The sequence below is a fragment of the Enhydra lutris genome, unplaced genomic scaffold, assembly GCF_002288905.1.
Source record: "Enhydra lutris kenyoni isolate GAN:26980312 unplaced genomic scaffold, ASM228890v2 scaffoldscaffold161, whole genome shotgun sequence".
Classification (NCBI taxonomy): Eukaryota; Metazoa; Chordata; class Mammalia; order Carnivora; family Mustelidae; genus Enhydra; species Enhydra lutris.
The window spans coordinates 63,258-135,346 of record NW_019154245.1 but is presented as its reverse complement, the minus strand read 5'-3'; the positions used below and the strand labels follow the sequence as shown (position 1 = coordinate 135,346).

At 35.0% G+C, this 72,089-nt stretch overlaps 2 protein-coding genes across 5 annotated transcripts in view; one reads left to right on the top strand and one right to left on the bottom strand.

Annotated features, from left to right (window-relative positions):
- The window catches only part of LOC111140089 (POF1B, actin binding protein), a 95,130-nt gene extending 87,028 nt beyond the window's left edge, over positions 1-8,102 (top strand). The window contains exon 16 of the mRNA XM_022492477.1: positions 7,964-8,102. Coding sequence (XP_022348185.1) covers positions 7,964-8,102 — 139 coding nt within the window. The remainder of the gene's footprint in view (positions 1-7,963) is intronic.
- An 8,610-nt stretch (positions 8,103-16,712) lies between these two features.
- Positions 16,713-39,361, bottom strand: LOC111140087 (zinc finger protein 711). 4 transcript variants are annotated; one of them, XM_022492473.1, is made up of 8 exons: positions 38,544-39,361; positions 31,366-31,920; positions 25,711-25,866; positions 24,684-24,821; positions 22,461-22,598; positions 21,563-21,610; positions 19,894-20,037; positions 16,713-19,412 (listed from the first exon to the last, which is right to left on the bottom strand). In XM_022492473.1, the coding sequence occupies exons 1-8, from the start codon at positions 38,620-38,622 to the stop codon at positions 18,235-18,237; spliced, it is 2,436 nt and encodes an 811-aa protein (XP_022348181.1). In that variant the 5' UTR covers positions 38,623-39,361; the 3' UTR covers positions 16,713-18,234. The 4 variants fall into 4 exon arrangements, with proteins under 4 accessions (XP_022348181.1, XP_022348182.1, XP_022348183.1 ...); XM_022492474.1 differs by lacking the exon at positions 22,461-22,598 and adding an exon at positions 21,696-21,773; XM_022492475.1 differs by lacking the exon at positions 22,461-22,598 and adding an exon at positions 21,696-21,773 and having other exon boundaries at positions 31,366-31,866.
- Positions 39,362-72,089: the final 32,728 nt, after the last annotated feature.

Genomic DNA, 72,089 nt, shown 5'->3' with positions numbered 1-72,089 from the left:
ATTTAAAAAATATTAGGGCTCCCAATCCATAAGCATGGCATATGTTTCCATTTGTTTGTGTTGTCTTCAATTTCTTCCTTCAGTGTTTTATACTTTTCAGAGTGCAAGTCTTTCACCTCCTTAGTTAAGTTTATTTGTAAGAATCTTGTTCTTTTTGGCACAGTGAAAATGGGATTGTTTTCTTAATTTCACTTCCTGCTGCTTCTTTATTAGTTTATAGGAATGCAGCAGATTTCTGTATTTTGATTTTGTATCCTGTGACTTTACTGAATTCATTTATTACTTCCAATTATTTTTTTGAAGAGTCTATAGGGTTTTCTAAGTATAGTATGTCTTCTGCAAATAGTGAAGCATTTACTTCTTCCTTACCAATATGGACGCTTCTTATTTCTTTTTCTTGTCATCTGTGGCTAAGACTTTCAGTACTCTGTTGAATAAAAGTGGTGAAAGTGGACATCCCCATCTTGTTCCTGATCTTTAAGGACAAGCTCTTAGTTTTTCACCATTGAATATGATGTTGGCTGCAGGTTTTTCATATGTGGCCTTTATTATGTTAAGGTATGACTTCCCTGAACACATTTTCTGAGAGTTTTACTCACGGAGAGACGTTGAATTTTGTCAAATGCATTTCCTGCATCTACTGAGATGATTATGTAATTTTAATCCTTCCATTGTTGATGTGGTTTATCATGTTGATTGCTTTGGGAATATCGAACTGTCTTTGTATCCCCACAATAAATCCCATTTGATCATAGTGAATGATCCTTTTGATGCACTATTGAGTGTGGTTTGCTAACATTTTGTTGAAGATTTTTGTATTTATGTTCATCATAGATATTAGCCTCTAGTTTTCCTTTTCTGTGGTGTCTTTTGTTTTGGTGTCAGAGTGATTCTGGCCTCATAGAATGTATTTGGAAGCTTTTTTTCCTCTTTTGGGGGGGAATAATTTGAGGGGAGTGGGTATTAATACTTCTTTTTTAATTTAAATTCAATTTAGTTAACATATAGTGTTTTGCTAGTTTCAAGGGTAGAATTTAGTGATTCATCTGTTTCATATAACACCCAGCGCTCATTATGTTGTGACCTCCTTAATGCCCATCACCCAATTACACCATCCCCCAACCCACTTCCCCTCCAGCTACTCTCAGTTTGCTCCCTATAGTTAAGAGTCTCTTATTGATTGTCTCTGTCTCTGTTTTTATCTGATTTTATTTTTCCTCCCATCTCCCTAAGTTCATCTGTTTTATTTCTTAAATTTCACATGAATTAAATCATATGGTATATGTCTTACTTTGACTGACTTATTTCACCTACCATAATACACTCTAGTTCCATCCACATCGTTGCAAATGGCAAGATTTAATTCTTTTTGATGGCTGAGTAGTATTTTTTTAGTATTTCTTTATATATATCTATATAATGATATATATGTTCTTTATACATATATATCTATTATATGTAATAGATATAGATAGATATAGATAGATATCTCCACACCTTTTGATCCATTCATCTGTCAATGGACATCTGGGCTATTTCCATTTCCATAGTTTGGCTATTGTAGACATTGTCTGTATAAACATTGGGACGCATGTGCCCCTTTGAATCACTATGTTTGTATCCTTTGGGTAAATACATAGTAGTGCAATTGCTGGGTCTTAGGGTAGCTCCATTTTTAACTTTTGAGAACATTCCATACTGTTTTCCAAAGCGGCTACACCAGTGCATTCCCACCAACAGTGTGGGAATGTTTCCTTTTCTCTGCGTCCTTGCCAATATCTGTTTTCTGAGTTGTTAATTTTAGCCATTTTGACCAGTCTGTGGTGACATCTCATTGTGGGTTTTAATTTGTATGTCCCTGATGCTGAGTGATGTTGAGTATTTTTTTATGTATCAACCATTTGGACGTCTTCTTTGCAGAAATGTCTGTTCATATCTTCTGTCTACTTCTTGACTGGATTTTTTTGGTTTTTTGGTGTTGAGTTTGATATGTTCTTTGTAGATTTGGGAAACTAGTTCTTTACCTGATATATCATTTGTGAGTATCTTCTCTCATTCAGTAGGTTGACTTTTAGTTTTATTGATTGTTTCCTTTGTTCTGCAAAAGCTTTTTATCCTGACGAAGACCCAATAATTGATTTTTCCTTTGTTGTGCTTGCCTCTGGAGATCTGTCTAGCAAAATGTTGCTGTGGCTGAGGTCAAAGGAGTTGCTGTCTATGTTCTCCTCCAGGATTTTGGAAGACTCCTGTCTTACATTAAGGTTTCTCAACCATTTTGAGTTTATTTTTCTGTATGGTTTAAGAAAGTGGTCCGGTTTCATTCTTCTGAATGTGGTTGTCCATTTTCCCAATGCCATTTGTTGAAAAGACTGTCTTTTTTTCCCCACTGGATATTCTTTTCAGCTTTGTTGAAGGTTATTTGACCATAGACTTGAGGGTCCATTTTCTGGGTTTTCTATTCTGTTTCATTGATCCATGTGTCTTTTTTGGTGCCAATACCATGCTGTCTTTATGATCACAGTTTTGAAATACAGCTTGAAGTCTATGTCTATGTCTGTGTCTATGTCATGCCTCCAGCTCTGATTTTCTTTTTCAACATTTCTTTGGATATTCAGGTTTTTTTCTGGTTCCATACAAATTTTAGAATTGTTTATTCTAGCTTTGTGAAAAATGCTGGTGGTATTCTGAAAGGGATTGCATTGAATATGTAGATTGCTTTGGGTACCATAGACATTTTAACAGTATTGTTCTTCCAATCCATGAGCATGGAACATTTTTCCATTTCTTTTTGTCTTCTTCAATTTCTTTCATAAGTGCTCTTAGTTTTCAGAGTAAAGATCTTTACCTTGTTGGGTAGGTTTATTCCTACATATCGTATGGTTTATGGTGCAGTTGTAAGTGGGGATCTATTCCTTGATTGCTCTTTCTTCTGCTTAATTGTTTATGTATAGAAATGCAACAGACTTCTGTGCTTTAATTTTATATCCTGCAACTTTACTGAATTCCTATATCAGTTCTAACAATTTTGGCGTGAAATCTTTTTGCTTTTCTACATAGAGTATCATGTCATCAGCAAAGAGTGGAAGTTTGGCTTCTTCTTTGGTAATTTGGATGTTTTTATTTCTTTTTGTTGGCTGATTGTTGATGCTAGGACTTATGTTAAACAATAGCAGTGAGAGTGGACATCCCTGTCCTTTTCCTGACTTTAGGGGAAAACTCTCAGTTTTTCCCTGTTGAGGTTGATATTCACTATGGGTCTTTCATATATGGACTTTATGATATTGAGGTATGTTCCCTCTATCCCTACATTGTGGAGGGTTATTATCAAGAACAAATTGTTGTATTTTGTCAAATGCTTTTCCTACATATATTGAAGAATCATATGTTTCTTGTCCTTTCTGTTATTAATGTGATGTATCACACTGATTTGTGAATGTTGAACCACCCTTGAAGCCCAGGAATAAGTACCACTTGGTTGTGGTAAGCAATCCTTTTAATATACTATTTGATCCTATTAGCTAGTACCTTAGTGAGAATTTTTGCATCCATGGTCATCAGGTAAATTGGTCTGTAATTCTCCTTTTTGGTGGGGTCTTTGGTTTTGGGGGCAAGGTAATGTTGGCCCCATGGAATGGGTTTGGAAGTTTTCCTTTTAGTGCTATTTTTTGGAACAGTTTCAGAAGAATAAGCACTATTTCTGCTTTAAACGTTTAGTACAATTCCCCTGGGAAGCCATCTGGCCCTGGACTCTTGTTTGTTGGGAGACTTTTGATTACTGCTTCAATTTTTTTTTTTTCTGACTATGGGTCTGTTCAAGTTTTCTATTTCTTCCTGATCAGTATTGGTAGTTTATATGTTTTTAGGATTTATCTGTTTCTTCCAGACTGCCTAATTTTTTAATACATAATTTTTCATAATATTCTCTTATAATTGGTTGTGTTTCTTCAGAGTTGTTTGTGATCTTTACTTTTTCATTCATGATCTTATTTGGGTCTTTTCTTTTGATAAGTCTGGCTAGAGGTTTATCAAACTTGTTAATTCTTTCAAAGAACAAGCTCCTAGGTTTGTTAATTTGTTCTACTGGTTTTTTGATATCTATATCATTCATTTCTGCTCTAATCTTTATTATTTCTCTTCTCCTGCTGGATTTTGCTTTTATTTGCTGTTCTTTTTCCTATTCCTTTAGGTGCAAGTAAGTTGTTTTATTGCTTCTTGAGATAGGCCTGTAATGCTATATAGTTCCCTCTTAGGACTACCTTTGTTACATCCCAAAGGTTTTGAACTGTCCTATTTTCATTTTCATTTGCTTCCATGTATTTTTTAAAATTCTTCTTTAATTTCTTGGTTGACCCATTCATTCTTTAGTAGGATCTTCTTTAACCTCCATGTATTTGTGGTCCTTCCAAATTTTTTCTTGTGGTTGACTTCAAGTTTCATAGTAGAGTTGTCTGAAAATATCCATGGTATTATCTCAGTCTTTTCTTGCCAGTTGAGTCCTGATTTGTGATCCAGTAAGTGATCTATTCTGAATAATGTTCAATGTTCACTCAAGAAGAATGGGTATTCTGCTGCTTTAGGATGAAATGCTCTGAAGATACCTGTTAAGCCCATCTGTTCCAGGGTGTCATTCAAAGCCCTTATTTCCTTGTTGATCTGTTTACATGATCTGTCCATTGCTGTGAGTGGGATGTTAAAGTCCCCTACTGTTACTGTATTTTTATCAATGAATTTCTTTATTTTATTATTAATCGGTTTATCACTTGAGTGCTGCCAAGTTAGGGGCATAAATATTTACAATTGTTAGATCTTCTTGTTAGATAGACCATTTAATTATGATACAGTGTCTTTCTTCATCTCTCATTATAGTCTTTGGCTTAATATCTATGAGTACCTCAGCTTTCTTTTGATGTCCATTAGCATAATAAATGATTTTCCACTTCCTTACTTTCAATCTGGAGGTGTCTTGGGTCTAAAATGAGTGTCTTGTAAGTAGCATGTTGATGGGTCTTGTTTTTTTATCCATTCTGTAACCCTATGTCTTTTATTGGAGTACTTAGTCCATTTACATTCACAGTCATTGTTGAAAGATATGAATTTAGTGGCATTGTATTACCTATAAAGTTGCAGTTCCTATAAATTATCTCTATTCCTTTCTAGTCTGTTACTTTTGGTCTCTCTCTCTGCTAAAAGGCTTTCCTTTAATATTTCCTGTATGGGTCGTTTGGCGTTCATAAATTCCTTCAGTTTTTCTTTGTCCTGGAAACTCTTCATCTCTCTTTCTATTCTGAATGATAGCTTTGTTGGTTAAAGTATGCTTGGCTGCATATTTTTCTGATTTAGGATGTTGAGTATATCATGCCAGTCCTTTCTGGCCTGCCAGGTCTCTGTGGACAGGTCTACTGCTTAACCCTATAGGTTAAGGATCTCTTTTCCCCAACTGCTTTCTAATATTGTCTCTATCTTTGCAATTTGCAAGTTTCACTATAATATGTTGTGATGTTGACCTATTTTTCTTGATTTTTAGTAAAGTTCTGTGCCTCTTGGACTTGTATGCCTGTTTCCTTACCCACATTAAGGAAGTTCTCAGCTATAATTTGTTCAAATTAAACTTCTTGCCCCTTTTCCCACTCTCCTGAGACTCCTTTAATATTGACATTATTTCACTTTATGGAATTGCTGAGTTCACTAAGACTGTGTTCATGATCTAATAATTTTCTTTCCCTCTTCTTTTAAGCTTCATTATATTCCACAATTTTATCTTCCATATTATGGATTTGCTCTTCAGATTCATATATTCTTGTTTATATGGCCTCCTCTTGGGGCTGCATCTTGGTTATAGCTTCTTTAATTTTAACTTTATTAAATTTTAGTTCCTTTGTCTCTACCATAGGGAATTCTCTAGTGTCTTCTATGCTCTTTTCAAACCCAGCTAGTAACCATATAATTGTAATTTTAAATTCTAGCCCAAACATCTTACTTATATCTGTATTCATTAAATACCTGACTATGAGTAATACCTCTTGTTCTTTCTTTTGGGGTGAATTTCTTCATCTCATCATTTTGTCCAGAAAAGAAAAGAAGAAAGAAAAAGAAAAAATAACAATAACAACAACAAAACAAACAAAACTAGATCATGGGTGTATTTTGGTCTGCTTGTTAAAAGAAACTATATCCAAAAATAAGAAATATATATACATATATACACACACACATAAAATATGATGAGAGGAAACAAAAAATAAAAATAAATAAAATTGAAAAAATTGGACAACCTTGAGATCATGACCTGAGTGGAATCAAAAGTCAGAATCTTAACTGACTGAGCCACCCAAATGCTCCCTAGACTTTATTTTTTGCTATTTTTTTTTGGACAGTTCATCCAATTTTGTCACTAGTAATCAGTCTATTCAGATTTTCTGTTTCTTCTTCATTCAGTTTTTGGAAGATTGTATGTTTCTAGCTATTTTTCCTTCTGTGTTGTCCAATTTTTTGGCATATACCTTTTTTACAGTATTGTCTTATAATGCTTTCTATTTCTGTGGTGTCAGTTGTTACTTCTTTCTTTTCTCATTATTTACTTGGGTCCTTTCTCTTTGCCTGTTTTTCTTCATCATTCGTTATCTTGAGGTTCACTGAACTTCCTAGATCTGTGTGTTTAAAGTTTTCATAAAATCTAGAAACGATTTGGTCATTATTTTTCCAATTATTTTTTGTCTCCTGCCAATCATGTAGGACTTCAGTTACACATATATGAGGGCAGCTAATATTCCCCATGGGTAACTCATACTCTGCATATTTTTCCAGGTTTTTTTTCTTGTGTTTTATTTTGGATAATTTCTCTTCATGTCTTCAAATTCAGTAATATTTTCTTTTGCAGGCCATATTCTGCTATTAATCCCATACAATGTAATTTTCATTTTTAGAAGTCCAAGGTAGATCTTTATATCCTCCGTTGTTCTCCTCATTGCATTCATACTTTCTTCTAACTTCTTAAGTATACATTTAAAAATATATATATTTTAATAGATGCACCCATGACTACTTATTTCTTTTATCTCTTATTTCTTGTTCTGTTTCTACTAATTTGTTTTTCTCCTCATTACCAGTCATATCTTCTTGCTTCCATGACTACTAATTTTTTTTACTCAATGACATGTATTGTAATTTTACATACTTTAGTTCTAGATAATTTTATTTCACTGCAGTTCTGTGGTTTTATTCTGAGACAAAATTGCCTGGATACAGTGTAATACTTTCAAGGCTTACTTTTAAACTGTTAAAACCTGCAGTACAGGACTAATATCACCCTAATGCTAACACAGTATTCTTCTGTAGTTTCTTCCTGATGCCTCCCTGCATTAGGAGTTCTTTCCACTCTGGTTAGTGAAACACAAGCTATTCCCTTCATTATGTGAACTCCAGGAATTTCCAGGCTCCTCCTTTCCAGTGGTTCTTTCTGCAGCTTCAGTAGTTTTTCCATATGCCTACCCTAATCAGTAGCCATCCAAAGACTTGTGGAGAACCCTCTACAGGACTCTTGACCTTTATCTATATAGTTGTCTTCTGCCTAGTATTCTGCCCCACTCCAGGTGCTTTGGCATAGCTTTACTTGAAATTCTGTCATTTCAATTTTGTGAGACAGAAGGAATTTATTTGGCTCCACTTTCCGTATCCTGTGACCAAGAAAATCTCTAGGTAGTGAGGTAGGTACTGATAGGGCTCATGTCATTTGGTTCCCTTCTCTAAGATCATTGTCTTGTGCTACCAGTGGTCCATTATTGCAGAAGCAGTACTCTTACTCTTTTGAAAATAATGGTAGTAAAGCTTTGTAAGTATTTTCTTTTTAGCATTAAAAGTCATTCAGAGCCAACTTGACTTAATAAGGAAAATCAAACTAGGAGTGACTAAAAAAGAATGAGTCATTTTTCTTATGCAGGCTGTAAACTAACTTTTTTCTGTATAGGTACAGGACACAATATCCAATCCTAGGACTCCTTTATGATGACTATGAATATATACCACCAGGTAGTGACACACAGACTATTGTGATTGAGAAAACAGAAGACAAATGGACTTGTGTAAGTTCCCTTGTGTATTTCTAGTCCTATTATAGAATAGACATATATATATATTCTATTTCTAACAGCCTTCAGAAATTGTGGTAAAATATTAAAGTGAACTAAAATCTTGCAGTTCATTTTTTTTCTTTTCAAAATTTCCCCATGTTTTCCTTACTGATATGTAGTATGAATTAAGAAACTTTAGAATGATTCATACACAGGTAATATAATTGTTTTTGAACTCAAATTTTGTACTCAAATTTTCAAAAAAAAATCCCAATTTTTTCTTAAGCAGGTAGAAAATGTTATAGACAGCTATGAAGAAGAATGGTGTATGGAGAAGAGGCATGTTTTAATAGAATTTGTCTTTCAGTTTTGAATGTGGTACTTTTTATTATAGATAGAAAATTTTCAGTATTTTGGAAGTGAGGAGGTATGTCTGTCTTTCTCAACAGATTTTAAGATCCTCCAGCCTTAAATCTCACAGTTATAGTGAGGCTGATGAAGAATATTTTATAGGTCATGTATTCTAATATCTACCTTCTACAACATCCTCCAAGATGACCAAGTGACATGGACCTTAGCATCTTCTTAAGTAGGCCAATACATTGCTAAGTGGTGCTGATTACTAAAACCATCTTCTTATAAGGGACTTAATGCTACTTTACTAAAACTTTTACTTATTGTCCTGTTAACCTTTAAAGTAGTGAACATCAAATAGGGAATATATTCACCTCAGTTCAGTGGCTCTCTATCAGCCAATTTTGCCTCCTAGGGGACATTCAGCAATGTTTGGAGACATTTTTTGTTTACACAACTGGGGAATGGGTACTATTGGCATCTGATGGCTAAAAGCCAGGGATGCTTCTAAAGATCTTACAATTAGTAGGACAGTCTCCCACAGAAAAAATTGTCCAGCCCAAAATGTTAATACTGCTGAGGTTTGAGAAATTCTAACATGACAGAATCACCTTGGGGTCTTTTCTTCTTAACTGTATACTCCTATACTACTGCCAAGAGATTCTTACAGAAACCATTGATAATGATGGGAATGTATGATATCCCTCAAGTGTAATGGATGTTGAAGATGGCAGCTCTAAACCACACAGAATCTAACTTTAACAGTGAAAATGACAGCCTTTGTTATGTTAAAAACTGCTTAAGTACTAAAAGCAGGCAAAACTAATCTATGGTTAATAAAATCAGTAAGTGGTTATCCTTGAGGGCAGGTACTGATTAGAAGGGAGTATAAGGAGGGTTACTAGGATACTAATGTGTTGTTGCTTGATCTGAGTAATGGTTGCATATGTGTGTCCAGTTTGGGAAAATTCATATTGTTATATACTTACATGTGCACTTTTCCTATAGATTTACTATACTTTAATAAGTTTTAAAATGCCTACGAATGCCATGAGGAAAAATAGATGAATATACAAATGTCAATTATTCTGCAGAACCTTTTGAAGAAATTTTAAATTGCAGATTTATAGTTAAAAAAAGACTACAGATATTGTTAATAAATTACTGTAGACATGTAGTTAACAAAATTAAGTCTGTTAACTCACTCTAAAAATGATTTTTTAGTTGAGAGCTCAAATATTTGAGTAAACAAAAAATTCAAAATGTTTTTAGATCTGAAGCCCTTCTTTAATTACAATCAAGCCATCAATCTTGACTATATGGTTGTCTATCATCAACGAAAGCAACCAACATTTGGTAACCTCTCCCCAAAAATAATTTTGGCATTGACATGTGTTGTATTTCTTAGGACATTAGCTGATCATTATTTATTACTAATTAAATGATTAAGGTACTTGGTGGCCCAAGAACCAGATGAGCAGCAAGGGAAAGTCAGCACAGGATTTAAAATTTGTCACTCAGAGATTTGATACTGAAATTTAAGTGTAGGAAGCAACTGCAGCTACTAACCACATGTGCATCAACGTGAGGACTTGCCAAATGAAGGGTCTACAGAATAATAGTCATTATTTCTCTCTCCATTAAAAATGTGCAGCAATAAACATCAAACTTGATATCTGGAAGGGACTAGATACTGAGAGGAAGTTCAAAATATATTTTAGTAAGTTCACAGATGGTAGATTTATATTTATTAACAGATATGTTTAGCCTCTAAATAAGACACAAGGAAGAAACCTACTCAACCCTCCCTTCACTCATTGAAACATGTATCTTAACTAAAGTCAGATAAACCATTGTTTCACTGAATGTACATATAAAAAATTACCACAAAAGTGCAGTACATTTCCTTTGGTTTTATGAATACCAATTTAAATCATTTCCCATAACTGTGTATATACAACAGGAATATCTTAAATGAATTATGAACTAGTTGTAAACTAACTTTTTTTTTCCCTTTTCTAGCCATGAATGGATCCCCAACTCAAAGGAGCTTTTTGTGCATCTACATTAGTACTTTGTTATTTTCCATAACTAACGGTCAATCAAAACTTTGAACCATGCTACTACCCAGTAAATTTAATGGAATGAATTATTTCTGCAGATAACAGTTTCTCTAGCCACTAATGAGGCTTTTCTATCACATTTTTCAATAGCATTCAATAGTATTCAATAGTAACAACCTGCTTGTTTAAACATCAATTCCAGACACTGTAGAACATAATGCACTGTTTTTCAGTTAGGGTACTTCCTAGACACTGAACTAATTTGTTGGGGTAGAGATTTTACAAGTTATTCTATTACAAGTTTTAAAGTAAATACTGTTTTTTAACCAAAAAAAGAGGCAAAACTATTGAATTTTTTAAAAAAAGTTAACTGTATTTTATATACAGCATATGTTTGCTTTTCTCACATTAAACTCTGTGACTAAAAGAGATGCTCTATTACATGCTATTTATACCTTTTAGAGACATAACTAAATCGAAGGTGATGGTTAATTTCATTTACCAGGGAAGTAGGATAATATCTTTTAAAATAACTAAATCCACTAAATTACACATTATACTACTGTGATTCTAAGAACATATCAGTGGTTTGGCTTGGCAAATCTGTTCTTTCAAAGCATATCATCCTCAAATGAGTCCATCCACTTCCTTAGAAATATGTAATACTATTTTGTAGGAGTGGGTAGAAGGAAGGCAGGCTTTTTAATAGAAGTATACAACATGTAATACTGAATTGTTGCATTAAGGCTTTGGGAATAAAAAGAGCAAGAACAAATACTTGATACCTGTATCCTATTTGGGAGAAAAAGATTTTATAGTATTTAATGGACTTAGAAGTTGGTTGATTAATTGGGTTCTAATGACTTTGCCACATGAACAAAAATATTTTCCAAATACATTAGTAAATAAGAATGAAATTTCTTAATTTCAACCCCTTTGGTTAAAGTTAAAATTGGTGAAAATTAAAATGAGGTAAATGCTTTTAATATTCTTATATAAATATTCAAATAGACCTTGATATGAAGCTAAGAGCTTTATGTTATTATCTTAATACTTTTACTAAAATGTTAAGCTCTATAATCGGATTAATACAATTCCAATTTTATCAATATTTTGTGATAGAAAATGTTAATATTCTTCATGAGCTATACAGTCCTTACATTTTTTTCCCTTGGTGTAGGAACAACAGCACAGTTTCTCCCCTGCTAACTACACATGTAACAAAATTATGTCACATTATCTACCCATTACATTTGATATAAATGGAAGATTTTAGTAGCCTGATAGAAAATTGCCGCCATAACTGTTTGAAAATTAGAACCAGTGTGATTTTCTCAAAATGTTCTTAAATAAAAATAACAATGTCCAAATTTGGGGGCAGTTAAAAAATTAATACTTCAGTGACTCACTTGATCCATGCATAATGAATAGGTTTTGAACAGGGTGCTCATTATACTTAACAAACTTAGATGTATGTATTCCTTTTCCAATGTATGGTTAAGATCAATAGAAATAGTAATGATTTTTTTCCCTCTCACAAGTTTCAGACAGCTTATCTTTGAAAATTACAAAGATTTATCAGGTGAGAAATACCTGTTTATCTAATTTATGCTCCAGTATCTTTTGCTTTAGATATCAAATAAAATGGAAACTTGTAATTACATGCAAGATAATTTACATGTCTAAATAAAATATGTGAAGGGACGCATGGGTGGCTCAGTCATTTAAGCATCTATCTGCCTTTGGCTCAGGTCATGATCCCAAGGTCTTGGATTGAGCCCCTTGTCAGGCTCCCTGCTCAGCAGGGGAGTCTTTTCTTCTCCCACTCCCTCTCCCTCTGCCCCAGCTCCTGTGCTCTCTTTCTCTTACTTACTCTGATTAATAAAGAAATAAATATATATATGTGAAGTATTCGTGTGTTCTTTGTGGAAGTCCTAGTAGGAAACATATTTTTAGCCTAGCTGTATATTTTCATGAGGAAGTTATATGTTAACTACCAAGCACCATTCTAATATTTTTAAACATACCTGATGTAGACTACTAGAGACAACACTGTAACATAGACAGACATCTGGCTGATGCAGGTTTCTGCTTTACATGATACATGTAAATTACATGCAATTTACAAATTACAAACCTAGTCTTCTGAGTTCCATAACTCATTGTTTCAAATGTGATTCCATGAATCATTCTTCCCCCCCTTGTAGTGAATGGTGCTTTAACTGTAATACGTTTTCTTAACACAAACAGTACAAAAGGAACAAAATAAGCCTTAAAATCTTTATCTCACAACCCAATTTATATTGCCCTAACAAAAAGCCGTTCTTACTTCTTTCCATTATTGTAATCTACAGAGATGACATGTAGACATAATTCTTTTGAAAGTAAATAATATGCTGTGAAAAGACTTCTCAACAAGGTACCTCTCCCCCACCACACATCATTATTAAATTTATTGGATTTCTATAGTATTGTTTATTCAATAAAATATATATTTCATGCTCATCCTAGAATAAATAAAATAAATAAATAATAAATAAAATAAAATAGTAAATACTAATCTTTTTGAAAGTAACGATTCTAATAAATAATTATGTCTGTCTTAATAAAACCTTTAACATTTAGTGACAAATAACACATAGTTCTTTTGCGTCTACAAAGGAACACTGAAACTGTTATATAACATAATTACATGATAACCAGGAAGTCTTGGTAATCTTGAATCGGTCTCTTGTAGATGAGATATTGTTAGGCCTAGGGTCTTTATGTTTGGTTTCCCATCCCATTACATTAAAATAATTACATTATTAAAGTTTATGTTCCAGAGATCCTTTACATTAAGGGATAGCCTTTGCGATATGCTTTGATTCAGTACCTGGTATGCTAACACAATCAACATCTTACACTCCTAGCTCCTACGTGCCAAGATATAACAAAACAGACCAATTTCTTAAAATGGGAGAATATATGAGCTTTTTGAGATGGTTTCCTAAAGGGTTCTGATGAGCCAGTCATCAGGGTATGATGGGTAGGTGGTGCTGGGATCTAGGATGAAAAGATTTTGGGCTCAAATGGATGGTGACTAGGACATAACATTATAGGTTAAAGGGGATAGTTTCAATATGGCCAATTGGTCTAGATTTTAAAATGGAGCAGAGTTCCCTTTGGAATAGTTACTTGGACAATGCTTAAAACAAAGGCATAGCAACTGGAACAAGGCATATCAAAACATTTTTAGCTTCGGATATCTAGTACTAGAGCCTTGACCCTACAAATTATACAAGTTCTTCTGTGAGGCCTCCAGATTCTAATTACTAATATCCAGTCTTATTCTAGGATCCAAGATTCTAAGATTTTCTTTCTTTTTTTAAAGATTTTATTTATTTATTTGACAGAGAGAGACACAGTGAGAGAGAGAACACAAGCGGGGGAGTGAGAGGAGGAGGCTTCCCGTTGAGCAGGGAGCCTGATGCAGGGCTTGATCCCAGGACCCTGGGATCATGACTTGAGCCAAAGGCAGAGCCGAGGCAGAGGCTTAACAACTGAGCCACCCAGGCGCCCCCTAAGAGACCTTTCTTAAGCAGTATCAAATTTACAAAGCTAATTCTTTTGGAATGACAGAATGGGGTTGAACAAAGCTGGGAAGGTTCTCTAATCAAGTGATATTCTAAGGTTCTAATTTAGTTCTGCATTTTCTCTAAGTCTTTTCTTAGTCTTAAGAAACTTACTGAACAGAATTCCAAGTCTAGCCAGTTTTTTTCTTGATTCTCACTAGGGGAAATAGGAAGATCTGAATAAGTGGGTTATTTTGTTCCTCTACCTTCACAGGAAGTGATTAATTTTTTTCCTGGAAGTATGCATATTTAAGAATTGTGCTATATTTTCCTTCAAAACGTTTTAAAAAGAGGTCAGGGATTTACTTCACATTAAAGCCATTGGGACAAGGGGATCTTCAGATTAAGCCAATCAGGGGTAGGTGGGTGAAGGGAAGAATGAGGAAGAATATAAATGAGTCAAAATTGGCCAAAAAGTGATTGCTGAAGCTGGGTGATAGTTATATAGGGCTTCATTATATTTTTTGTATGACTAAAATTTTTCTGCAATAGATGTTATCTATCATCTATATATGATATATATATATCATATATACCATACATATCTTTAAGGGCAGTTCAAGGTCCAAACTGGTAGTTGTCCTGTATGAGACATGGGTTGAATTTGAGAGCCCTACCTGAGTAACAATTCAAATAATTTCCTCTCCATCGTGGTATAGGCCATTTAGAAGTGACAACCAGACAAATCCATCTCCACATAACGACTGTGAACTGTTCTGGAAAAACAATTTTTTAGTAATTACCAAATTATTTCTCCTTATTTCATCACTTTGACCTGCTGGTAAAAATCTGTATTTTTTAAGACAATCTTTTGTTTGTAACATGGGTTGAATTCTTTTTTTTTCCCAATTTAATCTTTTTTTAAATTTAATTTTATTTTTATAAACATATATTTTTATCCCCAGGGGTACAGGTCTGTGAATCGCCAGGTTTACACACTTCACAGCACTCACCATAGCACATACCCTCCCCAATGTCCATAACCCCACCCCCCCTCACCCAACCCCCCCCCCCCATCAACCCTCAGTTTGTTTTGTGAGATTAAGAGTCACTTATGGTTTGTCTCCCTCCCAATCCCATCTTGTTTTATTTACTCTTCTCCTACCCCCTTAACCTCCCATGTTGCATCTCCTCTCCCTCATATCAGGGAGATCATATGATAGTTGAATTCTTATCTGTAGTAACTTAGCTGAGGTTTTCTAGACCCAATTTGCTTTTTTTTTAAGATTTATTTCTTTGAGAGAGACAGAGAGCTTGCATATGAGTGTGCACATGAGTGGGGGGGTGGGGCAGAGAGAATCTTCAAGCGGACCTTGTGCTGAGCACAAAGCCTGACGGCAGAACCAATCTCACAAACCATGAGATCATGACCAGAGCCAAAACCTGAGAATTGGAGGCTCAACTGACTGAGCCACCTAGGTGCCCCTTAGACCCAATTTATAAGTAAAAGAAAAAAAATCCATCTATTTCTCTCCAGCTACACTGTAACTATGAACAACTGGAATAGCCTCTTCACATGGCTCTGTTTCCCTCAGCTTCTCTGCAATGCATTCCTCACAGAGCCTCCAGAGTGATCTTCAAAATGTAAATTGTATCATATTACTCCCTTTCCTAAAATCCTCTAAGGGTTTCCCATTTCAAATTCTCACAGGTCTCATCTCTTATCAGTCAGGCTCCCTCACCAAAGTCCTGCCAAAGCTTGTTCCATCTCAGGTTATGTGTATTTTCATGATTCTCTGCCTTGAATGCTCTTCCACAAGATCTTCATATGCCTTCTTCCTTCTTGCCACTCATGCTTCCCATGTCTTCAGTATGGATCACCTGTATCCACTTAGCCATGGCTATCTGTTTAAGCAAACTTGCTGAAGTGTACCAGAATTACACTGGGGGATTTTGTCTAACACATTTTTAATCCTATGGTGGTAACACATGGGAGCTTACTAGAAATGCAGAATTGAGGGCCCCATCCCACACCTACTGAAACAAACCAAAAAAATGTATTTTAATGAGATCACTAGGTGAACTCCATAGACCTTAAAGCTTATAAAGCACTGGTCTAACATATAGTGGCTAAAAGATTTCTTCTTTTTCTGTTAGTGATCATTTAGGAATAATTAGCCCAATTGACAGTTTTAAGCAATAGGGCTATATATATCTAGGTTCATGAATTCTATTGAATGTTGACTGATTTGAATATAGTCCGTTATTTTTATGCTTATTTGCAGAAATCTTTCCTAAACACTTGATTTAATGCTTTTCCTTTTGAATGTGTATTGGTCTATTTGGAACATAATTAGATTATTTTCTCAGGTTTGGGTTACTTAAGCAGGAAAGGAATTTCTAGTTTTCTCTATAATACTAAATCCCAAGTCTTAAAATGAGCACCTTTATAGTATTTCATCACAGTTCTAGCAGAAATATACATTTTTGAGGAATAATAATGCCATAATCATCATAATTGTTTAAGTTTCTAGCTCATGTTGTTAATGCACAAAATCTACAAGACATTAAATTATGGACCAAATTACCTAAGAGCAGTTTTAGGAAGAAAGTCTTTTAATAAAGAGTGAACACTACAACGAACTTTAAATAAATTCATAAAACCTTGAAGTGCAATAAATGCTTTTTATTGTATGCTCATTTCAATGAGTAACATTTAGAAATAATAATCCCACATAACAATGACAATCTTATTTTACAGCGTGTACATCATTTACAGCCACATAACACACTATTTTAAATTTTCCAAATTTAATATTCTGAAGTGAAGAAAGATAAAAAAATTTATTCTCAAGAAACAGATTCTCATCTGGTGCAGAAACAGAAAGGTGAACATTATTTCAAACACAAAGCCACAATATAGCATAAAGTAAAATTACATTTTAATTATGTTGAACAGCTGAGTGTAAACATGAAGCAACTATAACTTAAAAGTACACATCATATGCATTATATTTATGAACAAGATTTTCATTAAAATTTCCCTAAACCAGCTTTTTATATTAAGCGCCATTTTGATTTGCAGCATGCTAACACAAAGCGTTGTTAAAAGGATGCATATTTTAAATTTATACACTGTAAACTGAATATCCACCTCCAAACTCTATTGGCAACACAGTGTTTTGTTAAATACTGTATATATGCTGCCTCACGTTGAAAATGCATGTTAATAATACGGCATATAGATTTTAAAAATCAAAATTTTCAATAATGGCATAAAATTGCACCTTTAAACATTAGAGCAAGTAAGACTAAACCAACCCTACTTGCTGAGATTGACCTAAAAAGAAACTTCTAAACATTGTTTTTCAAGAAAACCGTGTTCTCTCAATTTAATCTTTAGATCATTAAGAAATATAGTGCTAACTTTATTTGCAACACTACTGCTGCATCTGTTTTAGAAAGCCACATTTGACTCAAATATACTTTTGTCATATATGCCATACTGAAAAATCAACTTGAACATCAGAAAAAAGGGAACTTTCATCTCAGACTTCACTTTAGACTTCAGCAAAGAATGCTATGTTTTAAACATCCTATCCTGTGATAAAATCTTAGCAGCTCTGAAATTCTTTTTAATAGCATTGAATTAATATAAGCTGTTTTTCAGTGACATTTCTTTTAATGAATACACAAAACTTTTGCCATTTCTGGAATTCAATTTTCAGATACCATAAAAAAGGATCAATGACTAAGTGACTGATGGATGACTGCATTTTATTGCCCCACCTCATTTCGAAAATCACATAAAAGTGAGACTTGCTTGCCACTGCAAAGCATTGCTAAACTCAATTGATTATGATTTCTTCAGAAACATTTATCTCTAGTGTGATCAGCCAAATAAAGTCATTGTCTTTGCTTTTCCCTTCTGTAGTTTAATTATACATATAATACTATTAAATAGACACTTAAGAGTTTTTCTGCAACCGTTCTATGGTGCTTCTTAAATTCTTTAACTAATTTTCAAAGGGCTACGAGATCCCCCGTCAATTCAAATATTTCAAGATCTCTAATACAAAGAATGTAAAGTTATGATTTACTATCAAGCTTTGGAACTACATGAAATAGTTCATGAAATTTTCCTCCCATGTAGCATATCATATTCTTGAAATAGCTTCCTTCTTTATATTGATCTTATTACATAAGAGCCTCTTTGTGGTGCCTCATAATATGCTGATTTTTTTCTGATGGTCTTCGGAATCCCTTCTTGCAGAATTCACACCTGTGTGGGTAGTCTTTTGTATGTATTGATATCACATGTCGTTTAAAGCCAGATGCATCTGTAGTGCTATATTCACAATACTCACATTGATAAATCTTCCTTCCAGTGTGGGTCTTCATATGTTTTTTGAGCTCATTTTGTTGTCTGAACCCTCTCTTGCACCTTTTACACTTCAATGACTGATCCTTTGTGTGAACTGAAAGGATATGACCACTAAGAATAAATGGATCTGATGTTTTAAAGTCACAGTGCCTACACTGATGAATCTTCCTACCCTTATGGATATCGCTATGCTTTTTGAGCTCAGAAGGACGATGGAAACCTTTTTCACAGACCTCACATTTGTGAGGAAAATCCTTAGTATGGACAGATATGATGTGCCGCTTAAGGTCACTTGAGTTGGTGCTCTTATGGTCACAATGAGGACACTGGTGTGTCTTATGCCCTTGAAACAAATCCAGATGGCGTTGAAGCTCCCTCTCATCACCAAATGCTTGAGGACAATGCTCACATTTATATGGTAAACTGCTACCATGCTTAGACTTAATGTGAGTTTTCAGATTTGACTGATCTGCACATCTGAAGACACAATACTGACACTGATATGGCTTCTCACCAGTATGGGTTCTCATATGTTTCTTGAGTTCAGAAGGATGTCGAAAGCCCTTCCCACACTCAACACAAACATGAGGAAAATTCTTGCTGTGAACAGCCAGTAAATGTCTGTTTAATAGTCCTTGTTCTGCAGTTTCATAGTCACAGTATTTGCACTTGTGCATCTTCGGCTCCTTGTCTCTTAATATAAGTTTATTTGAACTCAGTGGACTAGCCTCTCTGTATCTTCGTGTGTATTCTGTAAATTCATGGGTTTTGTCAACTTTGTTTATAAGCTTATGGCTTTCCAAGTGGTTATGGAAACTCACTTTCTTGTTAGTTGTAAAGTCACAATCTGTACACTGATATTTTTTTCTCATCAAGTGATCAGGATGATTCTTCATGTGTCTTTTCAAGAATCCCCTGGATTTAAACTTTTTTGTGCAAATATGGCAAGGGTATACTGTCAGGGGCTGTCCATCAGGGCCTATTATAACAGCTACATTAAAAAAAAAAAAAGGAAGTTGTGACATTTGGCCAGATGTTTTAAAGGGTTTTACAATAAAGGTGCTAAAATTAGCTGGCATTCACAATGTGAAAACTATACTAGTAGACTAGAATCTTGCAGGATAAAATGTACATTGAAAGCAACTTATGATAAAATAGCTCACTAAAAAGTACTAAGCATCTTTGTATTATAGATTACTCACCTACCAACATTTTATATACATTTTGTAAACTAGAAATAGGCACCCTTTATTGTGAAACCAACCTGAAAATTCTCATTTGGGTAAAGAGCAAACATAGTTTATATACCAGTCAAATATTAAAAAAAAAAAAACAACTATTTAAATCAAACACAGGTATATGGAAGTGGGTCTACACTGTAAAAACTGACTCTATTTCCTTTGCTTATAAAAAAATGACTTCCACATTTCAAATCATGGCAATATTCATAAAACAAAGTAGTAGTATTTTACCTGTTTGCCACTGCCTTGTTTCTCCCCTTCTCCTCTTCTTGGCTTTTTGTTTAAGTACTTTATTTGTATTAATGCTGTCACAAATTTGAAGGTACTGTGCTGCTGTACTACTTCTGCTTTCTAATGTTGAGTCCAAGGCATTTCCTGGAAAAAAATTGATACACTATTAAATTACATAATATTTATACTTTTTGCTTTTGGTTAGATGAATTACTAGATATGACATGGCATTAAGTTGCCATTGTGGTGCTAAATTTCACAAAGTATATCCATATTCTTTGTTTTATACCCTTATACACACACATACATACACACACACACACACAAAATCTGTAAACACTATAAATATCATGTGAAATTAACTTTAAAATATCTTGATTTATTCATCCTAAAGCAATAAACTAATAAGATGAATGTAACATGAGAGACTTTTATGGCCAAAACAAAATATTAGCATCAGATCAATTTCTCACCAATGAAGGCTGATGAAGTTAAAGAGACTTAGCAAAGAAATATCTATGTGTCAGTGAACCAATATGGTCATGGTGACAATGTGTAATATATAACAAACAATATATCTCTTGTATATATGCCTTAGGATAATTCAATTAATGTAAAAAGTATTAAGACTGATATTAAAGACTAAGATAGATGTGGCAGGCAATTTACCACACTTTCAGTGGCATCAGTGTATACAGAATAAAGTACTTAATAAAATCTCAGTTCTCACAAATCTGTTTTGTCATGCAATTTAGTTTAAAAATGTAGACCCATGGGGCACCTGAGTGGCTCAGTCCATTAAGCATCTGACTTGATTTCAGCTCAGGTCAGGATCTCAGAGTTGTGAGATCAAGCCCCCCATCGAGCCCCGCGCCAAGCCTTGTGATAGGCTTTGCACTGAGTGCAGTCTGCTTGTCCCTCTCCCTCTGTTCCTCCCCCTGATCTCTCTCTCAAATAAATATATATATATATATATATATATATATATATATATATATGTAAAAAAAATGTAGACCTGCAAAGTCATTTAGCTTATAGGCTGTTATGTATGCCTCTCATCATTTCCTCTGATATCTACATTTAAATTTAGAGGCAAGTATCTCCTAAAGGTAGAAACAGAAGAATCGGACATTTTATCATGAGAAAAAGTCTCTTTGCTTAAGAAAATAAAAAGAACTATCAACCATGGAATAACACTATATGTAGTATGTATTATAACTAAAAAGAAAAATGAAGCTGACACATAGGTTTATTTAACAGTTATGTACATCTACTGGTTGCCACAGAAATTAAGAAAATAGTTCTGTCACAAGGAAGACATTAACAAGGGTTTATATTATGGATAATTTTTACTTTTTTTTCAAAATAATTTCTATTTTATAATTTTCTCCATAACAACATTTTATGATTCATGTTGTAAGGTGCCCAACATTTTTATATTGAGATAAATCTAAAATGAACTGCACTCACAGAATATCACACATTATGTCTGTAAAAAAATCAATTGCCCCAAACAGCAAACTCCTATGTAATTAACTAGATAAGATATGACCAGGCAAGTCGGAGTCTAACATATGTGTCTTTACACACAAACCAGTAACTGCTTATTTTCCAACCAGTATATAAAACTGGCTATTTAACTTATATCTCATATATAATGCTCTCTCACCTGATGCTTGACAATCTTCATACCTCCGGGAAACTCTTCTTTCATCTCCTAAAAAAAAAAAAACTAATTAAAAACTTAAATGCTGAGTATAATGATTACTAGTGGATCACATCTTAATCTACAAAAATCTTACTTTGACCACTGTTCCTTGGATTAAAAATTTTTTTTGTTGAGTTCTTCCTCTCCCATAGATTAGATATAATTTCACGCACTGAAAATAAGGGCTACTGTTAGCATCCTTGGAACTGTTAATATCCAGAACAATCTTACATTTTAAATAAAAATTGAGTAGATATTTCTGCAGAATACACTCAAAATTGAAGATGCTCAATAAACGACTGTTGAATGAATGAACCTTTGAAAAAACCAAGATAAGATAATGAATTGGAACACCAAAATTTTTCAAAGTAAAGAGTATACCTGGACCTTCTTGTAAATTAAGTAGGAATGAGGTAAAATAGAAAAAAAAAACTTGATAAATTAACCTTCAATTAGATACTTTGTAGAAGAGCATACCTGGATTTGTTTCTTTTCAAACCCCAAAAATCTTATTTGTGTTGTTAAAACATGAAATAAGTTTTTGAAAAAAGGGAAGGATCAATTTCCAAAGGATATTCCTATTTTAGAAAAATAAAAACTTTTTATGGTACTCACTTATGCAGGTAGGATTTTAAGTAAATCCTACTGAAAAACAATGCATTAAGCAAGGTTTATTTTAAATAACATAAGATATATGGTAGGAAAATCATGTAAAAGTACCTAGAGATTAATCAGTCCACAGCAAAACATTTTATAATATTAGTCAACTCATGGGGGGCATTAGCACAGCATATTTAATGACCTAAAGGCTGATCAAATAGATATGTACTTATCAGGTGAAAAAATACCAGTGTCCTACCATATGCCGCAGCCCAGACAACAGGGACAATTGTTTTATTAACATCAGAGTCCTCAAGCTGAGTCTCAGGGAGAGAAGTTCCTTCCTCTTCCCCTACAATGACTTCCATGTAAACTTCATCTGCTATTTCAGCGCAACCTAAATTTTAGAAATAATTGCTTGTTTATAACCCCAAATATTTAATAAATGGGTAAAAATTCCAAACAATTTAAATCTTTCAACTGTCAAGATTTCAGTTTGGTTAATTTAAAAATGACATTAGGCACTTTGGAGACTAGTGCCACTAGGAGACAATCATTTATCAAAACTCTTATTCTCCTCTTAGAACCTACCCTATGAAAAGGACTTTTAGGTTATATAAAACATGTGCGCTTGAAATATACTGACTGATTTTACAGTCCATTGGGCATTACAAATTTGTAAAAAAAGGTTGCAGTCCATAATTCTGCCTGATTGTTCTTTGGAACTCAGAAAGCATTTCCCGTAGAATCAATACTAGAAAGTGGTCCTTGCTACCCCACATTCTGTAACTTAAATGCAGTAGTGTACATGCAAAGAAAAGTAGTAAAAAATACTAGTAATTAAAAAAAATTAAATAAAATAATTAAAATCACATATATATGTAATATATATCCATACACACACACACACACACACACACACACAATACATATATAAGCTGGTGCTCACGAATATGTGGACACCTTTTAAGAGGCAGGATTTTCAGAGACCCTACTGAGAAAAAAAAAGCATTAAGTGAGACTCATTTTTAAAGAATATAGTATTGGTGTAAAAAAATTTAAACCTACAGGGTCATTTAGTGTATTTTATGTGATATAACCCACTTAGATTTAAGCTGTTAAGTAAAAAATTGTCTTGAATTTATGCTTTTCCTTTGACTCACACCCTGGGATCTTCTATTCACTATGGAAGAAATGTGGAAAAAAATGTGGGGAAAAAGTATCCCTCTTCTCCCAAGTTTCCCTTCTTTCAACTGATGAGAAAGAGACACTGATTGAAGTTTGCCACATGCCCAAGGAATTCTGGCATCAGCTAACCTCAGCTTCAGTCTCCCACCTTCCATTGTGCCCCTTTACCAACCAATGAGTAAAAAATAATAATAATAATAAAGAATTTAGAGGCCAATAGAAATTATTTTCTTCTTCGATCGAATCCTCTAGACTTACTTGTTCTTATATTTTCAACTGTAGTGTATTATTCATGTTTGGGATTGGAATTCAGCTTCCCATGGCTTCTAGGGAAGGAAATCTGAGGAGTGGAGATCAGAGTACAGTATAGGTAAAACTGAGTATCATCCAGGTAATGTACTGAAGTGGAGGCTCTTGCCCATCTAGGGCAAAACAAAATAGTTTTTTTTCTCAGCATATCAAGAAGACAGAAGAAGCCTTAGGGAAGGACTGCATTCCTACACTGAGGTGAAAAGAAAGTAGGCAGAGAGTAACATGTCTTCGTAAGGAAATGGGCAGCATGGCGGGAAAGGAAATCTGAGAAGTTATTTTCACCCTATGGTACTCAGCCCCAAGAAACCTTAAACAGCAACTACTTGGAGACCATCAAAGGCATAATAAGTAAATATTCTGGCAGCTTCACCTATTTGGAAGAATACTTACTTATCTAATCCTTCAGTGACAGAAGGAGAACCACCAGTTAACCCTTCCATTGCTAAATCCAGAGAGAGGCCAACAGTGTTCACTGCCATGTGGAAAGTACACTGGCAGTATTTAGGCAGATATGAGTTGAAATCCTACATTCCTCACTTAATATTGAAATTATCTTGGGTTATTCAATATCCCTGAGCATTTTTTCCTTCCATAAAACAAAGATAATACCACCTACCTCAGAGACGAGTTGTGAGTTTTAACATGTATGCAACATATCCAATAACACACAAAATAGATTTCCAATAATTCCATATATATCTGTGGGGACTAATGAAGTCAGGAACCATATATTATTTATCTCTGTATCCCTGGAATCTGAGACATAGTATTTCATGTTTGCTGATATGAACAATACATGTATGCATGACTGGACAAAAGGACCATTTCCCTTTAAAATAATTACAGCAAAGGTCAGACTTATTTTATTGTACTTAGTTCCTATATAGTGCTTATATTTCTGAGATTGCTTAATCTTTTTTTTAAAAAGAATTCATGATGGCTACTGACAAGTCACTACAGTGCCCTTGTACTGATATCTTACTAATATCATCTTCTTCTTGAGAAGAATCTTTAACTGCCATGTAAACCATCTTCTCCCGCTGCATTCGGCTCTGGTCAAGCACTCCAGCTACAGAATGTCCATTGGTGTACTCACTCTCTGTGACAATTTCTGTTCCACCTTAAAAATTAAATCACATATCAAAATAGAGAAGTATCATGGAATAATTTCCTAAATTAGTAAGAAGGATGTATAAGAAATATTTTCCTGGGTGCCTGGGTGGCTCAGTTGGTTAAAGTGCTTGAGCTCAGATCATGATCCCAGAGTCCTGGGATGGTGCCCTGCATCAGGCTACCCACTTAGCAGGAAGTCTGCTTCTCTCTCTGCCCCTCAACCCACACATGCTCTCTCTCTTACTCTGTCTCTCTCTCCAATAAATACATAAAATCTTCAAAATTTTTTTTTAAAAAGGGGCATTTTCCTTTAGCAAAAAGTATTCCCCAAAATATTCCAATATAAATTTCCAAGTGTCAAGAGAATTTTCTTATAAATTACACTCTAAATTTCAGTAACCACTGAGAAATAAAAACAAATGTTAACACATTATACACATGCCAAGCACTATATAAGTCTTTAATATGTGTTTTGCCCATTTAATCCTCACAGTAGCCCTATGAGGTAGTTACTGTCATTATGGCCTTTTCATGGATGAGGAAACTGAGACAGAAGGAGGTTAAGTAACTCACCAATAGCCACTCAGCTAAATTGCAGAACTAGGATTTTAAGTAGCCTGCCTCTAGCGTACCCTTAAACACTCAATATAACTTTCTACTCTAAATCAAATCCTCTCCACTCATTTGTTTTTGTAGTTCCAACTGTAATAGTCTACTTATGCTGAAAGAATCCAAGAATGACATATTCTGCATTCCTTTTTATTCATATATAATTTTTTAATATTCCATCCCCAAAGAAACCTATAAAACATCTGCACTTTAAAGACAATTTTAGAATAGTTGCCAGAAAAGAATTAGTTTTAATTCTTATTATAGCAATAAATTAAGATTTGTACCTATTTCAACATCATCTTCAGCCTCAGCTTTAAATATATACACTTTAATTACTTCTGAACCAAATGCATCTTCTTTAACATCTTCTTGTGAACCATCACCTCCGATTTTTAATGGTGTGTTCCCCATATGCTCTAATTTTTCCCCAACATCATCCACTGTAAAATATAAAGAAGAAACTATTTTAGTCAAAAAGTACAATTGACATTTAGTGGATGTTAAGCATAAGTGAAACATGAATGTGTTAATCACCTATCCACTATCTTCACTTAATGAATTATTGTGCAACTATTGAAAGTGATATGATTCATGAAAAAAACAGTATATGAGATCAGATACATTACATGATCATAACCATATAAAAACTTATTCGGAAATTTTAATTTATATATGAAATACTTAATAACCATAGGGTTTTAATTAAAACAGTTTGGGAAATGATTAAATCATCTCCCATTACGTTCAACATTTTAAGTTAAATCTTAACACCCAGTCAATAAACAGAAAAAAATCAAAACATAAAATACATAGTACTCATAAATAAGCTCACATAAACAATAATTTCTAAATAAAATAGCAATATTTCTCAAGCAAATTAGCATATGAAATCTAGAATTAAATAAGAGGAAAGAGAAAACAGATGAATTATTTTATAAAAAGGACCTTTTAGGAATTAAAAAAATAAAATCTTAATACTTTTGATTCCTCTTAAGTCAATGGAAGACAACTTCAAACCAGAAATTTTGTGTACTTCTATATTTACTAACATATGCTAGACTCCAAAATCATGTAGAAATGTAAAGCAACAATATGAAAATATTACTTACATTTTAAGTATGCTTAAAATTTTGATTCTCTGCTCTACAGTCTTTAAGAATAACATTTATTTTCCATGAATACTATGCACAAACTATGCAGTAAATATATATTAATAAACTTTGTTCTTTGACCACAAATATTAAGTAATACATTTCCCCAAATATTATATGTCTACCATTTTTTATTTCAGTGTTTGTACCTATGAAAACTGAAATGTAATCTGTACGGAAAATCTTCTCCTTCCTATTATGTATATCATAGCATCATATATGAAATATAAAATCCTAAAGCCTCTGCCTATATCTAAACTGTTCTAGAACTGCTTAGAACAAGAATAAAGTGATATAAAAAAGATAATTCAGTACTTAAAAAAATGAATTTCAAGAAGATCTAAATGGGTCAAAGTCCAGATCTCCCTTACCTCAGTTTCAAATCTGATACCTACAAGCTCGAAAATATTCTTTTGGCCTTTCAAAATGGTGAAAGACACTAAGTTTCAGAAATTCTTTTTAACAATGCAAAGCTACTTTAACTTTGTGATAAAAGAGAAATGATTCCATACTATTTAAGAGTTCAAATAGCCTATGAAAGAAAGGACCCAAATGATCAAAATAAATAGAATAAATATTTTCATTCCATAATAGCCCTTAATTCTAATACTATATTTTTTGGCAAAATTATTTTTGACAATGGGACAGATTAAAATGAAAGAATAAAAGATGATGAAGTATCTGATATTGAATTAGTAGCTTCTTTTAAAATCTGTTAAATTAAAACAATGATATCACAGAAAAAAGAGGCAAGTTACGCTTCCAGAAAATGCTTTCTCATTCTTGAAAATAAAGACATAGGTTATGCAAAAACCTCAGAAAGTGTCCAAAATATTAATTTCTTAACTCAGAATAACTAACAGTAAATTAATAGAATACTAAAAATACTCTCATTTGATATAATTGAATAGTTTAAAGTGATCATAGTTCCTTCTGCAAAAACTGAATTAAAACTATAATTCACAAAATTTAAGTTCATGAAATGAAATACAGTTTGTGGTCACTTCTCCATAGCTTTGTACCATAGCTTTTACTTTAAGTACAGAAATAACTGTTGCTATTTTGGTTCCATCTATACCATGCCTTAAGGTCCATAGCTTAATGTATCCATTATTTTCTACTTAGATTCCTCAGAATGAACAATTTTGAAATATATGGAGTAACCCAACTTGTTCTGTATTTTAAGTTCATAAAAGATGATAAAGTTATTAAGGATGCTCTTGTGCAGTTTTAAAAGATAAACCATGAACTTAACCAAGATATATTCTATATTCTTTGTTAACAAAGACTTAATAGACAATGGAGTGATTTTAGAAAAGGATCCTCAAAGATCTTCTTAATGCAAATAATACTCAAAATACCCCAAACTAAGGCTTAACCTTTTTGCTTGTTGTAAGGCTTGCAATATCCAAGTCTCACAGCGCTGTTTCTTAACCCACAAGACGTTCCAGACAGTAATAGCAGGTAATATTATACGCATCACAGAATTCTACTGGTGCTAAATGTAACATAAAACAGTAAGATGCATTGTTGGCAAGTTTGCTAATGTTTAATATTCTTTTATATATCTCAACAGCACAATTTGATTAAAAATTCAATATTCCTTTTAAAAGCTGAGTAGGCTTTTTAACTGTACCCCTTTTGTGTTACATCTACCAAAATTATCTGGTAGATATGTTATTATCAATATAGAGTATATTAATGCTCTATTATTATAATAACCACAGAAATCAGGTCAGGCAACATGTAAAGGATCTATACTTCATAGCACTGAAACAACCAAAAGTTAGTAACATTTAGATTACGAAGGTGTTCTATTCCCAGGTGTAAACCCAAGATATCTTAAAACATATGTCTGCATCATATCATGTACATGAATCTTCATAGCAGCATTATTCATAATAGCCCAAAAGTAGAAACAACCTAAATGTCTATTAACCAATGAATAGATAAATAAAATGTATACCCTTATAATGAAATATCAGTAACAAAAAGGAATGAAGTACTGACACATAACACATGCTACAATATGGATGATCCTTGAAGGCATTATGCTAAGTGAAAGAAGTCAGACATAAAGGGCCACAAATTACATGATACTGTTTATATGAAATGTTGAGAATAGGCAAATCTATAGAAACAGAAATTGGATTAGTGATGGCCAGGGGAGGGGGAGTGGTAGGTGGAGGGGGGCGGGTCCAGGGTGACTACTAAAGGGCATGGGGTTACTTTTTGGAGTGAGGAAAAAAATTCCAAAATTGTGGTGATGGTTATACAATGCTATGAATATATTAAAACCACTGTGTGCCTTAAATGGTGAATTTTATGACATGTGAACTGTGTCTCAACAAAGTCATTATATTAAGAAAATACAAAGGTTTTAACTTTTCGTTTTAAGCCTTGAAATCGGTGAGGTTTGATGGGATTTCCCATAATGACCCTACCAGGAAATTTTGCTTTATACAAAGTTATGTTCCTGAAAGAAATATAAACAAATTTTATAGGTAAAAAACAATTAATACTTTATATTGGTTCATTATCTAATGGAACATCCCTCTTCCAGTGCAGCTCTTATAAAGGAAATCATCACCTATAAATGTTTTATGGATGTTAGGTATTTTTAAAGAAGAGCACACCTAAGATAATTTTAGAATTATACAGTTGTTCTATATTAATTTTCAAGTTGCTTAAGCACAAGTGGGAAACCCTAAACATCTGCTAAGACAGAAAATTTGTGACATTTGGCCTGAAAGGGGAAAAAGCTCAAATGCTCCTCAGATATGAGAGAAGACAAACTCCCTAACTGTAAAATTCAGCTACTGAAAAGATTTCCTTATGGGAATATTTAGGGATTCAGGAACAAGACAAAGGTCTGTTTTAATTCCTCTACTTTATCTTTTAGATATTTTGAAAATCTCTATCTTGGAAAAAAAAACCAAAACAGAAAAGAGGACATTTAAAATTAGCACTGAGGCCTTTATGGCAATTTATTCTCATAACTCCTGTAAGATTCAATGGCCAAGAGAAACCAAGAGGTAAAGAAAATGAAATGAAAATTATGAAGGAAGAAAGGGAAAAGCTAAATCAAAAGAGAATAAAATAAAATAAATGAAAATTGTAATAAGTAAGTAGCTCCAATTTGAGTATAACCATTATAAAAACGTTCAAGGATCTGTGTGGTGAGAAAATGGGTGATATAAAAAAATATTTAATTTTTGCATATTCCATTTTCTACAGTAAAAAACTGCTTAGGTTTTAAATGGATTTTAAAAAATCTTGCTGTTTCTTTACTAATGATTAAGGAGTTAATTAATTCCCAGTCTAAATTTCCCCTAGAATGGTCCCACAGCAGTCCCAGCTTTATTCGAGCAATACAATTTTCTTTATAATCTTCAGTTTACTCCTATTAGAGATGGACAAAAATCCTTTGCATTTAACATATATGGCAATATAAAGATAAACAGTGTAAATTAAAATATTCTAGAAACTCTTAAAAATCTTCTGCAGAATCAAATCATAGCAGATATGTTAAGGTCTGACAATTCACAAAACATATGATGTCTAAATTTTAAACTAATATCAAAGAGTTTGATCTGACAAGTACTTTTTTAAAGGCACAATATTATTTTGATACAGAATGGCTGCCAACTTTTGTCACACCATTTTATATGATCATAACCATAGTTTTTTTAAATGTCAGGCTAAGATGTAAATATGAATTGCTTTAGTAATGGACATCAATTTAAAAAGAGGTAATAACATTTGCAGACAGTATTTTAGTGGCACAACTTATTCCCTTAGAAACAATGTAAATATTCACCCTGAAAAGTGGTTATAGAGAGAAAAAGTTAACATGCTAGACTTCAGAATCATATTTACAAATTAAATAATCCAATTGGTTTTTAGTTTTAAATTCACTGATACACATATAACATACAATCACTTTATAAACACATACACATAACTCTACCTGTTGATGTACTTCCCAATCAATCCTTTTTTATTTTAAAAAGAGAAGCACAAAAATCCACCATGAAAAAGTGAAGTTTTATCTAATCTTTAGTACTTCCAGCATGATCCCTTCAAATTTTTAAAGAATAGACCCACTTCTTCCTCACGCTCCTTCAATAACTCATCATGAGATTTTTATTATTGTTGCTGTTCAGGCAAACCCACCACTTAAAATGAGAACAAGATATTTCTATCTTCCTCCTTCAGATAGAATGTCTTATAGACATCATAAAGCAATCTGAAATAAACACAGTAAAGTATTTTTTGCTTAGAATATACACATGCACATTTAGACAAACAAAATAAACACAGGGAGAATTGCAGAACACAGTTTAAGATCTCCTTTTCAAGTATTTATTAAAAAATTAATTACACATTTCTTAATATATTATGCTTAAATTCCTAAGCAAAACTGAACTGACAACTCCAGTACCTGCTACAATAAAAAGAAAGCAGTGGCTACATAAACTTCCCAATTTGAAATATATATATTTACCATTAAAAATTTTATCAGTTAATGTTCTTATTGAACCTTCCTTTCTGTTCTAAGATATTAATTACATTATTTGGCTAAATTCTGGATATGAACTTTCAATGAGTAAATTAAAAATATGAGCAAGTTCAAAAAAGCATCGCAACCATACAGCTTTGGAAAAAATTATTTTTCAAAAAGATTATCCCCATGATTTTTATTGAATAGATTCCCCATCCCAGAAAGCCTTCCCAGGTTATATATAAATCAATCTCCCAAGTAATTCTGTCTTTTGTTTCACTTACAAGATATCATTAAGTAGTCTTCAGAAGTGCTCTTGACATCATCATCATCATCATCATCATCATCATCTTCGGTTTTAATAGTAACTGAAGAACCAGGAACACCACCAGCTGCTTGAATCACAGTTTCTGTATCCGAATTAGTTACAAGAACCTCCTCTGATACCATTGTGGGAGAGTCAACTCCTGAAACACAATCTTGGACCACATGTTCTAAGTGTCCATCAGGACCAGTAACAAGGTCAGCCACAAAAACCTGCTCAGGTACTCTAACAGTTTCTGTAATTAGCTCAGAAGTCAAGATATGATCACTATCATCTTCCTCTAAATCTTCTTCAATAGCAACATCAGCTTCAAGTACAGCTTCAGGAACAATTACACCTTCTGTTACTACATCAGTCTCAGTGATGATATCAGGCCCATGGACAACTTCAGCTGCAAGGCCATGATCAAGGGTTATCCCATCATCTGTGACAACATCAGAAACTAATACAGCCTCAGGAACTGAAACAACAATATGGTCTCCATCGATATGTGCAGTACCAGCCATTCCAGCCACTATAATACAAACAATTATCCAAAAAAAGTAAAGTTATTTTATTAATTAAAAGTAGCATATTTAATGTATGAGATGATACAAAACATTTTAAAAATAGGAAATTGTTCTGGCTAAACTATCATTAAAAAAAACAAAAAACAAAAAACAACACTGACAAATTAACGGCACTAAAAACCATCACCAGTGGCATCTGGCTGGCTTAGTCGGTAGAATACATGACTCTTAGAACCAGGGTTGTGAGTTCAAGCCCCACATTGGGCATAGAGCTTACATAAAAGTGAAAAACAAACAAAATAGCACCAACCAGGCACTGGGGTGAAGGTAGGTGAAAACAATGTCAGTAAAAATCTAAATCACGACCTTAAAAATAATGCACTTTATTTTCAAGTAAAACATGAAAGCCACATGAGATATCATTATATTAGAACAGCTAAAATTAAAAAAAAAAGAATAATATCACTACAGGTTGGTGAGGACACAAAGAAACGGTCTGTCATACATTGCTGGTAGAAATGTAAAATGGTAGCAGCAACTCTGGAAAATATATGCCAGTTTCCTACAATATTAAACATGTATTTACCCTACAACTCAGCAATAACACTCCAAGGCATTTTCCCCAGAGATATTAAAACATATGTTTACACAAAAAGCTGTAGATGAAAACTCATAACAGGGGCGCCTGGGTGGCTCAATCATTAAGCGTTTGCCTTCATCTGAGGTCATGATCCCAGATTCCTGGGATCGAGCCCCGCATCGGGCTACCTGCTGGGCGGGAAGCCTGCTTCTCCCTCTCCCACTCCCCCCTCTTGTGTTCCCTCTCTCACTGTGTCTCTCTCTGTCAAATAAATAAATAAAATCTTAAAAAAAATTTCTTAAGAGATCATAGTAGCTTACACATAATAGCAAATAATTGAAAATAACCCAAATGTACTCCCAGTAGATAAACAGTTGGTAAAACCAACTCTGGCACATCTTTACCATGGAATACAAAAAGGGGATAGACTATCCATACATTCAACACCTGAATGAATCTCCAGAATTGATATTGTACTACAGTTATATAAGATGGCACCACTGGAAGAAGAGGAGTACAGGCTACAAAGGACATTATGTATTATTTTTTCTATTTCCTGTGAGTCTTGTATTTCAAAAAGCTAAAATTAAAATTAAAAGGACACACAAACATAAATGGGTACTAATATGTTTAAGTTAGTAAAATACGACAAGGTAGCTATATTATAAAATATGCATTATAAATATAAAAGTCTCTAAATTTATAAAAATTGCTATATTTAAAAGAGGAAGGAATCTTTTAACACCTGATTTTGGGGGGAAAATTCCAACTCATTTTAGATAAAGATTTGGTTTGATATAATTAATACATAGGGACTCTAAATTGCACTAAATTCTAAACTAGTAAATCTGCAGGAACAAAGCTTTAAACAATGTTTTTCTTGAGTAGCATGGTAAACACCAACTCCTACCCCCCTTACAAATGTAAAAGTGTAAAATCCCTTCATGAGGAACTCTTAAATCCTGCCTCACTGAAGTGTACAGGAAACAAGTTAATAGAGTTTATGGACCAGGTTATAACAAAATTATCTACATTAATAATCTAATACAAAGCCTTCTTCACATAAAGTCATACCTGAAAGAGTGTCATCTGCTATCCAGGGTTCATTATTATTAACCAATGCATTATGGAAGTCAGTTAACAAGTCAGGATGGAGACCAGTAGACATTATTAATACTCTTACCCAACAAAAGATAAGGTGAGAAGGGAAAGCTACCTTTCAGAATTATCTTCCTTTCAATCCCTCTGCATTGTTGTCAGTATTCTCAAACTCTTGCCTAAACCACCATATTATCCCAAAAGGACATAGCCTCAATCTTGGAAATCTGGTAGACAAAGAGAGTATGTATGAAACAAGTACTTCCTATTCACTTGTTTCTCCACCGGCCATTTTGGAGACAGGCAGTTGGTGAAGGTTCAAATTCAGCATTCAACCAGATTAGGAATGTGGTTTTTAGCAAAGAAAAATTAAATGCTAAACCTATAAAATTCACAGTATTGGAATTCTATGTATATAAAAAATTAAATTAATATTTTATAAAATCCTTCCACAGGTCAGACTTAAAATATGGAAAATTCTGGAGTTTAGTGTGGTTCCTGAGAATAGTCACTAGATAATGATGGAAGCAGAGAATAATGCTTAGTGCTGGCCTGGGTTCAGATGAACCCGGCTGGGAGGGTTCTAGCCTCTACTCTAGTAGGAACTTGCCCGTCAGAATAAATCAGATCTAAGCTAAAATAAATCCAAATATGCTTGTTTACACTGAACTAAATAATATCAAGGATCCTAGATAAGGAATTGACAAGTTCTCCACAGGGTGCTGGCAGATTACTCAGGACAAGATCCAAGACATTTCCTATTAAATTTGCTTTTTCTCTTATCAGCTCATCTGCTAGATCCCAATGGATTTCTAAATAAAGTCAGGTATTTAACTACACACTAGCTATATGAACCAATGACTATGAACCAAGCAACCTGCTAATATTTTTATATGGATTACCTGTGTTATTATCTCCTTTTTAAATATGAATAAACTATAAAAAGTATGAAGGAATTATGGTTTAAAGAAGTTAAATAAGCTTGCTCAAGGTTTAAGCTGAGGACTGAACTTACTGTTTAACTCTAGACTTAATTCTACCCGCCAAAAGGAGAATAGAATTTACTTACCATAGAGACTGTTTTGTTTTGTTGTTTTTTTTTCTTTTTTTAAGAGATTTATAGGGTTAACCTCACTATTAAAGGAATAGTTTGAGAGAGGAAAGAGTAAAAAATTCTGGGGCACCTGGGTAGCTCAGTTAAGCATCCAACTCTTGATTTGGGTTCAGGTCATGATCTCAGGGTTGTGAGACCGAGCCCCACATTAGGCTCTATGCTGGGCATGGATACTGCTTAAGAGTCTCTCTCTCTCGTTCTCCCTCTCCCCATCCCTACTTGTGCATGCATCCTCTCGCTCTCTCTTTAAAAAAAATGAGTAAAAAGATCTATCACATAGTCACTCAATTAAATTTTAAAACATTTAATAAGCAGCATTAAGTGGCATTAACTATTTATGTCACTAGGTGACAAATTATAAATGGTAAGAAATCATTATTTTAAAAGTGTGAAAGAAATTGTATAACCAAACAACAGTAAGAAATAAGTCATCATTTCAAGCATTTCCCATTTTACTAAAGTTATTTCATTTAAATGTAAATACCTGGAATTTCACCAGAGGTATAGGATAAAATTTGGTATTTGTTGGGTCTATCTTGGGCCACTATCTAAGGTTGTTTTGCTATTTAAGTCACAGAGCAACACAGAGTTTTTGCATCAATAAAATCTTTTTTTCTAATATTTTATTTATTTATTTGATAGAGATCACAAGTAGTTAGAGAGGCAGGCAGAGAGAGAGAGAGGAGGAAGCAGGCTTCCTGCTGAGCAGAGAGCCCGATGCGGGGCTCGATCCCAGGACCCTGAGACCATGACCTGAGCCGAAGGCAGAGGCCTTAACCCACTGAGCCACCCAGGCGCCCCTGCATCAATAAAATCTTAACTAGTAAATTCAGAGGCACAGATTCCAAGGACAACTATTATACTGAGACACAAGCAAAGTTATTACACAAATCACGCAAATTTTTTAAATCTCAGGGGCACAAGGGTGGCTCAGTTGGTTAAGCTCTGCCTTTGGCTCAGGTCATGATCCCAGAGTCCTGGGATCCAGCCTGGGCGGGGCTCACTGCTGAGAGGGAGTCTGCTTCTCCCTCTCTCTCTGCCCCTCCCCCTGTTCATGCTCACTCTTTCACACTCTCTCTCAAATAAATAAAATTAAAAAAAAAATTTAATCTCAAATATCCTTCAAAAGAAACTGGTCTAATGAGTTTCTGAATTAAATTACTATTTCAAATCCTTAATATAGTAGCGATCTTATCCCCACCAAGAACATTATAGAATTAAAAGATCCTGTGATACATAGTATCATTACATAGTATCCTTACTTGGCTAGCTTCACCTGTATATGCCAAAGTGTTTCACAAACATCATTAATTTATGGGACTGCAAATATCTAAGTTTTGATATTGGCAGAAATTTAAAGAGAAGCTGATACAGGCTATAATACTGATAAAACTTAAAGGCCACATAGGGTATGGTTCCACTTATATATAGGTAAATCCATAGACAGAAATATTAGTGCTTGCCTAAGTCTGGAGCAGGGTTGGGGGTGACTGCTAATGAGTATTAGGTTTTATTTTTCCAATGACAAAATGTTCTAAAATTAGGTAGCAGTGATGTTTGCACAACTCTGTGAATATACTAAAACCATTGAATTTTATTCTTTAAAAGGGGTGAATTGCATGTTATATGAATTATTATCTCAATAAAAAATAAAATAAGAAAAAAAAGAATGTACATAATGTATTTCAATATGCATGTTCTACTTCCCTAGCAACTAAAAGGAAGTATTAGACATAATAAAGGATTAATTAAATCTTAAGACACCAAGGAGGAATAATGAAAAAGGTAAGAGGAAGACCAAGTAAATATTCACCACAACTAAATAGATATATTTTTTTTTCAATCTTAGAAAGGTGTCAGGCTTTACTTGTTAACAGGCAACTTCTTCAGGAGTGAAGGGGGTCTGACACTTCTCCAAATGCTACAGGGTAGGTTAAATTTTGTATCATATGGAGAAAATGCCGTATTTCTTCCATTTCTAAGATATTTTCATTTTTTTTTATTTTTTAATAGATTTTATTTATTAATTTGAGAGAGAGAGAAAGAGAGCACAAGCAGAGGGAGCAGCAGGAGAGGGAGAAGGAGGCTCCCTGCTAAGCAGGGAACCTGATGCAGGGCTCTATCTCAGACCCTGGGATCATGACCTGAGCCAAAGGCAAACACTTTAACCAGCTGGGCCACCCAAGTACCCTCTAAGATATTTTTAAAAGGCAAAAAAATTAAAGGTGACATTTCAACCAACACTTCTGAACATTGAACACTTACTATTCTGAAGTTCAAGTGTTCCAGTATTTTAAAAACTATTTCTAGCGAGGAATTCACAAAATTCTTTGTGAAATCTTTACTCTTCAGTTCTTTGTTCTGCTTCTAGAATTTATTCCTGTACTTTTTTCATCCAAGATTACTTCTAAGTCATCCATAATCAACACAATTGACTTCTGACTCATTTAGCAAAATGAATCAATGATTGTTTTCTATTTCATCAATTCAATACACAGTCATCTCGATCTCCCACCACATTCAATCTTGATCTATGCACCACATCTTTATTCATCAGACAAAAGTGTCAAGGTATCATAGAACTGGAGAGGACCTTAAATGTTATCTAGTCCAATCCCCTCGCAAAAGTGAGTTGAATAATTTGCCCAAGTTTACACAGATAGCTAACAGGACTGCCAAGACTAGAATCCAGTTCTGACTCTCAATACTGTAGGCCTTACAAGGGACAAAATAACATATTCACATTAATGTGAAAACATTGGTAGCATTTTCTTAACTGAGAAAAGCATTATTAGTTGTAATCCCCCATCCCAATATCATCTTTGATAATTCCATAATACCTTGTTTTCTCTTTACTTTTTATCCCAATTTACTATTTGTCTTTTCTACTCTCACTCCACTTTTCTTCAATTCTTTTTTTTAATCATTTTTTTAATTTATTTTCAGCATAACAGTATTCATTGTTTTTGTACCACACCCAGTGCTCCATGCAATCCGTGCCCTCTCTAATACCCACCACCTGGTTCCCCCAACCTCCCCCCCCCCCCACCTCTTCAAACCCTTCAGATTGTTTTTCAGAGTCCATAGTCTCTCAATTTCCCCCAACTCCCTTCTCCTAACTCCCCGTGTCCTCCATGCCACTTTTCTTCAATTCTTACCACACTATCCCTGCCTCTTATACTTCGGATACTTCAATCTTTTCTATAATTCAGACTGACCCTGCCCTGATTCAGTTTCTTTGTTGACTGTGATAGTCTTAACATTTCATCCAAATAACTACTGTTAAGAGTCTACTGAAAAACTTGGCCACAAAAGTAGGGAATCTTTTTTTTTTTTAAAGGAAAAATGTGATGTTACTAGAAACAACTTTCTGAGGATACTGCATCAGAATATAATTAATCACATAATGCATGATTTTCCTATATCTCACTATATAAACACCTAACTTCTCTGTAATGACTGAAGTAGTTCCTTTCCCAGTTTTAGCAGCAATACAATTTAAAATGAACTTTAGAAAGTCAATTTAATAATTCCTACATTTGAGAACTGATGTTTTTATTTATGTAAACTGAGTTTTTTTTTCATTTTCAATGTCACATTACCATTATATTCTAAGTTTCCTTACTTCCCCCCTCCCACAAAATTTTAAGAATGATTTTAAGAAAACTACGGACAAATAGTTTACTTTAAGAAAATGAGCCTTACAAATGAATTTTCCTAGCAAAAGAACAACTTTTCTTAAACTATCTCCTTCTTCAATATAGTTTTGATATTTAGTATGCTATGACTCTTAAAAAAAAAAAAAGAAAAAAAATACAACAAAGAAAATGCTTTACCAAAATCCTGCATAATCATGGTATGGGCCATTCTACAGTCTGATGTGTGCAATCCAAGACTTCCACCACCTGAATCCATATTTAGCAAAGTTCATTCACAAACCTCTGTAAAAGAAATGGTTTTAAAAATAGTTTAAATACATTTAGGCCAAAGTATGTTGTTCTGAGGAAAATGCAATGAATAATATGCCTCAGAACCAGGTGTGCAAATCTTATTACAAAGGAAAATAAAAACCTTGATTAGATACTTTATGTGACAAGCATAAGTAAAAGAAAGGCTAAGTGAAAGGAAATAAATCAAAGATAATGGAGAATAAAGCACAGTAAGGGTGACAAGCCACAGGGGAAGTGATAGAAGCAAGCAAAAGAACAAAACAGTAGCACTGACGCTCCAGTTAAAATGTAGGTTATAAAAAGAAGAAAAAGAACAAGATGACAATAGACAATATGGGATATGTATACATTACTAGAGGACTCAGATGTCTAGTATTAGTGAATTTCATCCAGTGGCTCTCATCCATTTCTTCCAGACCCAGCTCAGCCCTGCAGCGGAGCTCTGCAGATAAACTTGTGTTCACCTCTGGCTCCCGGGGTTCTACTTATAATGTAAAATGTTCTATCCCAGTTTCCCTGGAGTTCTTTGAGCCAGTAAGGACTTCTGGCCTCACTCTACTACATTCTCTTGTCTCATAGTTTTGAGGACTCATGAAACATGACTGCTTCCTAAATATGGTAGAGATAAGATCAATCACATACAAACATTTAGCAAATTGTTCCTTTCAGAATATCATTTACTTATAATTGTACAACTGATTTTTTTTCTCTTAATCATTAATAAAGTCACTCTAGCTTCAAGATAGTTTTGAAAGCAAGGATTCTATTTCATTTCAAGTGATGTATCCTATATTTAAGATCACCAGACAGTATGGAACCTAAAAAGTCAAATGCTGTCACTAAGTATATTTCTTACAATTATATATGTGCATTTCCCCTTCAAACATAAAATTCTAAGTATATCAACCAAAAAACTGTCAATTTTATAAAGCATTTGTCTCATTTTTATTTAGAAGTGTTGAATAAATTGGGCTATATTGCACAAAAGATGAGGTTATATCGTTAAACTTTTAGAAAGCTGCCATGTAAAGCAACTTAATCTATCCTTAAGATCACAAAGATTTTGTTTCCTTGCCTTAAAGTTCTGTTAAGTGTACAGAAGGCAGGAGAATATAACATTTTAATCATGTATATAAAAATCCTTACAGCAGTAGGTGTTCTTTCTGTTTATCAAATGTTTCAACAAAATTACTTTATGTATTAACAAAATTTCAAAGTTTTAGAAATTCTTGGCTATATTTTGTCTTTTTCCCCTCTTTTTTTTTCAAATACCACATTGTTTCCTGCCTCCAAAATGAAGCCATCAGAGGCCAGGAGAGTTCATGATAAACTACCTAGAGTTCATGATAAACTACCCCAGTGTTCACGGAGATAAATCAAAATGCCATAAGGACTTATTTTTAACATTTAAAACAGTGTACTATTTCAACTTTAATTAGAATAATTGATTTCTTTTTCACATAACTAATAGAACAATTACAAATGCCTGAAAATGTTTTAAACACTTACTTTTAATTATTAAATAAGATAAAACAATTTTGTTAATCACCTTAATATGACTGTCTCGAAGACATTGTAGATTTTCTTACATATTGTAAAATAAAATCTGCAACAATTGTTTTTGTTATTTTTCCTTCTGAGTTACGTTATTTTCTTTGGAAAAACGTTCTCTTTACCTATTGTAAAAACACATTCATAATTAGACATTTTAAAACATTTTAAACCAAATCTCTTATACAACTTGGGAATTTTCTTTACACTTTAGCATGCAGGGTGAGGATGAGAAGAGCTCAAATGCTCAAATCTGTTCATCTAAAAAGCATCAGAATGGATTCCGACAGAAACAACTATCTACTACGATATAAGCAACAATACTATACTCAGAATTCAACCACTTCATTACATCAAATCTTCTCTAAAGCACATTTAAAAATCACTAGCAACACCTTATTTCGGAAAGTGAAAGAGAATCAACCAAGGGCAAGCTTTCTCCTTGCCAAATGGATAGAGAAAAATCTGCACTAGCGCTCAATTAAGTGTAAATTTTTTAACACATAGTGCAACTACTGCAGGAAGTATCACACTGTATGAATACCCAATAAATAAATTGGAGCACCTTTTCCCATATAGGAAGTTTAAAATAAGATCAATAATAAATAAGGTATGAGAACAGCATTGTGTTAAGTATTCAATAGCCAAAGATAGCTGGGCTCCTCAGTATTCTCAAGAGTATCTCACATCCTTATTGAATGGAGGTAACCGATAAGTACGCTTCAAGTAAACATCTTCCTAACAGTGTACGGGAAGAAGAAATCACAAAACAATCAAAAGAAAAAAAAATTTTACTCTCATCCGTCTCATCCAAACAGCTCATTCCAGACCTAGCTTCTTGATGATGTAAACAGGGTGAGAGGGGAAGAGAAATCTTAAGGCAGCAGAGCAAGAGAATGTGAAAGTATTTGCGGAGACAGCAGACAAAGGAGCTCTGGCAAGTAGCAGTATTGCAGCTTTGGACGCAACCCGCTTCCCGCATAAGTCTCCCTTTCCCACGACCATGCCAAGTTTCAGTCATTTAGGGCAGAACGCACACTTGTGCCCTCTTCTATATTCCCCATATGACTGGATTTTAAACCGAACCAGAGAACCTTCTCCGTGGAAAGGCAGAAAGCGAAGAGACAAGAATACCCTTTCCCCTCCTCCCTCCTCCCTCCTCTCACTTGGTGCAGCGGTTGCCACCGCTGCTACCCACGCCGTGCTGCCCAACCCCTCATCCTCCTCGCGCTCTCTCAGCCCCGCTACACAGGAGACGGCTGGGAACCAAAATGGTGGTGTTTCAGTGGAGGCGACAACTGCCGCACACACCCGCCCTCCCCCCAGGCTCTGCCTGCTCCCTACCCCCTAGTATGCCCGATTCGGTGCCACCTCCTTGCAAACGCCAGCATCCCTCACGCATTCCAAGGTTACCATAAACAGCAGGCGGGGTGGGGGACAGAGAAACGGGCGGGGGCGCCAATGAAAGGAATACTGGGGGGTGTCGCCGAGAGAAAATGCCAGGGGGATGCCGCATTCTTCAATTCACCGTTTTGTTTTCCGCCATTTTCCCGTCACCCTAAACCACCGACGGTCTCAACGACGGCTCTTGCCCCTAGGGTTCTGGCCTAGAGGAAGGAGAGGTGGCCTGTAGGGGGAAACACTCCACTTCCCTCCATTCCTCCAGTCGCCAGCTGCGGCTGAGAGGAAAAACTGCCAGACCGAGGGGGAGGCAAAGCTGAGGGACTAGACGCCACTTCCATTGTTCCCTTCGCCCCACACTACAGGCTGGGTGTGAGCCTCTCCTCCTCTCCCACGGGCGACACGGAGCGCCGCGGACCCAGATCCCTCGACTTTCTCTTCAGGCGTCTACTTACCTGCTGCCACCACTGCCGCCGCCGCCGCCGGTAGGATTCTGACCGCGCTCCAGATTTCTGCAGGGGTCGGCAGCTGTGGATCTGTAAGGTCCTCACATTCGGGTTTCCGAGGTTCCGCAGCCCGAGCCAATCACAAGCTACTCTGCGTCTGGGAGGCGCGCCGCCTTGTCCTTCTTTATATCGCTGCCGACTTGCTGAGGTTGCATTACGTCACGCTGCCCTTGCTGCAGGGTAGGGGGCCGAAGAGAGAGAGCGCGCGCGCGCGCTCGGGAGCTCGAGAAGCCCGCGCTGGGTTTGTGCTGGGAGAGGCCGGCTGGGGACTTGCAGTGGGTGGTGGGTGGTGGGTAGTGGATGGCGGGGGAGGGTGCAGCGCGCGCGAGTCCAAGTAAAGAAGCTTTGGATCTTGGGGCGCCCCTGAGGAGTTTCCGTGGGAAGATTTTCTGTTTTCCAGGTTTCCCAAGGGAGAGGGGGAGGGGGAGAGGAAAAAAATCAATGAATGGCAATTCACTGAACCTTTAATACATGTTGGAAGACATTTAAAAAAGCAAAAACAAAACAAAAACAAAGCAAAACAAAATAAACAAACAAAAAAGCCGGCCCTACTCTCGAGGATTTGACCAATTAGGCCGTCCAGAGTGGTAAGAGGTATGTCTCCCTACCAAAAACCCTGTGTGTGTTTTGCAGTTTCCTTCCCTCCCTGCTTGAAATTCCCTTTATATTTCATAAAGGCAGACAATTCGATGAAGAAAGTAAAGAAGAATGAAAAAAAGACATGGAAGGGAGAGGTGGGCAAGGGACCTAAAGGAAACGAACAAGAGATATCTCTTCCATGTGTCACTTTCAGCTTGGGTCTGCACAAAATGGGAGAACAGTGAGAAATTCAGTGGTGATAGGTAGGAAGAGAGAGATGAGATGTGACTAAAAGGCTGTATTTGCAAAAGGCTTTATAATTGAAAATTTAGCTTTAGTACTGTAAGCATTTGGACTGAAGAGCAGGGTTAAAGCAGGGAAAAAATATGATCCTAAAAAATAAATGAAAAGTGACTCATTACCTTTGCCTAAATAATTGGAATATTTTACAAATAAAACCTATCACTGTTCTTAATTAGCTAATTTCTCCAGTTCCCTATGGCCTAATAGACCACTAAAGGATTCAACAAAATTAGAGGGGACATGATGTGAAAGCCCTAGGCACAGTCCCTGGCTCATAGTGGACCAGGAGTCAGCGACTTTATCTGTACAGGACCAGGTGGTAAATATTTCAGGCTTTGAGGGCTCTAGGGTCTCTGAAACAAATATTCAAGTCTGCAGTTGTAGCCCCAAACAGCCAAAGACTGCTTGTACACATAGTATGTACACAAATGAGCATGGGTGTGTTCCAGTAGAACTTTTATTTGTGGACACTGACATTTGAACTTTATATCATTTTAATGTGTCATGAAAAATTATTTTTCTTTCAATTATTTTCCACTATTAAAAATGTCAAAACTATTTTTAGTCACAGGCCATTAAAAATATAGGCAGTGCTCCAGATTTGGCCTGTGGGCCATAGTTTGCCAACCCCTGTAGGTGCTACATTTTTGTTTTCCCTCCTAAATGAAGAAGGCATTTTTATGAGTGTATCTCCATATGTGATGTGCTTCTATATTGGCTACTCTAGCAAATACTACTGGAAATGTCTTCTCCCAGGGACCATTCCAATGGGACTCTGATGGAAGAAAGCTAAGAAAGATGTGGGGTTTTTAATGTCAATCACCTTTGTGAAAAATTGTGGTAGATAATTTTTAAAACCTGAAGATCATCCTGCTCTTTTCTCTTTCTTGAATCATTGGAGCCATCAAAATGTCCTGAGAATTCTACTTCCTTAATATCTTTGGAATTTATCCTTTAAAAAATATTTTACTTCTTTATTTGGGAGAGAGAGAGAGAGTACAAGCAGGGAGAGCAACAGGCAGATAGATGGAGAGGGAGAAGCAGGCTCCCCGCTGAGCAGAGAGCCCTATGCAGAACTGGATCCCAAAGGCAGATGATCAACTGACTGAGCCACCCAGGGTCCTCATCCTTTTTTCTTTTTTCTTTTTTTTTTTCCATTCCTAATATCGTTACCTTGTTCAGGTTTACATCCCTTCTTACCTGGATTACTGCAATACTTTCCTAACTAGTTTTTCTGTATTCATTTGCTTATCAAATCATGAAATCAGAAATCACCAAATGTGAAAAATATCTCAAACCGAGCTTCCGCGCTCCATTTTCATTTTAGTTGAGGTTCTTAACAAATGAGACTGCAGAACATCTTCCTGACTCATTTCTCTGCAACAAGTATCTCTTTACTCCCCTTGATAACTTTTACAATATAGCCTACACCACCACAGAGTCACTTGCATAGTAAAACAAAGAAAATTGATTATCTCACTCTCCTGCTTAAACAATGCTGTCAACTCCCATTGGCAGTCAAGGATGACACCCACACAAGGACAGAAAGAGACTTGTGGGAATCCCAGCTGGGCAACAATGTGTAAGACCATCCAGCATACGTCTTTTAAATATTTGGTCAGTATTTATTTAGAGGAGTAAATTGAATGCTATCTTAAGGATATTTATTATTAATAACACTATTATTTTGAATAGTGTTTTCATATCTATCTTTTCATATCTAGACTTCAGCATTTTTGCAGTTTCATAGTAGCACCAAGACCAATAATATTAATTAGGTGCTATAAACTCCTTGATTTATAGCTTTCTTTGTTTTGTAGTTTGCTCACTTTACTACTTCTACTTCACCCACTAATCTTAGCCAACTAACAGTGTCTTACTGTGGTATATTTAGACGTCACATATTGCTGTCTCTTCTTCCTCATATGCCTCTGGGATCACAGTTTGTTGTCAGCTATATTTCCTTTAATCTCAACCTCTTCCATAAAAACTCAGCCTTCTTTCTTTAACTGTAACTTGACCATTTCTTAAGGAAATACTCTAAAATAAATTAACATGAGCATATTCTGGGTCACCTAGAAGGTCACCTTATAACTGAACCCTATCATGCATTATCAACACTCATATTTGTGTTTGTATTTGCAAGTATATTGTCACCAGATAGTACCACTTTGATTGTTGAGGTTGATTTGAAATTAAGGAGTCAGATTTTGTAAATTATATGGTCCTATACCAGGTGTGCTGTACATTATACAGTTTCTTGGTAGTTAGAAAAAAGTGGTAAGAAATGAGCCAAACCAAAGCACACAAGACAAGCTGCACTCAATATGCCATTGTGGAGTCATATGTTGTGAACTGTAATTTAGTTTCAGCAAAATAATATAATGCCTAACTTTAATGCTGTTAATATATTAGTTTTATTGTTTATTGTTTTGGCTTTATAATTATATAAACACCATAAGCCCAAGGCATTTATTTATACATAGTTCCACTGTTGTTTAAGTAACAGTATAATAAAACTAATTTAAATCAACATTGAGAATACAAATTTTCTTCTGTAAAAAAAATACAAAATGATGCACAAATGGTCTTTAAATACTATTCTACATAAAAAGTATCAGGACTTCTTGGGGGAGAGGGGAGAAGAGCTAATTCCAGATTTGAGACAGGAAATAAATAAGATAAATTGTGTCAGTGAGCAAAACAGAAAAGACTAATGGAAGCATGTTAAAAGTACACAAAAGTATCAAACAAATAATATTAATTAGAAGTAATTGAAACACATGGAATATATAAAAATCATGACATTATTAGGAATACAGAAAGAGAACTAGAGATCCCCCTCACTTCCAAAGAAAAACCTCATTGGATACCATTTGAAGTAAATAAGATATCAACTTCTTACTCAACAATGAACAATTAAAGGAAAAAGAACTCAGTATTTTAATTCTACTTTTCTTCTACAAACTATTTCAGGACAATTGAAGAGCCCTAACTTGAAGAAAGGAAGTTCTTTAGAAGAAATAAAACTAATAACTGTAGAATAAATGTAGAAAATCACCATTTTACAACCTTATAGGTTGTAGTAACCTGTTGAAGTAATAGGTTCAGATAATGATCACAGGTAGGTGAAACATAAAATGAAAGACTGATAGAAAAATTGTAAAGGAGTTTGAGCTGTCATCATCTGAAACCTCTAATCAGTTTTTCTGTCTCCTCACCAGCATTTAGTATTGTAACTATTTTTTACTTTAGCTGGTCTAATAGATATGTATTAATATCACATTGTGGTGTTTATTTGCATTTGTCTGCTAGCTAATGATGTTAAACATCTTTTTATGTGCTTATTTGCTATAACTTCTGGTGAAGTGTCTGTCCAGTTTCTTTTTCCATCCTTTACTTTGGTCGTTTCCCTATTGTTGAGTTTCAGAGCTTTAAAAACATGTATTGGGAAGCAAGTCCTTTAACAGGTATGCTGTTTTTAGGTTGTTTTTTTTTTTTTTTAACCCATTATCGTCTGGGATTTTCTTTTATATATATATATATATATATACATATATATATATTCTTTTACATATTCTATACTTTATAGTATACCATACATATAGCAAAGCAAAGTTTTAATTCTGATAAAGTTTAACTTACAATTTTTCTCTTAAATAGATTGTGATATAGTATGTATTTTATGAATTCTTTGCCAGAAAAAAAAAGACTTCTTTGCCTACTTTTAGCTCACAAACATGTTCTATTTTTTTTCTAAAAGTTTTATCTTTTTAGGCTTTACATTTACATATATGATCTATTTTGAGTTAGTCTTTGTATAAAGTGTGTGATGTAGGTTGTGGTTCATTTTTATGTTTATCAATGACTAGAGGTTCGAACAACATTTGTTAAAAATACTGTCCTCTCTTCAGGAGATTTTGTGCCTTTGTAAAAAATCAAATGGCCATATTCATGTAGGTCTATATCTGTTCTATTTACTAGGTTCCATAGATCATTGTGTATCTATCCCTTCACCTCTACGACACTGACTTGATTACTTTAGCTTTTTAGTAATTCCTAAAATTGGGTAGTATAATTCTTCCAGTTTTTTTTTCAGAATTATACTAGCTATTCTTGTTCATTCTAGTATCACCTTGTCTATATCTTTAAAAATTTGTGCTGGCATTTTGATTGATATTGTGTGAATCCTTTGATCTCTAAGGAAAACTGACTTTTTTTTACTACTTCCATTCTTCTAATATATATAACACAGAATGTCCATTTATTTGAGTCTTCGTGGGTGATTTCATCAGCATTTTGTAGTTCTTAGCATTCAGATTCCATACAGGTTTTGTTATATTCAGGCATAAGTATTTCATTCTTTTGAATTACTGTAAATATATATTTTTTAAATTTTGGTTTTCAATTTGTCTTTAGTATTAAGTAGTTTGATGACAATGTATCTGAGCTTGGATTTCTTTGGATTTACTGTTTGGAACACACTCAGCTTCTTTTTCTTTGTATATTTATATCAAATAATTTACCAAATTTGGGACATTTTCAACCATTATTTCTTTGAATACTCTTTTAGCACCATAATCTTTTTCCAGTCCTTCTGAGACTTTGACTATATAAAGTTGAGACATTTTGTTGTTCCCCAGTCTCCTGAGGCTTTATTCATTTTTTTAATCTTCTTTCTTTTTACTGTTCAGATTGGATAATTTCTACTGGTCTAACTTAAAGTCACCAACTTCTTCTGTCATATCTATTCTGCTGTTAAATTCAGAAAGTAGGGTCTTATGGGTTTTAGATTTTTTGGTTATTATATTGTTAGGTTCTAAAATTTCCATTTGGTTCTGCTTTATATGTTCTATTTCATTGTTGATACTTTATTTTAATATTTGATTCAGTAGTGTTCATGATTGGTTTTTTTATTTTAATTCCAGTAGATTTAACATACAGTGTTATATTAGCTATAGTGATTCAACAATCCCAGACATCATCCAGTGCTCAACACAAGGGCACTCCTTAATCTCATCATCTGTTTCACCCATTCCCTCCACCTCCCCTTTGGTAACCACCTGTTGGTTCTCTATAGTTAAGAGTCTGTTTCTTGATTTGTCTGTCTGTCTGTCTCTCTCTCTCTCTCTCTTTTTTTTTTTACCTTGCTCATTTGTTTTGTTTCTTAAATTCTATGTATGTGTCAGTCTACAGACACATGAAAAGATGCTCAACATCACTCATCATCAGGGAAATGAAAATCAAAACTATAATGAGATATCACCTCACACTTGTCAGAATGGCTAAAATAAAAAATATAAGAAACAAAAGTGGATGAGGATGTGAAGAAAAGGGAACCCTGGGATGCCTGGGTGGCTCAGTTGGTTAAGTGTCTGCTTTCGGCTGGGTTCGTGATCCCAGGGTCCTGGGATTGAGTCCCACATCAGGCTCCTTGCTCAGCAGGGAGCCTGCTTCTCTCTCTGCCTGCTCTGCCTGTTCTGCTTGCAGCTCTCCATGCTTCTGTATTCTCTGAAAAATAAAAAAAAAATATTGAAAAAAGAAAGAAAAGGGAACCCTCTTACACTGTTGGTGAGAATGCAATCTGGTGTAGCCACTGTAGAAAACAATATGGAAGTTCCTTGAAAAGCTAAAAATAGGATTTACCCTACCATCCAGAGATCACACTACTTTTTACCCAAAAGTACTATTTACTCAAAAACACTAATTCAAAAGGATGCATACACCCTTATGTTTATAGCAGCATCATTTACAATAGCCATATTATGGAAGCAGCCCAAGTGTCCACCAATAGATGAATGGGTATAGAAAATGTTATATACTATAGATATAGATGATAGATAGATAGATAGATAGATAGATGATAGATAGATATAGATATTCAGCCAAAAAAAAAAAAAAGACTGAATTCTTGCCACTTGAAATGGTTGGAGCTAGAGAGTATAATGCTAAGCAAAATAAGCCAGTCAAAGACAAATACCATATGATTTCATTCATATGTGGAATTTAAGAAAGAAAACAAATGAGCACAATCATTTATTTGAGCATCTTTTTTTGTCATAGTTACTTTAAATTCTTGTTAGATATTTTCAACATCTTTATCATCTCATCATTAGCATCTGTTGATTATTTTTTCCCATTAAACTGAGATTTTCCATGGATTTTCATGTGTTGAATACTTTGGTTTGTGTCCTGTACATTTTGAGTAATACATTGATACTATAGATCTTGTTTATATCCTATGGAGTATGTAGATATTTTGTATGAATATACACTTGACTTGATGGGGTCAGTTGAATGGAGAAGAGTGAGAGAAAAGAACAAACAAATGGTGTTTTCCCTTACCCTCTTGAGCTTTAGAAAATCTCTTTTTACCTCTCTCCCAGCCAGAAGTAGTGGATTCATCATGTCTCTCTATCCCTGGAACCCCAGTACTCACTTTTGGGTTTCAAGTTATATCCAGTTAAGGCCAGGGAATAATGGAGGGGGAAAGGGGGATAAATTAGCCCCTGGTGTACTGGTACATTGAATTTTGGTTTTCTTCCTTGACCTTCCTGCTGACATTTACTTTTCACAGTTCTCAGCTTTCCATGAAGTCTATCCATGTTTTATACTTGAGTTTGGTAGGAGATAGAAGGAAAATTGTGTTTACTACATCTTACCTAGAAGAAGTTTCAAAGTAAACATTTTCAACTGTTTTAAATGTATTCAAAAATCATTTTCTAAAAACATTTAACCAAATATGCAAGGAATGCTCAACAGTATCAAAAGCTCTTGACAGACGGTTCGAGTGTAATAACAGCTAATAATTGATTATTGGATTTGGTAATATGAAAATTATTTGTGTTCTTGACCAAACATTTCTTTGGAAAGTGGTGGGGATGAAAGCTTAGTTAGGATGAGTTTAAGATAGAATTGTATGAGAAAAAATAAATATAATGACTAGAGACAACTCTTGAATTAATAAATTAAGGCTTTAGAGACCTGAGGCACAGAGGTCTAGTATTAGTCATTTATTCAGTCAAGCAGTCATTCACTCTTTTTTTCACCTATTTATTCAATAAAGATTTAGTACCAGGCACTTCTAGACACTGGCATTAGAGATGTGAACAAAACAGTTCCTATCCTCAAGGAGCTTACATGCTTATAAAGATCTAATATTTAAGCCAAAGAAGGAGGGAACTCACATGGACCACTTGCCACTGTAGGGACTGTAGGAAAAATTTTGAAAATCTGTACATCAGTTTCCTCATTTGCAAAATGAAGATTTAAAGGGAATTTTACCTCATAAGATTGTGAGAATTGATGTAAAAATTAGAAGAGGATTCCTTATAAACAAAGGTGAATACTTGGCACATAGTAAAAATTCAATAAATATTAGTTATTTTTTCTATCTTCTTTATTTAGAGAGGGAGTGGGGGAGGGGCAGAAGGAGAGGGAGAATCTTTTTTTCTTTTTTTAATTTACATTCAATTAATTAATAAATAATTTACATTCAATTAATTATATAATTTATTATTTCTTTCTGAGGTAGAAAGTGAATCATCAGTCTTATGTAAAGTCACCAGTGCTCATTACATCACATGCCTTCCTTAATGTCTGTCCCCCAGTTGTCCTATCCTCCCTTCCCTCCAGCAACCCTGTTTGTTTTCTATGATTAAGAGTCTTTATGGTTATCTCTCTTTCTAATTTTGTCTTGATTTGTTTTTTCCTCTCTGACCCTAACATCCTCTATTCTGTTTCTTAAATTCCACATATAAGCGAGGGCATATGATAATTGTCTCTCTCTGAATAACTTATGTCGCTTAGTATAATACCCTCCAGTTCCATCCATGTCATTGCAATGACAAGATTTCCATATTTGTTGATGACTTAATAGTATACCAGTGTGTGTGTGTGTGTGTGTGTGTGTGTGTGTGTACACACCACATCTTCTTTATCCATTCATCTGTCATTTGGGTTCTTTCCATGGTTTGGTTACTTTGGACATTACTGCTATAACACTGGTGTGCATGTGCCCCTTTGGATCACTACAATTGTATCTTTGGGATAAATAACCAGTAGTGCAATTGCTGGGTCATAGAGTAGTTCTATTTTCAACTTTTTGTGGAACCTCTATACTGTTTTCCAGAGTGGTTACACCAGCTTGCATTCCCAACAATGTAAGAGGGTTTCCTTTTCTCCACATCCTCTCTGACATCTGTCATTTCCTAACTTGTTAATTTTAGCCATTCTGACCAGTGTGAGGTGGTGTCTCACTGCAGATTTGATTTGTATTTCCCTGATGCCAAGGGATGTTGAGCATTTTTCATGTGTCTTTTGGTCATCTGGATGTCTTCTTTGTAGAAATATCTGTTCATATCTTCTGTCCATTTCTTGATTGGATTATTGGTTCTTTGGGTTTGAGTTTGATAAGTTCTTTATAGATTTTGGATACTAGCCTTTTTTCTGATATGGCATTTGCAAATATCTTTTCCCATTCTGTCAGTTGTCTTTTGGTTTTATCAACTGTTTCCTCTGCAAAAGTTTTTTTTTATCTTGGGGGCACCTGGGTGGCTCAGTGGGTTAAGCCTCTGCCTTTGACTCAGGTCATGATCTCAGGGTCCTGGGATCGAGCCCCACATCGGGCTCTCTGCTTAGCAGGTAGCCTGCTTCCCCCTCTCTCTCTATGCCTGCCTCTCTACCTACTTGTGATCTCTGTCTGTCAAATAAATAAATAAAATCTTTTTAAAAAAAGTTTTTTATCTTGATGAAGTCCTAAAAGCTCATTTTTGCATTTGTTTACCTTGCCTTTGGAGATGTATGTAGCAAGATGTTCCTGTGGCTGAGGGCACAGAGGTTTCTGGCTGTGTTCTTCTCTAGGATTTTGATGGATACTGTCTCACATTTAGGTCTTTCATCCATTTTGAGTCTATTTTTGTGTATGGTGTAAAAAAAATGGTCCAGGTTTATTGTTCTGCATGTGGCTGACCAATTTTCCCAACACCATTTGTGGAAAAGACTATCTTTTTTCCACTAAATATTTTTTCCTCCTTTGTTGGAGATTAATTGACCATAGACTTGTGTGTCTGTTTTTGTGCCAGTATCATACTGTCTTGATGATTACAGCTTTGTAATAGAGCTTGAAGTCAGGCATTGTGATGCCCCCAGCTTCAGTTTTCTCTTTCAACATTCCTTCGGGTATTCAGGGTCTTTCCTTGTTCTATACAAATTTTAGGATTATTTGTTCCAGCCCTGTGAAAAAGATTGGTGATATTTTCACAGATATTGCATGGAATGTGTAGATTGCTCTAGGTAGCATAGACATTTTAACCATATTTGTTCTTCCGATCCATGAGCATCAAACTTTTTTCCAGATTTTTTTTTCTTCCTCAATTTCTTTCATGAGTGTTCTGTAGTTTTCTGAATGCAGATCCTTTGCCTCTTCAGTTAAGTTTATTCTCATGTGTCTTATGGTTTGGGGCACAGTTGTAAATGGGATCAACTCCTTAATTTCTCTTTCTTCTGTCACATTGTTAGTGTATAGGAATGCAACTGAATTCTGCCCATTGACTTTTTATCCTGCCATATTGCAGAATTCCTGTATGAGTCCTAGCATTTGGGGGTGGTGTCTTTTGGTTTTTCCATGTAGAGTATCATGTCATCTGCAAAGAGTGAGAGTTTGAATTCTTCTTTGCCTATTTGGATCTCTTTTATTTCTTTCTGTTTTCTGATTGCTATTCTAGAACTTCTAGTATTATGTTGAGCAACATTGTGAGAGTGGACATCCCTGCCATGTTCCTGACCCTAAGGGAAACACTCTCAATTTTTCCACATTAACAATAATATTTGCTATGGGCTTTTCATAGATGGCTTTTATGATATTGAGATATGTACCCTCTATCTCTACACTGTGAAGAGTTTTAATCAAGAAAGGATGTTGTACTTTGTCAAATGCTTTTTCTGCATCTATTGAGAAGATCATATGGTTCTTGTTCTTTCTTTTATTAATGTGGTATATCATGATGATTGATTTGTGGGTGTTGAACCACCCTTGCATCCCAGGAATAAATCCCACTTGATCATGGTGAATAATCCTTTTAATGTACTGTTGGAGTCTAATGGCTAGTATTTTGGTGAGAATTTTGGTATATGTGTTCATAAGGGATACTGGTCTGTAATTCATTCCCCTTTTTGGAAGCTTCTTTGTCTGGTTTTGGGATCAAGGTAATCATGGCCTCATAGAAAGAGTTTGGAATTTTTCCTTTCATTTCTATTTTTTGAAAAAGCTTCAGAAGAATAGGTATTAGCTCTTCTTTCAATGTTTGGTAGAATTCCCCTGGGAAGCCATCCAGGTCCGGACTATGGTTTGTTGGGAGATTTTGATTACTGCTTCAGTTTCCTTACTGGTTATGGGTCTGTTCAGGTTTTCTATTTGTTTCTGTTTCAGTAGTTTATGTCTGTAGGAATGCATCCATTTCTTCCAGATTGCCTAATTTGTTGACATATAGTTTGTCGTAATATGTTTTTGTACTGGTTTGTATTTCTTTAGTGTTCTTCATGATCTCTTTCATTCATGATTTAATTTATCTTTTCCTTTCTCTTTCTTTTTGCTAAGTCTGGTCAGGTGTTTATCAGTCTTATTAATTCTTTCAAAAAACCATTTCCTAGTTTCACTGATCTGTTCTACTGCTCTTTTGGTTTCTATTCCATTGATTTCTTTTTTTTTTTCAGTGTAGCAGTATTCATTGTTTTTGCACCACACCCATTGCTCCATGCAATCCATGCCCTCTCCAATACCCACCACCTGGTTCCCCCAACCTCCCACCCCCGCCCCTTCTTTTCTGATCTTTAAATTTCTCTTCTCCTGCTGGGTTTAGGCTTTATTTGCTGTTCTTTCTCCAGCTACTTTAGGTGTAGGGTCAACTTGTGTATTTGAGACCTTTCTTGTTTCTTGAGAAAGGCTTGTATTGCTATGTAGTCTCCTCTTAAGACCTCTTCTGATGCATCCCAAAGGTTTTGAAGAGTTGTGTTTTTATTTTCATTTGTTTCCATGAATTATTTTTTAAAAATCTTCTTCATTTCCTGGTTGACCTTTTCATTTTTTGGTCAACCAAAAATGACCTCAAAGAATTCAAATACAACCAAAGAACTCAAATACAACCAAAGAACTCAAATACATGGAGGCTAAAGAGCTTCCATGTATTTGAGTTCTTTCCAACTTTCCTCTTGTGATTGAGTTCTAGTTTCAAAGCATTGTGGTCTGAAAATATGCAGGAAATTATCTCGGTCTTTTGGTACCAGTTGAGAACTGGTTTGTGACCAGTATGTGAACTATTCTGGAGACTGTTCCATGTGCACTCAAGAAGAATGTGTATTCTGTTGCTTTAGGATAAAATTTTCTGAAAATATCTGTGAAGACCATCTGTTCAATTGTGTCATTCAATGTCCTTGTTTCCTTGTTGATCTTCTGCTTAGATATCTGTCCATTGCAGTGAGTGGGGTGTCCCCTCTTATTATTGTTTTGTATTATTGTATTGTATTATTGTATAATATTGTATATTGTATATGAATTATTGTATTGTATTATTATCAATGTGTATCTTTAATTTTGTTATTAATTGGTTTATATAATTGGCTGCTCCCATGTTAGGGGTATAAATATTTATAATTGTTCTTGGTTTTGGCTAAACCCTTCAATTATGATATAGTGTCTTTCTTCATCTCTTATTATAGTCTTTGATTTGAAATCTAATTTGTCTTTTTTTTGAGCAAAAGGAAATTTTACTGATTTAAAGAAATGTGTAAACATATTGACAGACATGTGTTTATACAGAAATGTGTAAACATACTGACATGCATTCTCTTAATGTTATAGACAAACTTTTCAAATTTTCTCATCATATACAGGAATATTAGAAGCTAATCAATTTCACTTTGAATATTAGAATATTCATTCTTACACAATAGTTTATTGTTTCAATATTTTGACTTCCAGGGTGGAGAATTTATGATAGTAAAAATCTTCCCAACACTCAGTATCTGGGTCTGATACTATCTTAATTTGCAAAATAGATTTGAATACTTCAGTTAAGGTTAGAGGAAAATTTCTTTCCAAACCATAAACATACTGGAATCTAATTTGTCTTATATAAGAATTGCCACCTCAGCTTTCTTTTCATGTCCATTAACATAATAAATTGTTTTCCACACTAAAGGGAGAGAGAATCCTAATCAGGTTTCATGGGCAGTGCAGATCCTGACATGGGCCTTGATCTCATAACCCTGAGATTGTGATCTGAGCCATAATCAAGAGTCAGACATAACCAACTGAGCCATCCAGGTGCCCTCATTATTTTATTAAACTATTATTACCTTTACTAACAGAACAATTTAATTATATCCTTTCCCTAAATTCTCTGCTAGGAATCAGAAATAATTTACTCAAGACTAATTATCTGTGAGTGGCTATTCGATTGCTTAAACTTTGTTTTTGTGGTTAATGATAGTCCAGTGGTAGGCTGGGAAGTAATGTGGAGGAAGATGTGAACTTCTATTTATTTTGTTTCCTGATATCCATGGGGTAATTATTCCCACAAGGGGCAAATTAAACTACCAATGTGACATCACTGAATGCAGATTTGAAATGAAATCAGTACAACAAGCTTTAGTGAGTATGTACATTTGACCCTTGAACAACACAGGTTTGAACTTCTCAGGTCCACTTATATGCAGATTTTTTACAGTACAGTAATGTAAATGTATTAACTCTTCCTTATGATTTTCTTAATAATATTTTCTTTTCTTTGGCTTCTATCATACTAAGAATACAGTATAAAACATATAACTTACAAAAAATTATTTTATCAATTGGTTTTTGGTAAGGCTTCTGGTCAACAGAAGGCTATAAAGTTTTGGGGGAGTTAAAAGTTATATGTGGATTTTTGACTGCATGGGCATTGGTGCGTCTAAACCCCATGTTGTTCAAGGGTCAACCATATATGTATGGCTCTAACACACCATTGAAAAACCCTTGTTATTTCCTGAATTCTTATGGTAGGAACCAATGTCACTTCAAACCAAGTAAAATTTAGGCAACTTGTGGCATCAAAATACTATTTTCTGTAATGTTACAACCATCTTGGAAAATACTTTCACATCATCTACTAAAGCTGAGCATGTGCATACCTGATACCTAGAGGTTCCTCTCCTAGATATATCCCCATCAGAAATACATACATAAACACGAAAACAACAACAACAAACATATACAAGAACGTTAGTAGCAGCATTATTTGTTTCTAGGAATTTATCAATTCTTCCAGATTGTCCAATTTTTTGGCATATAGTTTTTCATAATATTCTCTTATAATTATTCATGTTTCTGTGGTGTTGCTTATTTCTCCTCTCTTGTTTGTGACTTCTCTTAAAAAAGATTTATTCATCTATTTTAGAGAGAGAGAACATTCATGAGTGGGGGGGAGGGGCAGGGGAAGAGAATCTCAAGAAGACTCCCCTCTGAGCATGGAGTCTGATGCAGGGTTCCATCTCATCCTGACCCTGCGATTACGACCTGAGCCAAAATCAAGAGTAGGATTCCCAACCAACTGAGCTACCCACACACTCCTCTTGTTTGTGATTTTATTTATTTGGGTTCTTCCTCATTTATTCTTAATAAATCTGGCCATCACTTTATCAATTTTATAATTTTTCCAAAGAACCAGCTCCTGGTTTCATTGATCTGTTCTATAGTTTTTTTTTTTAATTGTTGTTGTTGTTTCTGTATCATTTATTTCTACTCTAATCTTTATTATTTCCCTCCTTCTGCTGGCTATAAGCTTCATTAGGTATAAGATTAGGAGGTTTGTTTAACATTTTTTTTTTGCTTCTTGAGGTAGGCCCATACTGCTACATACTTCCTTAATAAGACCACCTTTGCTGTATTGCGAAGATTTTTGACAGTCATGCTTTCATTTTCATTTGTTTCCTTGTATTTTTTTAATTTCGTCTTTAATTTCCTGGTTAATCCATCCATTGTATGTTGTTTAACCTCCATGTATTTGTGGTCTTTCCAACTTCTTTCTTGTGGTTGATTTCAAATTTCATAGTGGTGTAGTCAGAAAATACGCATGGTGTGATCTCAACCTTTTTGCAGTTGTTGAAAGCTGATTTGTGACCTTGTACATCATCTTTTCTGGAGAATGTCTCATGTGCACTTGAAAAGAATGTGTATTCTGCTGTTTTAGGATGGAATGTTGTGAATATATCTGTTAAATCCATCTGGTCCAGAGTGTCATTCGAAACTATTCATTGTTTCCTTGTTGATTTTCTGTTTTAATGATCTATTGATGTGAATGGGCTGTTAAAGTGTTCTACTATTATTGTATTATTATCAATAAGTTCTTTTATGTTTGCTATTAATTGTTTTATATATTTGAGCGCTCCTAAGTTGAGGGCATAAATATTTATGGTTGTTGGATCTTCTTGTTGGGTTGTACCCCCCTTTTTTATGATATAGTGTCCTTCTTCATCTCTTTTGTCACAGTCATTGTTTTAAAATCTATTATCTGGGCACCTGGGTGGCTCAGTGGATTAAGTCTCTGCCTTCGGCCTAGGTCATGATCTCAGGGTCTTGGGATCAAGCCCCGCATCGGGCTCTCTGCTCAGCAGGGAGCCTGCTTTCTCCTCTCTCTCTCTGCCTGCCTCTCTGCTTACTTGTGATCTCTGTCTGTCAAATGAATAAATAAAATCTTTTAAAAAATAAAATAAAAACTATGGTCTGATATAAGTATTGCTAGTCTGTCATTCTTTTGACATTCATTTGCATGAGAAATGTTTCTCCATCTCCTCACTTTCTTTTTTTAAGACTTTATTTATTTATTTGACAGAGAGGGAGACAGTGAGGGAGTGAACACAGCAGGTGGAGTGTGAGGGTGATGCAGGCTCTTCGCTGAGCAAGGATCCCAATGCAGGGCTCGATCCCAGGACACTGGGATCATGAACTGAGCTGAAGGCAGACACTTAATGGCTGAGCCACCCAGGCACCCCATCTCCTCACTTTCAATCTGCAGGTGCCTTTAGATCTAAAATGAGTCTCTGATAGGCAGCGTATAGATGGGTCTTGTGTTTTTTTGTTGCTGTTGTTTGTTTGTTTTTAACCATTCTGACACCTTATGTCTTTTGATTGGCGCATAGTCCATTTGCATTCAGAGTAATTATTGATAGATATGCATCTAATGCCATTTTATTACTTGTTTTATCATTGTTTCTGAAGATTTTCTGTGTTCCTTTTTCTCTTTGTTCCTCTTTGTCTCTTTTTTGCACTCAAATAGCCATTATTTGAAATAGCCAAAAACTGGAGACAAAATATCATCAAGTCATTCATTCATTCAAATTCTTTGAGTGCCTACCATGTGCCAGACATTCGTCTAGTGTGTCTCTGTTTCTTGGAGTTTACATTCTAGTTAAGGTATAGAGATAATAAACAAAACAAACTAGCAAATTTTAGGAAGTGCTGTGAAAGAAAAGGTGAGTGCTTACATAAATCTTCTCTGGGGACATGATAAACTGAGACCTAATTTTTGAGAAAATTTCAGTCAGAAGAAGAATTAAGGAAAGAGAAGTACACAGAGAAGAAGCATAAGCAAAGGTCCTGAAGCCAGAAAACTACTCATGCACTTAAGAAATTAAATGTGGCAGGACCATGGTAGGTGAAGTGGAGAGTAGGACAAGATGAAGTTGAAGGCATGCAAAACCCAGATCATTCAGGGTCTTTTTTATTAATTTTTAAATGTTTTTATTAACATACAATGTATTATTAGCCCCGGGGGTACAGGTCTGTGAATTGCCAGATTTACACACTTCACAGCATTCAGCATAGCACATACCCTCCCCAATGTCCATAACCCCACCACCCTCTCCCTACCCCCTCCACCTGGCAACCCTCTGTTTGTTTTGTGAGATTAAGAGTCTCTTATGGTTTGTCTCCCTCCCAATCCCATCTTGTTTCATTTATTCTTTTCCTACCCCCACCCCCCACGTTGCATCTTCCCTTCCTCATATCAGGGAGATCATATGATAGTTGTCTTTCACCGACTGACTTATTTTGCTAAGCATAATACCCTCTAGTTCCAGCCACATCATCACAAATGGCAAGATTTCATTTCTTTTGATAGCTGCATAGTATTCCATTGTATATATATACCACATCTTCATTATCCATTCATCTGTTGGTGGACATCTAGGTTCTTTCCATAGTTTGGCTATTGTAGACATTGCTGCTATAAACATTTGGGTGCATGTGCCCCTTTGGATCACTACATTTGTATCTTTAGAGTAAATACCCAGTGGTGCAATTGCTGGGTCATAGGGTAGCTCTATTTGCAACTTTTTGAGGAATCTCCACGCTGTTTTTCAGAGTGGTTGCACCAGTTTGCATTCCCACCAACAGTGTAGGAGGGTTGCCCTTTCTCCACATCCTCGCCAGCATCTGTCATTTCCTGACTTGTTAATTTTAACCATTCTGACTGGTGTGAGGTGGTATCTCATTGTGGTTTTGATTTGTATTTCCCTGATGCTGAGTGATGTGGAGTGCTTTTTCATGTGTTTGTTGGCCATCTGGATGTCTTCTTTGGAGAAATGTCTGTTCATGTCCTCTGCCCATTTCTTCATTGGATTATTTGTTCTTTGGGTGTTGAGTTTGATAAGCTCTTTATAGATTTTGGATACTAGCCCTTTATCTGATATGTCGCTTGCAAATATCTTCTTCCATTCTGTCAGTCTTGGTTTTGTTAACTGTTTCCTTTGCTGTGCAAAAGCTTTTGATCTTGATGAAGTCCCAATAGTTCATTTTTTCCCTTGCTTCCCTTGCCCTTGGCGATGTTCCTAGAAAGAAGTTGCTGCAGCTGAGGTCGAAGAGGTTGCTGCCTATGTTCTCCTCAAGGATTTTGATGAATTCCTTTCTCATATTGAGGTCCTTCATCCATTTTTAGTCTATTTTCATGTGTGGTGTAAGGAAATGGACCAGTTTCACTTTTCAGCATGTGGCTGTCCAATTTTCCCAACACCATTTGGTGAAGAGACTGTCTTTTTTCCATTGGACATTCTTTCCTGCTTTGTCGAAGATTAATTGACTATAGAGTTGAGGGTCTATTTCTGGGCTCTCTATTCTGTTCCATGAATCTATGTGTCTGTTTTTGTGCCAGTACCATGCTGTCTTGATGATGACAGCTTTTTAACAGAGCTTAAAGTCTAGAATTGTGATGCCACCAACTTTGGCTTTCTTTTTTGATATTCTTCTCGCTATTCAAGGTCTTTTCTGATTCCATATAAATTTTATGATTATTTGTTCCCGTTCTTTGAAAAAATATGGATGATATTTTGAAGGGATTTCATTAAATGTGTAGATTATTTTAGGTAGCACAGACATTTTCACAAAATTTGTTCTTCCAATCCAGGAGCATGGAACATTTTTCCATTTCATTGTGTCTTCCTCAATTTCTTTCATGAGTACTTTAGAGTTTTCTGAGTACAGATTCTTTGCCTCTTTGGCTAGGTTTATTCCTAGGTATCTTATGGTTTTGGGTGCAATTGTAAATGGGATTGACTCCTTAATTTCTCTTTCTTCTGAATTGTTGTTGGTGTAGAGAAATGCAACTGATTTCTGTGCGTTGATTTTATATCCTGACACTTTACTGAATTCCTGTACAAGTTCTAGCAGTTTTGGAGTGGAGTCTTTTGGGTTTTCCACATATAGTATCATATCATCTGCAAAGAGTGATAGTTTGTCTTCTTCTTTGCTGATTCGGATGCCTTTAATTTCCTTTTGTTTGTCTGATTGCTGAGGCTAGGACTTCTAGTACTATGTTGAATAGCAGTGGTGATAACGGACATCCCTGCCGTGTTCCTGACCTTAGCGGAAAAGCTTTCAGTTTTTCTCCATTGAGAATGATATTTGCGGTGGGTTTTTCATAGATGGCTTTGATAATATTGAGGTATGTGCCGTCTATCCCTACACTTTGAAGAGTTTTGATCAGGAAGGGATGCTGTACTTTGTCAAATGCTTTTTCAGCATCTATGGAGAGTATCATATGCTTCTTGTTCTTTCTTTTAATGTACTGTATCACATTGATTGATTTGCAGATGTTGAACCAACCTGGCAGCCCAGGAATAAATCCCACATGGTCGTGGTGAATAATCCTTTTAATGTACTGTTGGATCCCATTGGCTAGTATTTTGGTGAGAATTTTCACATCTGTGTTCATCAAGGATATTGGTCTGTAATTCTCTTTTTTGATGGGATCCTTGTCTGGTTTTGGGATCAAGGTAATGCTGGCTTCATAATAGAGTTTGGAAGTTTTCCTCCCATTTCTAGTTTTTGGAACAGTTTCAGGAGTATAGGAATTAGTTCTTCTTTAAATGTTTGGTAGAATTCCCTTGGGAAGCCGTCTGGCCCTGGGCTCTTGTTTGTTTGGAGATTTTTGATGACTGTTTCAATCTCCTTACTGTTATGGGTCTGTTCAGGTTTTCTATTTCTTCCAGGGTCAGTTGTGGTAGTTTATATGTCTCCAGGAATGCATCCATTTCTTCCAGATTGTCAAATTTGCTAAAGTATAGCTGTTCATGATATGTTCTTATAATTGTATTTCTTTGGTGCTGGTTGTGATCTCTCCTCTTTCATTCATGATTTTATTTATTTGGGCCCTTTCTCTTTTCTTTTTGATAAGTCTGGTCAGGGGTTTATCAATCTTATTAATTCTTTCAAAGAACAAACTCCTAGTTTTGTTGACTTGTTCTATTGTTTTCTTTGGTTTCTATTTCATTGATTTCTGCTCTGATCTTTATTATTTCTCTTCTCCTGCTGGGTTTAGGCTTTCTTTGTTGTTCTTTCCCCAGCTCCTTTAAGTGTAGGATTAGGTTGTATATTTGAGACCTTTCTTGTTTCTTGAGAAAGGCTAGTTTTGCTATATATTTCCCTCTCACTACTGCCTTTGCTGTGTCCCACAGATTTTGAACCATTGTGTTTTCATTATCATTTGTTTCCATGATTTTTTTAAATTTTTCTTTAATTTCCTAGTCGACCCGTTCATTCTTTAGAAGGATGCTCTTTAGTCTCCATGTATTTGGGTTCTTTCCAAATTTCTTTTTAGGACTGAGTTCTAGCTTCAGAGCATTGTGGTCTGAAAATATGCAGGGAATGATCCCAATCTTTTGATACCAGTTGAGACCTGATTTATGACCCAGGATGTGGTCTATTCTGGAGAATGTTCCATGTGCACTAGAGAAGAATGTGTATTCTGTTGCTTTGGGATGGAATGTTCTGAATATATCTGTGATGTCCATCTGGTTCAGTGTGTCATTTAAGGCCTTTATTTCCTTGTTGATCTTTTGCTTGGATGATCTGTCCATTTCAGTGAGGGGAGTGTTAAAGTGCCCTACTATTATTGTATTATTGTTGATTAGTTTCTTTGATTTTGTTATTAATTGGTTTATATAGTTGGCTACTTCCATGTTAGGGGCAGATATTTAAAATTGTTAGGTCTTCTTGTTGGACAGACCTTTTGAGTATGACATAGTGTCCTTTGGCTTAAGATGTAACTGATCTGATATAAGGATTGCCACTCCAGGTTTCTTTTAAAGTCCATTAGCATGGTAAATTGTTTTCCACCCCCTCACTTTAAATCTGGAGGTGTCTTTGGGTCTAAAATGAGTTTCTTGTAGACAGCATATTGATTTTTTTGTTTGTTTATCTATTCTGACACCCTGTGTCTTTTGATTTGAGCATTTAGCCCATTTACATTCAGGGTAACTATTGAGAGATATTAATTTAGTTTCATTGTATTACCTGTAAGGTTACTATTACTGTATATTGTCTCTGTTCTTTTTAGATCTACTACTTTTAGGCTCTCTCTTTGCTTAGAGGACCCCTTTCAATATTTCCTGTAGAGCTGGTTTGGTGTTTACAAATTCTTTTAGTTTTTGTTTGTCCTGGAAGCTTTTTATCTCTCCTTCTATTTTCAGTGATAGCCTAGCTGGATATAGTATTCTTGGCTCCATGTTTTTCTCATTTAGTTCTCTGAATATATCATGCCAGTTCTTTCTTGCCTGCCAGGGCTCTGTGGATAAGTCTGCTGCCAATCTAATATTTTTACCATTGTATGTTACAGACTTCTTGTCCCGGGCTGCTTTCAGGATTTTGTCTTTGTTGCTAAGACTTGTAAATTTTACTATTAGATGATGGGGTGTGGACCTATTCTTATTGACTTTGAGGGGGGTTCTCTGCACCTCCTGGATTTTGATGCTTGTTCCCTTTGCCATATTAGGGAAATTCTCTACAATAATTCTCTCCAATATACCTTCTGCTCCCCTCTCTTTCTTCTTCTTCTGGAATCCCAATTATTCTTATGTTGTTTCGTCTTATTGTATCACTTATCTCTTGAATTCTCCCCTCATGGTCCAATAGTTTTTTGTCTCTCTTTTGCTCAGCTTCTTTATTCTCTGTCATTTGGTCTTCTATATCACTAATTCTCTCTTCTGCCTCATTTTTTTTTTGCACCTCATTAATAGCTTTTTTTTTTTTAACTTGGTTAGATTTTAGTTCTTTTATTTCTCCAGAAAGGGCTTTTATTTCTCCAGACAGGGTTTCTCTAGTATCTTCCATGCCTTTTTCAAGCCTGGCCAGCACCTTGAGAACCATCATTCTGAACTCTAGATCTGACATATTACCAATGTCTGTATTGATTAAGTCCCTAGCCTTTGGTACTGTCTCTTGTTCTTTTTTTTTTTTTTTTTTCCCTGTGGTGAGTTTTTCTGCCTTGTCATTTTATCCAGATAAGAATATATGAAGAAGCAAATAAAAATACTAAAAGGGTGGCAAAGACCTCCGGAAAGTGTGCTTTAACCAAATCAGAAGAGACCCCAAATTGGGGGGAAGAAAGGGGGGAAAAGAAGTTCAGAAAAAAATTAAAAAAAAAGAAAAGATATAAAAAATAATATATATCTATATCTATATATCTATATATATAGATACTAGACTGGTGAATAGAACAGGGTCACCCACTTCATTCAGGGTCTTGTAATGAGTTTGGATTTTATTTTATTCACAATAAGAAGTCCTTGAAAAATCCTATTGATCCTACCTTCTAAATATATTTTGTATTCTTCATCCCTAGGGCCTATACTGTATTTCAGTCTGTTATCATCTCTTACTTGGATCACTGATAAAAGTTTCCTGAAAGGTCTTTTAACTGACTCTGCACCTTCCTTCAGGCTAGCCTTTTCATGTCCACAAAGAGATCTTTTAAAAATGAAAATCTATTCACTTATATACTTTGCTAGTTCCTCTTTATTCTACAAGATAAAGTTCAATTCCTCAACTAGGCTTATCAAACCTAGTATGTAAGAGCACATCATGACTTTCATGGGCCCTGGCATCTTAGCGTTCTTAAGAATATGTAAAAAATTACATTTTGTGACTGCATTAGTATACAGCCTAATATTATATATTCATTATTAATTTAAAAAAATTTATTTATTTATGTTTAGAGAGAGTGTGAGCAAGAGGAAAGACAGAGGGAGAGAGAGAATCTTAAGCCAATTCCATGCTGAGCATGGAGCCAGATGTGGGGCTTGATTCCACGGCCCTGAGGTCATGACCTGAGCTCAGATCAAGAGTTGTACACTTAACCAACTGAGCCACACATTTGTCCCCATTATTATTATATTCCTTTTTTCTTTTGATTTTAGAATAAAGTTAAAACATTTTCATGATCTTTAAAAGTATTGTCGGGTTCTAAGCATGGTGACTATTATACGTAATGAATAGTCAAACTTGCTAGTGTGATTTAACTCAAGCTTAACTTGCTAGATTCATTCACTGATTAATTTTAAAATGTCTATTGAGTACCTTCTATATGCCAGATACTGTTCGAGGAACTGAGAGCACATCAATGTACAAAAAAGAAAACATGACTTTATATTACCTTCATTGAGGAGGGAGGGGGACAAAATTGAGCAAATGAATAAGTAAAATGAGTAGTATAATAGACAGTGAGGAAGTAGGGAAGAATAATGAGCATTTGTGGGATGGCTTGCAATTTGAAATCTGGTGTTCAGAGAAAACATTACTGAACATATATTATTTAAGCAAACACCTGAAAGAGATAAAAGAGTGAGCTAGGTGAATACTGGGAGGAAAACACTTCAAGTAAGGCAAGAGCAAATATAAAGGTCCTGAGACGGGAATTCATCTAGTGTACCTCTGAATAGCAAGGAAGCCAGTGTGGTTGGAATTAGAGAGATGAAGTTTTTTCACATCACTGGCTTTTTATCATCATAACTTTGTATTATACTTTGTCTGAAGGAAATGGAAACCTAATGGAGGGTTTTAACTATGCAAGTGACATGATTTGACATATATTTTTTTAAAGGATGATCCTGTCTGCTGTGTTGAGAGTAAACTATAGCAGTGTAAAGCATGAAGTAAGGAAACCATTTAGGAATTAATGACAATAATTCAGATGAGAAATATGGCTTTGACCATGATGGGAACAATGGGTGGTGAGAAATGGTCAAATTCTAGATATATTTTTTAGGTAGACCTAATATATTTCACTGATAAATTGGATGTGGAGCAGAGACAAAGAGAAAAGTCAAGAATGAAGGGGAAAAAAGGGTGACCCCAGATTTTTCAGCTTAAACAACTGGAAGGATGGAGTTTCTATCAACTGAAATGGGGAAATCTATAGAAAGGAAGCACGTTTTTAGTGAGTTCAGTTGTATACCTGTCAAGTTCATGGTGCCTATTAAATATTCGAGTAGAGTGTGGATTTTAGGGGAAAAGTTCAGATAGAAATATAAAATGTAGAGATGATCAAGAAAGAGTGTAGATACAAAAGAGAAGGACCAAACTCTAGGGAGGTGAATGGTTTAGATACCAGAAAAGTGAGAATAAGCTAGCAAAGGGAACTGAAAAGGAGAGAACGGTAAGAAAGGAGGAAAATCAACAGAGAATGTTATTTTGGAAGCCAAGTGAAGAAAGATTTTTGAGAAGGGAGCAATCAACCACATCAAGTGCTAATGATAGTTCAGGTAATATGGGGACTGAGAATCGATCAGTGGATTTACCAACATCGAGGTCAGTGTAGTGGAACAAGTAAAAGCTTGGTTGGAATGGATTCTAGAGAGAACGGGATGGGAGAAATCGGAAACTATGAATGTAGAAAATTCTTTTGAGTTTTACTCTAAAAGGATCAGGAAAATGGGGCAATGGTTGGAGGTGGATACAAGGTGTCTAAAGAGGATTTTTTTCTTTAATATTAGAAATGATAGCAATGTTAATATGGTGATTAGGGTTGATCCAGTAGAAAGGGGATAATTAATAATTCAGGTGAGAAAAGGAGAATTTTTGGAATGATATCTTTGAATAAGTGAGAGGGGGATAGGTCCTTATGCACAAAGTGTCTCCCTTACCACGGAGCATGGATTGGCACTTGGGAAACAGAATATGTGTGCACTGTTGCAGGTGGGTCAGTAGGAAACTCATCTGATTGCTTGTGGAGAATCTCTTTTAAGATGTGCTTTGTTATGGAAAAGTTCAAACATATGAAAAATAAAGAGAACAAGATAATGAACCTCCAAGTTGCCATCTTTAACAATTATCTTTAACAATTATCTTAATGACCTAAGGTCTTTCTTATAACCCCACCTACACTTTCTCCTTTCTCCAGATTATTTTGAAGGAATCCCATATGTCATATTATTTCAACTATAAATACTTTATTTTATGTCTTTAAAAGATGGCTCTTTAAAAAGTATAACCACATTATCACACTTGAGAGATTAATAATTAATAATTCCTTAGTATCATCTTAATATCATTCCTTATCCTTAATTCACAATTCTCCAAGTGCCTTTTAGCATTTTTTTTAAATAAGATATCAAATAAGGTCCATGCATTGCAATTGGTCAATATGTATCTTAGGTCATTTTTAAAAAATTTTTTATTTATTTATTTGACAGACAGATCACAAGTAGGCAGAGAGGCAGGCAGAGAGAGACAGGAGGAGGACAGAGAGAGACAGGATCTCTGCTGAGCAGAGATCCCGATGCAGGACTCGATCCCAGGACCCTGAGATCATGATCTTAGGTCATTTTTAATTCATAGATTCTTTTTCCATCTATTTTCTCCACTTTATTTGTTGAAAAAACTGAATTATTTGTCTGATAGAATCCCCTACAGTCTAGATGTTTTGCTTCCATCCTCATGGTGACTTTTCACATATTCTTCTTTTCTCTGTAATTTCTCTTCTACATGCTTAATGAGATTTGTGTTCAAATTTTTACAAAAATACTTCATAGATGGTATTGTGTACTTCTATTAGGAGGCACATAGTGTCCAGTCGTCTTTCTTGTTAAGATGTTAGCAACATGATGGTTTTTGTTTAGATCAATTAATTTCTTAAGGGTTTCTAGAATTATCTGGAGTATTTCTAAAATCAGAAACTTCTCCTCATTTCTGATAAGGTTACACTCATGTACAGTTGGAAGTTTTATTTTGATTGCTTCAATTTTCTCAGTGAAATAAAAAGGAAAGTCATCAGCTAGAGTGCAGAGGGACAGGAGATATTGGAGATTTGAGGAAGATAAGTTATTAAATAGATATCTAAGAGAGTGGGAAAATGATGGACCAAGGAAACTTACTTAGTATTATTGCCAGGTAGTATTAAGAGCACAGGTGAATTCCATGGTCATGAATTTGAAGTAATACGAACAGGTGTGTTTTGTGTACTTTTTTTCCAAGCGATCTTTGGCTGCATGGATGCAGGTAAAACTAGATGAAGAACTGGGTTTAACCAGGACTGGGTTTTGGCAGATGAGCACAAGCAATAAAAGAGCAAAAATATTAGGGATATATGCAAGAGAGTGATTATAAAGATGAAGCATCAAATTTGAATTAGGTAATGGAGGAAATTAGGGCATGAGAATGATGAGGAACAGTGAAAATCTGATAGGGTCAAGAAGTGCATATTCTGTAGAGGTTGCAAAGTGCTAAAAAGAAGTGTGCTGAAGAGAAAAGAGGTGTTGATCAAATAGTGGAAAGTTTAAATTTGAGATTATGGAGAAGGTAATTACTAGGGCTAGAGAAAGATTAGGGGAATAAGTGGTTGAAGTGGAGTGAGGGACAAGATCCTTGGAAGAAAGGAGATCAAGAAAATGAAAGGCCAAGGAATTGGAAAATTCATTAACATAAATATTGAAATCATTAAAATTATATGACAATTAGTGGGCAGAAACCAAGCTCTTCAAGGAATGAGTGGTATAATTTCAATAAGGATGAGTAATAAAATATAAACTTCATGTGGGCAGAGATTTTTATCATGTTTTATTTTTCACTGTATCCCCAGCTCTTAGAATAATACCCGACATAGTAGGGTGTTCAATAAATGATTCTTATATGAATGAGTGTGTAAATAACTTGAAATTCAAAGCTAGGGAGTGTTTAAGAAAGAGAGTGTATATGGTCTGGAAATGGCAATGAGGTATAAGTAAGACATTTAATCCACAGCCAGGACCACTGATTTGAGGAGTATGGAAAAGAAAACAGCTGCTACTTGATAGGACTTAAGGTGAAGCAGTTAGAGTCCCTAGATCAAGAAGGTAAGAGAAATTTTCAGGAAAGAATTTGAGGGTATAGAGTTTTTCTGGTAGGGAACTGTAAGTTCTACTAAACATTGTAGACAAAAATCCAGGAGGTTAGGAGGCGTGGGGGAAAGGGTAAAAAGGAGAATGTGCATAGTTATAAACAGATTAGAGTCTAGGGATTTGGGATTTCTAAACCACTTGTGTGACCAAAGTAAACAGAAATAAAAGGCATAATGATATGATCCTAACGATCTCAAAGCAGATAATAGTTGTGAGGCTGTGAGTATTGTGATGAGGGAGAGATAGATAAGAATTTTGCAAGGAGCACAGAGAGATATGAGGCCAATTCTTCATACATGTAATGAAAAGTTTGAGACCAGGGAAAGGGGGGGTGGCTCCCTCCTAATCCCTAGAGAACAAGGAATTCTGGAGTTCCCTTTGATTCTCATTATTGTAGTGTTGAATACCAGAAGACCCCTGTTAACTATTACAAAGGTAAACATTTCAGGAAAAGAAGTTCTTCTACATACGCTCTTTATGTTTCAGCCATACTTGAATTACTTGTGTTTTCAACAATTCAGCATGCTCCCTCCGAATTCCTTGCTTGCTAGTCCTGGAATATACCCTATATCTGTTACCATCCACCTGGAGTGCTCCTACTCATTTTTCAAGGTATCTTCTTCAATACAAGATCTTCCCCCTTCCTTACATCCAAGGTAGATTTGGGTGCTTCTTATTTTATCCCTTAGCACTCTCTAAATACACTACCATATTTACCCTAAAGATACAGATGTGGTGAAAAGAAGGGTCATCTGTACCCCAATGTTCATAGCAGCAATGGCCACAGTCTCCAAACTGTGGAAAGAGCCAAGATGCCCTTCCAGAGACAAATGGTATGGTCCATATATACAATAGGCTATTACACCTCCATCAGAAAGGATGAATACCCAACTTTTGTATCAACATTGTTGGGACTGGAGGAGATTATGCTGAGTGAATAAGTCAAGCAGAGAGAGTCAATTATCATATGGTTTTACTCAATTGTGGAGCGTAAGGAATAACACAGAGGACATTAGGAGAAGGAAAGGAAAAGTGAATTGGGAGAAATCAGAGGGGAGATGAACCATGAGAGACTGTGGACTCTGAGAAACAAACTGAGGGTTTTGGAGGGGAGTGGGGTGAGAGGTTAGGTGAGGCTGGTGGTGGGTATTAAGGAGGGCACATATTTCTTGGAGCACTGGGTATGGTGCATAAACAATGAATCTTGGAACACTGAAAAAATAAAGTTAAAAAAAACACCATCATGATAGTGAATTTTTAATTGAAAATTTAATTGAGATAGTGTAGATTTACATGCAGTTATAAGACATAATACAGAAATATCCTATGTACCTTTAACCATTTCCCCCCAATGGTAACATCTTGCAAAACTAGTACAATATAGCAACCAGGATATTGACATTAATACAATTCACTGATTTTATTCAGGTATCCCCAGTTTTATTTGTACTCGTGTGTGTGTGTGTGTGTGTGTGTGTAAAGTTAGTTCTGTGCAATATTATCATATGTGTAAGTTCTTTAAACCACTACTGTAGTCTGTATAGTCTATACAGACTATATACTATACATATATGTATAGACTATATACTATATAGACTATATACTCTATATACTGTATAGTCTATACAGACTATATACTATACATATATGTACAGACTATATACTATAGTCTCTATAGATACAGAACAATTCTGTCACCATAAGGATTCCTTTTGTTCTTTTATAACCACAGTAAACTCTTTTCCACCTCCTGCAACCCAACTCCTGAAACCACTAATCTTCCTCTTTCTAAAATGTATGCATTTTAAAAATGTTATAAAAGTGGAATCATACAGTATGGAACCTTTTGGGATTTTTTTTTCACTCAGCATAATTCTTCAGAGATCCATCCAGGTTGTTGCATGTACCAGCAGCACATTCCTTTTTACTGCTGAACAGTATTGCCTCATATAGATGTATCACAGTTTATCCATTCACTAGTTGAAGGACATTTGACTTTTTTCCCATAGTTTCTGGTTACTACAAATAAAGTTTCTACTCATATAAAGGATTTTGTGTGAACATAAGTTTTCCTTTCTCTTGGATAAATACTTACAAAGAATTGTTGGATACAGTAAAAGGACCAGAGAAGATCATGTCCTTCTATCAGGAATGCAGAAACTTTCCCAGGATCCTATACCCATCACAGTTCTTTAATCTTATTGGCCAGAACTGGCTGTAAGGGAGGCTAGAAAAAAAACAGGGAGAAACTTAGATGTCCCAAACAAAATTGGGATTCTCTTAGCGAAGATGAAGAGAATACTGCTTATGAAATTAACAATGTCTGTTAAAATGTGTGCGAACAAAAGAAACTGAGCTGGGAACAAAATAAATTATATTATAGTAGTTGCAGTGAGCTGAATGTTGGCCTCCCAAAAGATAATCCCTGGAATCTAAAAACATTATTTGCATGGCAAAAGATGTGATTAAGTTAATGATTTTGCTTGTCTGTTAAGATAGAGACAGAAGAGGAGATAGACACACACACGGAGAGGAGATGATGTGAATATGAAGGCAAAGATAAGAGTTATATGGCTACAAGCCAAGGAATAACAAAGCCATCAGAAGCTGAAAGAGGTAAGGAGTGATTTTTCCTCTAGAACCTCTGAAGGGAAAGAAACCATGCCAACATTTTGAATTCAGGGTTTTATATTCCAGACCTGTGAGATAATAAATATCTATTCTTTTAAGTCACCCAGTTTGTGGAAATTTGTTACGGCAGCCAGGAAACTAACACACTAGTTAAGAGCAATGACTTTAGAGTCAGATCTGAATTCAAAGCCTTGCTCAGCTATTTAGGACTATGACATTGGAGAAGTGACTTAACTTTTCTAAGTTCAGGTTTCCTCATCTGTGAGATGGAAACACAACATAAAAACATTTAGCACTGTGCCTGGCATGTAGTAAGCACTTATTAGTTTTTAGCCATTAGTAGTGTTAAGAGAAGTGAAGCTACAAAGGAAGGCAAGAAAAGAACTGACATTAGTACAATAATATCTCTATCTGTATGTCTTGGTCTCTGTCTCTTTCTTGCAGTGTTATCATTTGCATAAAGAATACTTTATTATTTTGTATTCTGAAATATAGGCAGCATACTCCCAACTATATTTGTGCCTCCATTTGTCCTTTACTTCCAGCAACATAAAAGTGTACAATGCCATCTTCATTCCTACACATATACTCTTTTCCTCTAGGCCTGAATATATGGTTTTTCAAAGTATACAAGGGAAAAGATCATATTAACATAGTTATAGATCTGATTTCATCTACTAGCTAAGGTTCTGAGCATTAAAATATTAGACTACTACAGCTACCACAAGAGTCCTAGAACATTAGTAATGAGTTCACCAGAGAGAAGTAATGTTGCTTCAAG

What these genes read in the sequence shown, in the direction of transcription:
- LOC111140087 (XM_022492473.1), bottom strand. Translation starts at nt 38,622, where the DNA reads ATGGATTCAGGTGGTGGAAGTCTTGGATTGCACACATCAGACTGTAGA. An exon ending in TCAAGAAGAAGATGATATTA is followed by an intron (nt 22,599 to 24,683) that starts GTAAGATATCAG and finishes TCTAAAATTTAG; the next exon opens with GTTGCGCTGAAATAGCAGAT. An exon ending in AACAAGGCAGTGGCAAACAG is followed by an intron (nt 19,413 to 19,893) that starts GTAAAATACTAC and finishes TTTTTAATGTAG; the next exon opens with CTGTTATAATAGGCCCTGAT.